A 71,222-nucleotide genomic window follows, 5' to 3' on the forward strand; every position below is an offset into this window, starting at 1 on the left:
CCAATGGAGGGCCAGGAGCCCATTCCTTACCGCAACCTGCTGCCGTCCAAAGAGCCCATCCACACGGCCCTCAGCAAGCAGTTCCAGACTGTGCTGCGCAAAGGCTGGGTGGACAGCCGGGCCCTGCATCTCTTTGAGTCTCTCCTCAACATGGGCGGAGTCTTCTGGTTCACTAACAATTTGGTCAAGGTAGGAAGACGAATATGATACAGCTACTAAACATGTTCATTTTCTCCATTAAACATTTGGTAAACACAATAAAGAAAAACAACAGCCGTCTAGTGACATCTGTCAAACCAAAAGATTATTTATTGTAAGACAAATCATTTTTATATATTCATTTATTATTATTTTATTTGTTTTATTGACTGATTCTCAGCTCTACTACTTTTACCACAACCATTTACAGAGAATGAAATTTTGTCTGTGCAGCAATAACCTGTTTTTCAAAAAGCAATGATCCTTGAATGACTTTTTTCTTGTTCACACAGTACAGAAGTCATTTTGGGTTTGGGCTTATTCACTCACTCACTCATTCACTCATTCATTAGTCGTTCACAACCCTCGGCAGTAGAGCTGATCGATTGCTAAATGAATCGCCCACTATCTTGATAATCGATTCATCCGTCTGAAGCTTTTTTCATCATTAAAACCGGATTTCTGATTGTTTCAGCTTCTTAAATGTGACAATTTTCTTCGTTTCTTTGCTCCACATAACAAATAAATAATTTTGGTTTGTGGACAAAAACGAGACATTTGAGAACCTTATTTCCATGTTTGACAAACACTGATCAACATTTTTTTTAATGTTTTCTGACATTTTATGCACCAAACGATTCTACTCGATTAATCGTGAAATTAAACTACAGATGAATCGATTATAGCATATTGTGTTGCTTGCATCACATGGTTGAATCTCACAGGACGTCGTGGAGGAAGGATGAAAACTGAAGTCGAGTCTGACCAACAGATGGATGAAGGTGTGTAACTGGAGCACTTCATCTTTATTTCAGGAACTGCTGAAGGAAACTCGACAGGAGTGGGCCAACCGTGCGGTGGAGTTACTCTACAGCATCTTCTGTCTGGACACTCAGCAGATCACCCTCACTCTGTTGGGGACCATCCTGCCCAACCTGCTCACAGACGCCGCCCACTGGCACAGCCTGGCGGATCCACCCGGCAAGGCCCTGGCCAAGTAAGCGGAGTGTATGAACGTCGACGAGCCGTTATGTTTATTCCCCCTGATGTCGAGTGTTAACGTAACCGTCCTGGTGACTCCTCAGGTTGTCTGTGTGGTGTGCACTCAGCTCTTACTCCTCTCACCACAAAGGCCAGTTCTCAGCTCGTCAACGAAAAAGGCAGCGAGAGGATATTGAGGTTAAAAAAAACAAAAACAACTCACAATGTCATTTATTATTTAAAATATTACTTTCAGCGTGAGAAAGCAAGTTTTTCTTATCATGATGTCTAAAATGATTTATTATGGGCCACAGGATTACAACAGCCTCTTTCCCCTGGATGACACTCAACCATCTAAACTCATGCGCCTGCTCAGCTCCAACGAGGATGAGCCTGTAGCCCTTTCCAGTCCAGGTCAGTCTATTAATATTAGGTTTTTAATAAACAGTTGTATTATGAAACCTGTGCTAGTCTGAGCCGGGGATTATGCGAATGCCAGAAGGTTGTAAACCCAACTTTCTTGAGATCCTGTTACCGGCAAGTTGCTTCTTGTAAGCATTTTTCTTGAAGCCCTTTGACCCAATTTTGTCTCAGTGTCACGTATCTGTTTCTTCTCTCCCCTCAGCAGGTTCTTACTTGAACTTGAAGGTTCTTATCCGTGTAAATCCTGACTAATATAAAAAGTTTTTATATTAGTCAGGATTTACACAGATATTAAAAATCATTCAGTTTCAGTCTTTGACACACCTAGTCTGAGAAATCACCGCAGATGGTGTCGGGGATTTGAACATTGCGTGACTATAAAAAAAAAAATGTGTGTGTGTGTGTATATATATATATATATATCAGCTGATTTTGCCTGGTGAGCTCAGACTTGCCCTTTTTCCTTTGTTAATGCCAGTCATTTAGAAACTGTACTTAATATTAAAATGAAGAGAAAGCGTGCTTTTGTTTTGATTTGAATAAAAAAGAGAAACCTGACATGCATCTTTTTAAAAAGAAGTTCTCAGGAGGTTATTTTAGGATGAGCTCATGATTATGTAAGTTTACAGTGAACAAGACTTTCACAATCTACAGTAAAGTCTTTATTTTTGTCACAACACGGGTTACTGGTGACTTCCCTGTTGATATTTTGTTGTGTGTGTGTATAGGTTTTTCTTCCCCCTTAGAAACACCACAGAAAACAAAAAAGAACTGTCATGTGTTTCTCACGTCACGTGTTGTATCACAGGCGACCGATCGATGAGCAGCTCCCTCTCAGCCTCCCAGCTCCACACTGTCAACATGAGGGACCCTCTGAACCGGGTCCTGGGTAAGAAGTTTGTCCACCTTTCTTTGCGTCTTGAACCTCTGTCTGGGTCCCATTTAAATGGAAGCAAGTCTGTATCATAGTGAGATAGCTAACCTACGGAAAGTACAGTTGCATAAACACATTTGGCTTTTATTCAGTTTTGTATTTTTGGCCATTTGGCCAAGTTTATTGGCCAAATTCATTTAAAAAAAGTACCACCTGTTCTCTCCTCTCCTCTCCTCTCCCAGCCAACCTATTCCTCCTCATTTCCTCCATCTTGGGCTCCAAGATGGCTGGACCTCACACCCAGTTCGTGCAGAGTTTTATGGAGGAGTGCGTCGAGTGCCAGGAGCAGGGAAGTCGAGGGAACATCCTTCAGTTCATGCCCTTCACAATGGTGAGTTATGAGCTGGAAGGGTGGGGGGGGTCAAAATGGGAGAAGATAACGAAAGAATTAATATTTTTTTGCTTAAAAGTGTAGTGCGTAACTTTTAAACGAGTGTAGAGCGTAACTTTTGTGAACAAATGTTGGTTAGGTTCAAACTTTTGTCACATTAGTCTATACCAGACCTCTGCGTTTGTTAAAAAAAAAACGGTGTTTCTTTCTCTTGTTGCCCGGCAACATTCCTGCACTGCGCATAGGAAATGATTTGTTGTGTTTCGAGGCAGAGGGAGGCATCTGCAATAATATTGCGTTTGTAAAGTGTGTGACAGATGTGTGATGTAAGATGGACAGATTGTATGAAAACAAATGTTTCAGATGGTTACAAAACTGCAGCTTTAAGGAAACAGTTTCACTGTGTGTGTGTGTGCACAGTGGAAGCATGTGATCATTTTTGAGTAGAAGAAACAAACAAATGAAAATGAACTGGAAAGTTGAGGGTTTGAATGCTTTTTTCTTTCTGTTGTTTCTAACGAAAAGCTGAAAACGATTGTTTCTCTGTGTTGTCGCATGTGCAGGTTTCTGAGCTGGTGAAGCTGCCCGCTCTGGCCAAACCCAGAGTCGTCCTGGCCATCACTGACCTGACACTGCCGCTGGGGAGGAGAGTAGCTGCCAAAGCCATAGCTGCCTTGTGAACAGTGCGTCATCTAACGTCAGTATTACATAAACTGTATATTATTATTATTATTATTGTTATTGTTCAGCCCAGGATTGAGTCAGCAGAGAGATGGCAACACAAGTGAATACTTTAATAACTGTTTTGTGCCTGGCAGGATCATCCATTTAAATGTTTGTTGTAAAAAAAAAAAAGACTTCCATAAACACATTTTTACCGCTGTCTTTTTAGCTTGTTTTCCACACTTGAAAAAAATATGTACATAAAATTTGGACTAAAATTCACTCTGAAGATCCTCTTTTTCTTGCTTGTCAACATTTGCATCATACATTCTGTCAGTTGATTGGTCACACACTAGTGAGACGACCACATGACACTGAGTAAAAAAAAGGGACCATGAGGATATCATGTGACTTGATATCAAACATCCACGGACTTCCTCAAGGAAACCGGCTGGCAGAAATACAATGACACACACACGCACACACAGATACACACAGATACGCACACACAAAGAAAAAGTCTATTTCACTTTTCGTTGCACTTCTCTACACCAGCCTGCTTTAAAGTCACTGGAATTTCTTTGACGAAGCGGAATCATTCTGCATGAGTCAATGTGTCTGATGTGTCATGCGAGAAAAAACAGGAAACGAAATGGATTTCAAAATGAGGCTCAGTCAAAGAAAGGAAAAAAATGCATTCCAACAGTGTATAGAATTGATTGATACATTCATAATGCTTTATTCTCAATGGTTACGATTGACAGAAAGGTAAACCTCTCGGTCACACAAAACAAAGCACAGTTTTTAAGCGTACACTTGATCTGGGATCGATGTATACATTTTAAACTTATGAAAGCACTTGTGGACAAACACTTGCATGATATTGAAATTGTCACCAGTATATTTTGCCCTACTCATTTCACAGCACGTGTAGACGATGCGTTTTCTTCATCGTGTAAAAAGAAACATTTAAAACGAACGGGACATGAAGGCAGCAGCCTGTGCGGCCTACTGTTTTGGTCATTAGATGTATTAGATGATGTAAATGCAACATTGGCTGATGCCGATATTGTCCTGATCATATCGCACATCCCTGGTGTTACATTACTGCAAGACGTGATCACAAAGGTGGAAAACAGAAGGAGAATTTGTCTGTTTGCAAACTTGAATAATTTTAGGTATTTTACGCAAACCGGGGCAAACTAAAACACAACCTCCTGCGTTTTAATTGCACTAGCACAGTGTTTACATACAGTTCTCATAATTACAGTGCATAAATACAGTATGATTAGCTAACGCAATCATAAGTGAAGACCATTAAATACACATATATACATATATATAGTTTGTACTGTGAGAATATTGCGAAAACAAAGTACATTCACTTAACTTAAGAAAAGGGTTCCTTCATAAATTACTGCAGCATCCAAATACACAAATAAATACTTAAATAGATAGATCTTAAAAAAATATAAAATATTTTCTAGCAACAAATAAATTAATGCCATAACAAAAAAATGGCAGTATAAGTTAATTTTCAGAGGAAAAAGTAAAAAAATAAAAAAGCAGTCACGCGAGGACGCTTCTTGGTCAGCTCTCCGTGTCGTCGTCGCCGCGGTCCATGGTCCGCAGACAGCGGTCCATGTCCCGTCCAAACGACTGCAGCTGCACCAGGATCAGGTGAGCTGCCACCTGAACCTCATACTCCCCCTGCAGCTGTAGTGACATCGGCGTGGGCGTGGGCTGCACCGCGGCCTCTTTGTAGACCATTTTCTGCATCTGCGAGGAGCAAGGAAGTCAATCATGATATAAACAAAAAGCTTAAAGGAATACTTCAACAATTTACATTTAGCTTTGTATTACTAGAACAGGGGAAGTATTTTTGAAAAATTGTGCTCCCCAACCTCCGTTTCCCCAGAGTCGAGAAATAACTTCATTCTTTCCTGTGTTACGTGCCCACCAGTGACACTTGGTCCGAGGCTTGAAACTGCAACACTAATTCCACTCTTTTTAGACCCACTCGTAGGGGGACGGAACCGGGACCTCATTCCCAGAATGTAAACAGTGTCCGCCATCTTTGCTAACAGTTACGCTAACAGGACCACTGATGGGCACGTAACAAGAATTAATGAAGATAATGAGGTTTAATAATATCGGAAGGAGAACAGTGATGTGGAGGCATTCTGTCACCTTGTTGATCTGGATCGAGAGATCCTTGATGTCCGACGTGAGCCCGGTCATTTTGTTTGGCAGCCGCTCAGAGATGGCGCTCAGTAAGGCCCGGTGCTGCTGCAGACCCTCAGTCATGTTTCTCAGACAGGTTCTCTGGAGGAAAAGAGTCAAAGCACATTTGAGACTGGTCTTTTTTTTTTTTTTTAACTCTTTAAATGATTCCCCCATCTCCTCTGGGTGGACGATGCTTACCAGAGTGAAGTTCTCAGACAGGGCTCTGAGCACAGGAGCAGCGGGGATGCCAATGTTGGCCGCCATGATCTCCAGCTTTGCATTATCGGGGGAGTTTAGCTGTAGAGTCTGCGGGCGACAGATAACACAATGATGTCATGGGTTGATTGCAACTTGGCATGCAATGATAAACATGCAGTCTGTAAATGCTTGCAGGCGGTTTAGTTTAAAAAAAAAAGCCAAATCTGAAATCCCTCATAAAAAGAAACTCTTTTCCCTTGAGTATAAGCAGAAATAGCCACAGTCCTGCTCAGTATTATTATATTATATGTATGGTGATGCATCTTATGCTCTAAATAATGGGTAAAAAAGTGGCATAAAACACACACAGCAGCATAGAAGTTAAAACTATTGATGTGTGGTGCAAACACAGGTATATCAGGCATGTTATGTGTAAGAAACGTGTCGTTTTCTGTCAAAACTTTAACTTTTAATCAAGATAATCACAATAAATATCTACTGACGTGTTGGGAAATATCACTCCGCCCCACATAGAAGCATAAGAATTACATTTATCCTGTAAATAGATCACAGATCAGTGCCGTCGGTTGGACTTCTGAGTTTATATTTAATTTACCCCCTAATATTCAGCATGTAGTGATTTCTGCTGTGTCATCATTCAGTAATAAAATGGACACGTTCCACACCAAAACAGGGCTGGCCCAAGCATTTATGGGGGCCTAAACTGAATTTGATATGGGGGGTTCCATCAAACCATTGCATTTACATTAAAGGGCAGTAAAATCACAAAAGTGTGGTGGAATTAAACAAGTAAAACAGCTTAATGACTTTGGAACACATGTGCACTAAATGAGCAAATATTCAATTTCAAAGTTAAACCAAATAACTTAAGCTCAACACTATTTTGAGATTTCTCAAATATGTTAAAATGTTGTTTTCTTACACACACCCTACCAGGGCCCCCCCTTAATCCGCTTGTGTCTTGGAGCGCCTCTGCACCAATAACACGCTCAGTCATGCCCAAGCGCTTGCCTTCATTACGCAGCAGTTTTACGGAATCAAAGCGGACTCAGCGGCGGCTCACCTCTGTGTGGATGCAGGCGCTGTGCGTGTCGGGAATGGCGAGCAGGATCTTCTGTGTCAGGCTGCGGCTCCGCTCCACCGCCTCCTGAAAGGCGGGATCCGCAACAAGTGCGCCGCTCTCGGTGGGCAGTGGCGCGCTGCGGCCCAGGCTGGCCATGAGGCAGGGAATGGCGACAACTGCGAGGAAATCAGAGCGTGTGAGGAGAGCATGAGAACCAGAAACACGTCGTTCCTTCTACACCCAGCACGGATCGTGTGTGTGTGTGTGTGTGTGTGGGGAGCAGAGGAGAGGAGGAGAACAAAAGCCTGGCTCTCTCTCTCCTCTGCGCTCCTGTGGGAGCAGAGCAGCACTGGCCATGTTCCATCCCCTTCAGGCTAAAGGCTGAAGCTGCTGCATGAGTTCAGAATAGTCACTGCAATGTGAAACCAGTGAGACCAGAAGTAACCCCACAAGTTAAAGTTATAAATACCCCAAATCTGACAGATTTAAGCAGAGACAAACTTGTACTGACCAACTATTCCTGTGAGAGCAGCCACAGATGTTTGCTTTTTATGGATCAAATCAAGCTGTCTTTCTCTATCTGGTCTGTGTCTGAAGATGGTCAACAGAGACGGGGAAGCAACGAGTTTTACAAGCATGACCTCACTACTCACCAATCAGGATGTTCATGCCTCTGTTAGGAATGTCTTTCAAAGTGTGGATGACCTCAAGTCATGATTTTTAGGCCACTTATAGTCGCCTATACAGGGATTTCCCAGTATTTGTGAGTCTCACTATGAGGAGCATTTCTGCGAAAGTCACACATTTATATGTAAACTTAAGTTTTTTTAAGAGAACTTGTACAAGTCGAATGAATGAATGAATGAATGAATGAATCACACCCAGACATGTCACTTTCTCGTGATTTGAACACATTTTTAACCCAAAAAGCCATACAGTTTCCCACATTTTTAACAAGCTATTTATATATTATATTTATTATAATGTTATATTAATATATATATTTGTTTAATCCTAAATCTGTGTGTGTGTGTCACCAAAATTTAATTATATCTTAATCTTTAAATTAATTAAATTAAAATGATATCTTGATAATCCAACAAGGATTATATTACACACCATTAATAAATTAGGTATAAGTGCTTGTTTTGTATACAGTATATATATGTATGTGTACATATATATATATATATATATATATATATATATATATATATATATATATATAACAAAAGTAACATGTTTATGATGATGATAAAATCATAAAATGAATCTAACTAACAAATAAACACATTCAATCAAAAATAACATGCAGACAATTGTGATTAAAACACTATACAAGCGTATATATAATTAAATGTTGTCACATTTCCATAATTTTAACACATTTCTGAAAATCTTTATATAAAAAAAAGACATCATGGAAAAAAGCCAACTTTGCCACATTTTTTAATGAGCTATTAACGTATTTAATCCTAACTCATCACCAAAATGTAATTATATCTTCTTCCTTGGGTCATAATCTATAATAACTCTTTAGTAAACGGCTGCTTTATCAAGTTATTACATCTTGATAATGCAACAAGGATGATATTGCGCACCATTTCAAAGTAAAAGTGCTTGTTTTGATGAAGGGGCCGTTGTTACTAACACTCCCTTGGAACACACTACCCTTAAATATCACTAGATATTTTTAAAAGAAGACTTAAAAACTGTATTTTTACTACATTCAACTATAGCTCATTTAATATTCCACCCTGTGTTGTATTTTATTTGCATTGTTTAGTGTATTTTAAAGTGAAAACAGGGGTTTTAACCTCTCGACTCTATAGCCTTTCCACCCTGTGTTGTATTTTACTGTTTTATTTGCATACCTTGTTTTAATTGTGTGTTTCATTGTTGTATTTGCTTTTTAAATAATTTTATATATATACATATATATATATATATAAAATTTTATTTTGTACATTATTATCATCAGACAGAGAGTGATCTGATCTACACCCACAGACGTTTTATTCCAAAATCATCCTTTACTCATCAGTCAGATGCAGTGAAACATAATAATTCAGCAAATGCAAGAATTAACAAGTAAATAAATGAATAAGAGTGAAAAAGGAAAGAAAGTAATGAGGCGTGAGTTGTACATATATCTAAATTTCACTGAAAACCTCCAGAGTAACATCATTCATGAGTTTCATTTTTGGGAAGTGGAATTCCTTTTATTACCGTGCTTTACTATTTTCTTTGTTGACGCAATGTCCTCGGTTTCTCTGACGCCGTGTTGCACAAAAACCATCGCCGAGTCATTTATGAACTTCCTCTGTTACACGGAGAAATTGAAACTGATCAAAATGATTGTGATTTAAATGTATTTGTTTTGTTGTGTGTGTGTGTGTGTGTGTGTGTGTGTGTGTGTGTGTGTGTGTGATGTCATGCTGGTGGCTTTTTTGTTTTTTTACATTTAACAAAGTGTGAGTGCAAACAGCTGCTTTTGAGCTGCTCTGGTCTGTTGTTAAAGGGACTTTTCTGGAGCCACAAAATAAATACAAATCTCATTGATATAAACTCTCATATTGAGAGTAGTACACGGCCATGTGAATAATAGTGAGTTTGGACTTACTGTAACTGTACAGACACACGGTGAGGAGAGAAAAGGAGACAACAAGGCTGCCACCTGGTGGAGTTTTTGTGTACACGTCTGGGTAACAAATAACCTCCTCATGGAGACAAAAGACAAAGTTCAGACATAAAACTCACGGCAGAATATAAACGCCAAAATGAAGTCGTTAAAGGAGAGTAAAAAAAAAAAAAGAGCGACATACTGTAATAAAGTAAAGAAAGAAAATACTGAAGTATTCTACTCAAGAAAAGTGCCACTATTTTATTTCAAAAGTAAAAAAGTAGCTTGTTTAAAATGTTAGTAATGTGAGTTAAAAGTGAGTAAAAGTTTTTAACAAGGTTGCGGTTCAATAAGGCAGAGACACACAAATCCCACGTGAATTGTTCTTAATTAAAAAGCAAACATTTACAAGTTAAACGTGCCGACAAAATATGTAAACACATAATGTGTCGGTCAGAATGGGTCAAAGGTCACGGGTGCTTTCACTTTCTCTCTCACTCAGGGACCTTAAATTCACCTGTTCCTCATCACTCCCTGCCAAAGTCTACCTTTGCTACGCTTTGTTCCCTCGTTACTACCAAATCAAATCAGAAGAAGAAGACTTGGTATTATGGTCTGTATTTATAGAGAGCTTTTGTAGTCTTGATGAGCTGCTTTGCATCATAGTTTTGCCATTCACCCATTGCACCTCATCATTTTAGTACATTTTATATCAGAAAATAAACTCTTGATACTGAAGTACAGTAAATGTCATATACTTTCAGACTAGTAATAGTAATAGTACTTCAACTTCTACCATTTTCTGGTAAGATACTTGTGTTTAAGGTACTTTATATAAGACTGGCTGTGATCAAGCCTCCGTCTGACCTTGAAGTTTTGTATAATGACAATAAAGAGGCTTAACTTTACTTCTTTCTTTCATGAAGTTACAATATATAACCAAGCGGCCTTGGCAAAAGTGTTGCACTCTCTTGAGTGAGTGACTTCTATAGATTTCTTGTTTGAAAAGCTTTGGTTTGTGCTCAGTGTTGAACTCGGTGTTGTTTTGAGTGCACTTTGGGTTAATCAAGTTCATTTAACCGGTGTCAGGATGATGATGATGATGGTTCTAGTTTCACATTTATGGTACAGCTGCATAAAGCTCCTCATCGGAGGAACAACAAAAAACGTCTTCTGCATAAAACAGATAAGGAACACACTCCGTTCCTTATTTGTGATATTCAAGTCAGAGCAAAAACCAATATTTTTAAAAAATGAATTATTAATTAATAATATAAAATATTATCCCCTTCCTGTCATTAATTACTCTGCCAACTGAAGATGGGTCGCGGTGTAAAGGTAAAATGGCAGGCGGGATAAATAGAAATATAGTAAAAGTAGAAAAATCTGGGGTAAAATGTTGTTCTTGCCTGCTTCTTGGTGCCAACGTCGTCGGGTGCTTGCAGTCATGGACTGGGTGGATTGAACCTTTAAAACTTTAAAGCCCCTCCCCCTTCCAAACACCTGTGTCCGACCGGCGAAAAGCAGCGTGTTTTAAATGAATTTATCATTTATCATATCATTTTTGGTACAACACCTACACTGTGATTGTTTAAAAAGCGTAATATGTGATTACTAAACTGACTAACTGCAATTGCTAAACTCCAAAACTACATCTATCACTCAACTGTGAAAGTGAAATTCTGTGGATTTTCTTCATTCATTTTAAACCTCCCGGTTCCTTATTCTCTTATCAGGAAGTTGGCAAGAAGGTGAGAAAAAAAGCTTTTTTTTCCCACACATTCACTCCACCTATCATGTTACCTCCTCCAATTATCCGTTAAACCCTCATCTCAAAAAGTCCCCAAACTGTTACCCCGGGTTGTGTAATCACCTTAAAGGTCACTCGTGTTCCTCCATTGTAGGAGATCAGTTTGCCTCGCGCGCTGACACGAGGCCCCTTGCTCGGCGTCTGTAGCTACGTTACATCTGGCCATGCTCGATAGACTGCGAAGTGAAGCTGTCAAATCTGATCCCTGAAATCCACACTGGTCTGATCTCCAGTCAATCCTGCACATGAAAGGACGCCATTATTCACTGCTGAGACAAACGCGCGGGCTTTTATTTGACGCCGAGTGTAACACGGGGTGTCACCTTTTGTGTCCGCTTACAAACAATGCACCGCGTGGAAAGGATACTGTTGGATTTAGTGTGGTGTATCTGTGGTCCGTGAAAGCCTTAGAACACGGACCATTTCGACTGCTTTCTTACATGCTACAGCACTGGTGGCGCGTCTTATATCCTTTTTTTCCCAGCACAATAGACAATCTGATGAATTTCTTTTTGCACACACCTGAGCAAAAAGTACTCAAAATGTTTCAAACTGGGATTAAATTAGTGAAATTTGGAAATACGTCACAGTGCAAAGTTTTTATGGATACAAATAAAAGAAAAACGCTCTAATTTGCACAATTATCGCCACTTTATATCACTACTAAAAATGCGACGTAGAATAAATCATGACTTTGTGTCAAAAACACTGAAGAAGACAAAGAACAACTCACATTTCTTTTAAAGTCGGAATATGTGAACTATAAACACACACCACCAATACGTCCATATAAGGAGTTGTCCATGTGAGATGCACTGAAAACAAATATGAGATTACTTCTTTATTCTCCCACTTTCTATCTCCATTTTACTGTTTGACTTTTATGTTTTTATTGGTTTTATGTCATGTCGCTGTGCCTTTCACGCTGTAAAGCACAACCTTGGTGGTTTTTAAATGTGCTCTAGACATAAAGTTGCTTCTTTTTTCTAATGTTGGATTATCCTGGAGGAAGTCATTAAACATTAAACATGACCCAAATTAAGGCTTTAAAATCAAAATAATAGACAAAGAGGAGTTCAAATTCATTTAATGAAGTATCTTTTAAAAAAAAAAAACATTATGAACAATCTGAAATTTCTGCAAAGTGCAATGTCATCAATATTATGCCTAAGTTTACTATTTACACATGCGTGTAGGTATCTGGATTCACGATTAGATTGTGTGATGTGATTCATCCTGTGGGCCGGATTGGACCCTATGGCAGGCCGGTTCTGGCCCGTGGGCCGTATGTTTGAGTCTTGAAATCTTTTATATTGGTCAAATAATCTTGAACCAAACAAGCTTTTGCGTCTAAATGGTGACATGGATCAGGAAATGAGAGAAACATCTGCCCTCTGAAACACCACACGTTCCCTGACAAAGCACTTTTGTGGCGTTGATTCAGAGGATGTTGACAAAAGAGGATGATACGACTCACTCCTAGGGAAGTCCGGGTCGCGTCTGTTTTCGGTCGTCAGTTTTCTTTCTCCGCCTGTCTGGAAGTGATGAATCCAAACCACAGAGGTGCACTGGGGCCTGATCCAATGTGATCTTTTTGGAACGTGGATGAAAGGAATTGAGGACTCAGGGGATGATTCATGGCGAATGCTGCAAATATTCACAATGGCATGAGGGTTTGCTTCCTTTATTTTCCTCTATAGGTGAAAGTTTGTCAGTTCAAACCTTGAATGTGAGACCTTGTGTTGCCTTTATGGGTCAGTAAAACAACAAATGCATCAACACACGTGTCACGATACATTTCCATATAACTGAATGACTCGAATACCCTGATTTGTGGCATTTAAATATGAAAGTATCATCTTAAGTATGTATCTTAAATCATCCCTAATATTTGAAATATTACTATAATATAACGACATAATGAACAGGTCGTGAACGATAAAAGAAGGAGTGTGAGGAAAACAAGTGTAATCTGCGTTGTTGGATTATCAACACGGCAGATTTAGCCTGTGATAATCTGGTGTCAGCATCGGGCTCCATGCGTGCTGTAGATACTCTGATGATGGCTCGTACTTATACACTCAAACTGTTGTTGTTACCTGAAAAATATGTTTTATTTCCCCTCACTCTTACCACAGCAGGGGGCGCTGTCTGACACAAACTGAACCCAGTGTTTCTCCACTGAGGAGGGCATGACCATCTCTGGAATACTGACACTGGCCTAAATTGTGTCCCTGGTCACTTCCGTCTCTCCGGTGTCCGCTTACCTTTTAAAGCTCCGAGAGAACATGGACGTACAGGTGCCCGCACAGGCCCGTGCCCCGGGAGGCCCCATGTGATCACGGCGCTTGGAAACATTTTCACCTGCAACCCAATCCCGGAGCGGCCTGCGCTCTGTGGGATTGGATGCGTCACCTTATCCCCCACTTTGTGTCCCATTACCCAGCAGTTGTAATGCTCACACCAGTGTAACGTGTCCGAGGGAGCGGGCGGGGCAAGCCGAGCTGGCCTGAAATTTAAATTAACCTCAGTGATGTTTTTATGTGTGCCGGAGAGAGAGAGGTGTTCCATTACCAAGTACCCTCACTCCCAGCACACACACACACACCTGTCGTACATACAGGTGAACAAAAGAATGTGCTCACTCACATACAGTAGCTGTAAGAAACACACACACACACACACACGTTTGTTTGTTTCTAGGTTTATGTTTATCTGCTCTCTGGTGGTGAAGCTTAACCTTAACAGTGGTTGGTTTCAAAGCCACCATGAGACTCTGTTATCTGTGTGTGTGTGTGTGTGGAAATGTCAGAGAGGGGCTCACCATCTGTTTCTCTGAATCTCCCACTCGTTTCAGCAGGCTGTGGAACCCGGATTAACTTCATATCGTTATCGTTGTTTTCTGTCTAACTTGGAATACAGAGTGTAGGAGCTCGATGTTGTGTTCATTTCGTTTAGAGTTAGTTGAATGCAGGATTATATGTTGTGGTGCAGCATGTGAACAGTGTTGTCACCAATAGTTATTGTTTTATTATGTGTCTAAGTTGTATTGTTAATTTTATGTTAATTATGTTATTTAGTCTAAAATGTTTTATTATCACTTTTAGTCTTTTGTTTTCTTAGTGTAATTCATTGTTGGTTCCGCGTCCCCTTGTTGTGTTGGGGGGACCAGGTAAAGGGACGGACCGGGGGAATACATTGCCGATCCGAGCGTAGCTTGGACATGTTTGGATGGAAATGGAACCTGGATGATAGATGAACCTTTACATGACTCTTGACTGAGGGATAGTCACGCCCAGTGAAGCCTGCCCACAGCGAATCATTCTGAGTGGCTTTGGAATGAAGTTTAAAGTTTGCCACTACACTGAGGATGAAGAGTGAGGCGGGTGCACCCTGGACAGGTCACCAGTCCATCGCAGATGAATGGCCACTAACTCTCACACTCAATTTAGAGAGTCCAGTTAACCTCTGCATGTTTCTGGACTATGGGAGGAACGCAGAGAACCTGAAGAGAACTCGGTTGAACTTAAACTGATCCGAACTAGTAACCTTCTTCCTGTAAGGCAACAATGCTAGCCACAGCATCGATGTGATGTCTGGGAAGAATCATCCATCCATCCATCTTCTACCACTTTATCCTGCACAAAAAGACCCTGGTATACTTCCACGCACAGATTTTGGCACATCGGGTGAGCATAGACAGCGCAATTCGCAAACTGAATCTCCGCCCCACCAGTAGGTGGAGTATAACGCCTCGCTCACCAAGCAGAGAAAAACACTGCAACAACAGAAGAAGTAGTCGCCAAGGATAGTCACCCAAGCCTCGAACTGCTCGAAACCAGACGTCTCTCCTCTCCTTTGGTAGGAATGTGTCCTATTCCACGCTTCCAGACTTGTACCGCCACCCAGTGGTGAAGTGAGATACTACAGAACCCTGACACACGTGACAAACAACCTGGACAGATCGCCAGTCCATCACAGGGACACATATAGACACGGTCAACTTAGAGCGTCCAATTTACCTGATCCCCATACTGCATGTTTTTGGACTGTGGCAGGAAACTGGGCTTCATATTTCCCAAAAAAGCCCAAGTGGTTGTTTGGAGATGACGTTGAGTTCTCTGGACTCTGGCTGAGCAGCTGTTACACCAGCAAGGGTAAAACACAGAGGCCGCAGAGATGAGGGCATCTGCTCCTTGTGGCAGTCTCTCTTTAATCTCCCCCCTGAAGAAGTGGGTCACACAAGTTGATGGGCGCATTCCCAGACTTTCTGCTCGAGTGTTTTTTTATGGCCGTCATAAATCATATATTTGTCTCGCTCTGCTTTGGAGGCATTTTTTTCCTCTGACAGAGGGGAAACCCTTGTTGACAAATCATTTCCCACATCTTAAACATCTGATTTCATTATTCAGGACTACACTGGGGTTACCTCGCCCCGTGGAAAAAGGGCCTCAGAGCACAGATTACATTACGTCTCTACTCAAATACCCCTTGATTGCATCCTTGATTTCATCAGAAGAGGCACAAATTCATCTTCCTCTGTGGCGCGTTCAGGTGAAATAGGAGCTGCAACATCTCTGGCAGCTCTTTAAAAATGGTCCATAAATGTGATTTGGAAAACCCATGGGAGTGACTGCATTACACAAAATGGCTCCCAGTGGCAGCATGGGTGCCTATTAGAGACATGGGGGGGGGAATGAAAAACAGCACGGATGCTTTCTCTAGATAACCCGGGCTTGACCATGAAGGATTCCACTGTGTTCCTTTAATTAACTGCAGGTGAAGAGGTGAAAGCACTGAGTGTTTGCTCAAGGGCTTTATACCACAATACAGAGCTGCAAAACACTTGTCCCTGTTTTCATTAGAAGTCTAGTTGCTGATGTTGGTGGATGATATTGGTCGCGGGTTTATTGGCTGGTGACACTGACGTGTCAGCATTAGCGTATCATGCTAAGGAGTAATCCGGTACCAGGTAGGCATTAAGTGTGACGGCTCTGTACAGTCGTGCTTCCGTCGGGCGGATACCGCGACGCGGGTTCTGTTGTTTTCTTTCCCTCTTCACAACACCGCGCGGCGGTTTGCTGACGCGGCGTTCAGGCGTATGCACTTTAACTTTTAATGGGATGACATGCGCGCACCTGTCAAACTGGCAGATTAAAAGTTAACGTTCTCTTTCTGCAGCGGTGTGCAGCACCACTGTAACTTCATCAATCATTGAAGGATGCCGCAGGTTATCGGGGAGTCCGCCTGCAGAGGGTTCGCTGTCAAATACCCTTAACGTAGGGTTACGGACGGCAGGCTTGGTTTGTTGAGCTCATCAGAATGGAGCTCTGGTGCAATAACTACTATCTGATACGTTCCTCTCGTACCACGGTCTGATCCTCACGCAGTGATTTGAATTCTAAACTTCCCCCGTGTTCTGTAAATACAAAAAAAACAACCAAAACCAACGATAGTTGGAAAACATGATTTTACTTGTATAGAGAATACTGTAAGGATTTAAATGGAATACTGAGCACAATGTTCTTCACTGTTGTGTTTGCCGTTAAGTCTACTCATATTGCTGTTTGTCCTGAATTGTGTGTGTGTGTGTGTGTGTGCTGCGAGGTGCACGCACCACTGGGTAAATCCCATTTGTATCCCGCATTTGGAGTTCACCAAAAACGCACATCTGCTTTTTACTCCCTTAGTGCACAGACTGGACCATTAGCAGAAATTCCTAATGGGCCTCTGAATGATGAATTATTCATCTGGGCTAGGTTGCATTGGCCTGGTTTATCCTGTGCAGGCGTGTGTCTCTTTGTCACCTTGGCTCTGTGACAGCTGTCTGAGACTGACGCGCTGACGCTGGAGCTACTCCGTGCTGTTTGGTGTGGGCAGTAGCAACTTCAGCTCCGACGCGTGGCTCCATTCCTTCTAAACGACCGTGCTGATGGTGGAAGACTCCTCTGACTTGCCCTGTCTGCTGGGCAATGACTTTAGATACTCCAAATGTCTGCGGGCGTCCTCCTGGTTCGCCCTGACGTAGTAGACCAGGTAGGAGATGACCATGGTGAACCAGCCGAACATGACAACCAGCATGGCTACATCTGTAGTCCTCTTCATCACCACACACAGGTCTATGTCCGGTGCCAACAGGAAGGCGAGTCCTTGAACCCCTATGTCCTCGGGTTCTGATGTCTGGCACACGATGCCTGTGAGTGACGCGGGCTCCAGGTCTACACGAGGCATGGCCATCTGTAGGTTGCAGTCACAGAGCCATGGGTTGTTGGTTAGATTGGCGCGAGCCCGCAGGCCCTCAAAGGCTTCAGCGTTGAACTTCACTAGCTTGTTTGAGGAAAGGTCCAGGAACTGTAGCGAGGAGCCCAGGCCTCTGAACGCGCCCGGCTCTAACTGACTCAACTCATTATGCGATAGATCCAGTTCCACCAGATGAGGCAAACCCACAAAGGCATTAGCCGGGACTGTTGTGAAGAGGTTAAAGTCCAGGTAGATGCGTCGCGTGTCATTGGGGATGTCCTCGGGGATCTCCGTGAGCTGCAGGTTGCTGCAGCGCACCGTCTTGCCGAAGCTCTCGCTCTCAGAGCAGTAGCAGCTCTTGGAGCAGCTGGTGGCGGCGTGGTGGAAGCAGAAGGTCATGAGCACCAGGCTGTGCAGCAGCAAACACATGACCACCGAGTGGCGCAGCAGCCAGTCCGCAGGAAGGAGCATTGTGACACACGAGCATGCTCCAGGAATGACCAGCTGGGTTTACGGGGTGAAGTCCACATCAGCCTCCCCAGTAACTGTTGAGTCTGTGAGGTAAAAACAACAACACAAGGTCTCGTCAGCGGTGGTGAGAAGACTGGTGGACTATCCTTACATTATTTACATATTAATGTTTCATAATCAATATAAAATCTAAGCATAAATAGATAGCCAAAAGATTGTCTTCATTAGAAATGTTTAAAAGAAATGTCATTTTAATTCATGGTGATGAACAATAACGTCACTGTCTACATAAAACTTACTTATTTAGAGTAGCCTAACCATCATAATCCCTTGTTGTTGTTTTTCCCTTAAATTACTTACAGAATCATCAGCAACATTAATATCATACAAGGCCCCGTGATTTATTTCACCATAGTAATTAGCTGATCACATTTAAAACAGTCAAACTGTGCTACAAACACAGATTCTACGATGAAATACTTTTGCCACAGAACATGGGTAATTGTACGGCGTCCTTCAGAGGCCGTGTTGTTATGTAATGACGGGTACAGTAGCTCGTCTAATTGATGTGAGAAAGCAGCGGGAAATGGCAGCAGCAGCAGCAGCAGCAGCAGCAGCGATGGCCATTTCAGTGGCACATCAGTGGTCAAATTGCACTTGTGCACAAGCCTAAAAAGATCAAACATTCCCTCCATAGCAGCACAATAAACGAGCTCGGCAAAAGCCTTTGGTTTCACCGAGCCTCCTTTATAATTGACATCCCTGCAGTGCGGAGCTATTTCAGTGCACGGAGACTGACATTAACATAGCGATGTGACACCACGAGAGGCCAAATGTACCCGACATGAAACAAAATCAACAATGGATTAAGCACACATCTGTTTTTTTATCTGAGGCCACATTTATCTGTAGTGACCATTATAACTTTAATAGTTGGTCACTGTCTGTGAATTACACTGTAACACAGAGATTGTCACGATTTAAATTAATTTCTTCGGACAAAATGTTTTGTACATATAAAGAATATTTTTATATTTAAAGTTTACTTTTACTTAAGTATGTTTTTTTTGAAGAACTGTACTACGCTGCGTTCCAAATCACATCCGTTACTGAGTAAAAAAGTATTTCATAATAATTCATGCACAGGAAACTTTGGCAGGGAATGACGAGGACAGGTGAACAATGAGGACAGGTGAATGATGAAGACAGGTGAATGACTAGTGAGGACAGGTGAATGAATGATGAGGACAGGTGAATGATCAGGACAGGTGAGAATGATGAGGATAGGTGAATGAATGGCGAGGACAGTTGAATGAATGATGAGGACATGTGAATGATGATGAGGATAGGTGAATGATGAGGACAGGTGAATGAATGATGAGGACAGTTGAATGAATGATGATGACATGTGAATGATGATGAAGATAGTTGGATGATGAGTATAGCTGAGAATGGTGAGGACAGGTGAATGGTGATGAGGACAGTTGAATGAATGATGAGGACAGTTGGATGATGAGGATAGGTGAGAATGATGAGGAAAGGATAATGAATGATGAGGACAGTTGAATGATGATAGAGACGGGTGAATGAAAGATGGGGACAGTTGAATGATGATGAGGACAGTTGAATGAATGATTAGGACAGGCGAATAAATGATGAGGACAGGTGAATGATCATGACAGGTGAATGATGATGAGGACAGTTGAATGATGATGAGGACAGGTGAATGAATGATGAGGACAGTTGAATGATGATGAGGACAATTGAATGAATGATGAGGACAGGTGAATGAATGATGAGGACAGGTGAATGATGATGTGGACAGTTGAATGAATGATGAGGACAGGTGAATGAATGATGAGGACAGTTGAATGGTGATGAGGACAGGTGAATGAATGATGAGGACAGTTGAATGATGATGAGGACAGTTGAATGAATGATGAGGACAGGCGAATAAATGATGAGGACAGGTGAATGAATGAAGAGGACAAGTGAATTGGCCCTAGTTAAGGTCCCTGAGTGAGTGAGAACGTTAAAACTTTGTGACCTTTGACCCATTTTCACTGATACATATTCATTTGTAATGGTTTGCCTTTAATTAAAAACAATTCATGTGAGATTTAAGTAAATTTAAAAAAAAAAGCTACTTATTTACTTTAACTTGAATACATTTTTAGACTTACAGTAAGTAAAATGTTCTTAAAGTACTGGTCCTTTTACTTGAGTAGCTGCTTATACCGATGATAAATCAGTTTTGTAATCGCAGTCAGAACATAATCACAAGATGGTTCGCTTCTAACCGCAGTGTGTGCAGCTCTACTTTAACTGCATGTTTTGTATCGGCCTCTGGAAACAGCACGTCTACCCACCCAAACACACTTCATTAATAGGTGATCAGGGCTACCTCCTATCTCGTTACTAATCCTCTTAAGGAAAAACTCCTCAAGTCAGTGTCGCATCAGTGTTGGCCACCCAATCCCTTTGTTGGGGTGAATGCGAACGCTTTGAACGGCGTCTGGTCCAACAAAAACAGACAACGTTCTCGTCCTGTTGTCTTTGAGAGAGAAAAAGGGGAACCGCGGCCTCGAGCTGACTTCTTAATTTCTTCCAAAATGCCCGGAGACGCTTACCAAGATTAAAAAATGAAACTGATCTCTAAGTACTTCTAAGTATCACATGACATGTGGCGGTAGGAGACAGGAGTATAGTGGCGGTAGTGGTTTTTTTTTCTACGAGATGGAAGCTAACAATACTCGCCGTGTTGTGCCAGTTTAAGAGAAGCCTGTCAGGGAGGCACAGATGAAGCCTGTTGTTGCTGTTCAGCTCGGGAGCGCTGCAGTCTTCGCTCTTCCTCCCTCAGACTTGAGACGTTTATCCGTACGTCTTCATCATCAGGGCCAAACCTCTCAAAGATTCCGAACGGCAAACAGTGTCGATATGAGAAAGTAGCAAAGCGTGGCAGATGCAGCTTAACACGGGGGGGAAATAAAAGATCTTATTTCAGCCCAACGGTGTAACGTAATGCCCCTGTGAAGGCTGCACTTTTCCCGTCAAACAAAGCATGCCAGCCTGGTATTTGGGTGAGTGCTAATGGGCAAGAGGGGGGAAACGAGAGACACGCACACACACACACACACACGAGCAACCAGGAAGGAATGATGTGGGGAGGATTTAAGGAGATGCCGAACATCACAATTACAACCCAGAGAAAAGAAGCGTGACACTAATGAGACGTGGAGGAAGAGGCATGAATGCTTGTGTGTGCCAGCTGATGAAGGCCAGCTGGTAGTGAAAGAGTAAAAGGGGACGGGGTGAACACAGAAGGGTGGGGCACCAGGACGTGAACACACATTTATTTTCAAGAGCTAAAATATAGCCTCTCAAAGGCTTCGTTGGCAAAAAAATAAAATAAACGAGTAATTAACTAATGGACTATTACGTCCTCTCACAGCCATATGGTGTAGAGAACACAATAAATCAATGGGCTTTATAGGAGGTGAGGTCCTGCAGTGTTCCTTCACTCATTATACTTATCGCCGTAAATTACTCCTGCTTTTTTTTAACACAATAAATAAACACAACATCTGGGCGAGCAAAGGTCAGACTCCCACTTCATCAATCAATCTCTGGCACTATAGTTTTATGAGGACGAGCAATTTCTTTGGCTCTCAAACCTAATCAGGCGAGGCATTAAACTCCTTTATTGCACTGACATGCTTGTTCTGATGTTATGTTTTTCTCCACGTGTGTGAATATGACCTTTTCATGGCATCACATCACAGCATGAAGGCCAAAACATGAATGGCGAATAAGCCGCCAACGCCGCCGCCGCCACAGGTTTCTAATTATCAATGGGAGGTGAGGTGTGAATGGTAAGAAGGGGAAACAGGGCAATAAAAAACCCCTTTTAATAAAAACACTGGCTTTTGTACAGTGCAGCTGTAATTAAATCATGTCTCATGTCAGTCTCAATTATAGGGAGAGAAGTCAACAGTATTCAGGAATCATTCAAATATTCATATCCTCTGCGTTAACTTCAAAAGTTAAGCAGTAATGAACCAAATAAATGCAGACATTGAATCGAGAGCATTGAAAATGTAAAAGTAAAGCCTTGTAAAATGGTTTTAGTGTTAGTTTCACCAAGAATTTAAATAATAATAATAACAATAATAATAATAATAATAAAGAAACATGAAGAAGTTTATCTGTTATTCAGTTTCAATCTCCCAATTCTACTCTCAGCAAACAAGACCATTGTGGATTAAACACGAGTGAGGCACGCGTAATATCGCAAAGGAAAAACGTGCACTTTGGTGCGTAACACACTCACGTCTGTGCGGCTTTCCCTCTCCTTCTCATGGTGCGTTCAGCGGCGAGTGTCCACAGTAAAAAAACGGTGCAGCGAATGTCTCGGAGAAGCCCCGCGGTTCGCACAGCAGGCTTGTGGGGTCTCTACCACCAGGTCCTCCTCCTCCTCCTCCTCCTCCTCCGTGGCTCGTTAAACTTGTGCCACGAGTCGCTCCGGCCGCTGGAAACGCTGCCGCTTCACTTCAGGAGTCGCTCGCTCGCTCGCTCGCACACAGTGCAGCCTTTTTAGTTTCCACGCAACGAGAAAAACCAGGCAACATCGGTGGAGCCAGAGTGGAGTGGAGCTGATGGCGGTGTCTCGCGCTGTAGACTCTGCTGCTGCTGCTGCTCTCGGCTCACACATAAATCATACAGTAAAGATGCGCGCGAGGCTTGTTTCTTTTCTTTTTTTTGCGCACTTTACGCAGTTAAGCGGTGAAACGGCCCGTCTGAAATACATGAATGCAAATGATGGCAAAGATGATTGATTCAGTTCATTAATGCGCGCGTGCTGACTGATGGGAGTGAAATGGTTATTGTTGTGCAGGAGGCTACTTAAGTGAGCACACACACACACACACACACACACACACACACTGGTTTACATGACTTCAGAGGACATTGCATTGACTTACATTCATCTCCTGGAGACTTACTCTAACCTTAACCATAATTACTACTTTCCTCATCCTAATCCTAATCCTGACCCTAACCTCAAACTAACTTTAATTAAAAGCACAAATTCAAATCTGAACCAGTTCCTCAGAAGTGTGTTGGGTTTTTTTTTTTTTCATTATGAGGACCAAGCAGGTGACAAGGTCAGTGTGTATGCCAGGAACAACACACACACACACACATACACAGTGTGATGATGGAGAAGACTGCATTAATTGAATTTGACCTGAAGCCCCCCTCTCTCTCTGTGTGTGAGGGTGGTGGTGGGGGTCGTTGGCCCCGTCCTGTTCCTGCCTGCTGCTGCCAGCAGATAAGGAGACTTGGCCTGGTCAAACTCACTATGAAAACACAGTACAGTGGTGCATGGATGGACTGTTGACCGAGGACCTCTGGCCTGGCACAGTCGGCCAAACAGTCATCAGGTATTAATGGAATTAAAATCAATAACGTGGGACACTCCACTCCAGTCCCTCCATGGTGCACTTTGTATATTACAGTCGCTGCAGCTCCCTTTCTTTCTTTCTTTCTTTCTTTCTTTCCCCCTCCCTTCCTCCATCCGTCACTCCGCCACAATAAAGTCCCACTTACCGGCGACTCCCTCCTTCATTCCCCTCGCCGCCATAAACATCTTAAACAAACAAAAGGCAATTAAGAATATTCAAGTCAATTAAATTCAATAAAGGAAAAGCTTTACCGTGCCCGGGGGAGGATTTAAGGGCTCACAGAGCAGTGATAAAAAAATGTATATATTTAAAAAAGCGACATAAACAAGCAATTACCAAATTAAAGTGCAGTCTGGAAGTTCATGCAAACTTGCAAATGTGTCCGCACTGATTTTTTTTTTTTTAATTTATCTTTCACTTACTCTTTGAGTGCACAAAAAGTCACCACACCGAGTTTTTAGGGCTTAGGAATTATATGCACATTTTGTGTTCCCACTAGCCAGCACTCACCGTAGTGGTCAAAAGTATGTTTGCAGGACTGGCGCGCAACAACGTCTCCAATCGTTTTCAGGGCACGGTCATTGCACCACCTACTGGCAACAGGAAGTAATGGCGTCAGTAACAAACCCTGTTTCATTTACATGACGCATGACGCTCTCAGGGTGTGGTCCCCGTCTGCTACACCCTGGCAACTGCACTTATCTTTCTCAAGAAATGTTTTGTAAAAAAGCCACCTCGTTAAATGTAAAACAAAGAGAAAAATCTTGTTCTTCTTCTTATTGTTTGTATTATTTTACTGGCCTGGCCCACTTGAGATCAAATTGCATTGTTTTTGGCCCCTGACAACGCCCCCCCCGCTCCAGGACCACGCAATGGCCATTGCAGTCGCTCCACACCCCGACATGCATGAGCGGGTGCGAGGGCTCGTTTCAGTGCAGGCAGCCCACGTTTGCTTTTTCTTATTTTGGTGAGAGATAATTGAAAAAACTGCGGCTCGTTCCTTCTGGCCTACAGCAAAACTGAATGAGCTGTTTGATTATTCCGAGGATGGACAAAGTTATTTTAAGGGGTTTCGGTCGCAATACCCAGCTCACGTCTCTCGTCCCACTACTGTACACCGATAGCGACGAGTGCTGCAATGTCTTTGTAACTGTGCAAAAAAAAAAAGAAGCAGTCAGATCCGGTTTATTGGGCTGCTACAGGTTTTATGTTCCTCCTCTAAATAACTGCATCACTGATAATGCTTAGTTTGCACTGTGGAGCCTTGTATCTCTTTGCCTCACCTGATTTTGTTGTAGAGTTGCTTGAAATCTGCCACAGGTGCTGTGTGTTTTGTGTGTCTGTGCTGCTGTCGAGTGATTAAACAACGCATAATACAACGATGTGTGTATGTGTGTACGTGTGTCAGTCCCCAGGGAAAGAAAACACTTACAACATTGTTGCTGCATGCTCTGCTTCCACTCCCTTTATAGCCCCAAGGTTGCGTGGCTTCTCTTGTCATTTAGCAGAAGATCAGATAGGTGGATGAGCGTATGACAGTGGAACAGCAGAAAATGGGATTACTTTGTTCATAGACGGAGGAGAGTGCACCGGCAGTCAGTCTTCCCAAGCTTTATCAGATTATTACAAATGCTTCTGTGTGGTTGGCAGCTCGACTGGATGCTGTATGCATTATCAACCAAGCATTAGTCCTGATAAATTACACTTCCAAGTGGATCACATTTTCTTCTTCTTTTATTTCCCCTCCAGTGCGTCAAAGAATCACGAGGCAGAGTCAGTGTCTCACGCATCACACGTGTGAAGCTGTGTAAATGCAAACAAACGTCTTTTACATTGAAACTATTGCCAAGTGAGTTCACTCAGTGGTGATTAAGTCTATCAGGATTCTCTCTGTGTGTGTGTAGTATGTATAGTTTAGACGTTGTGTCACCGGGTGTCATCCCTGCTCTGCACACAGGACGTCGTTTGATTCATGACAGAATGTAAATGACAACACAAAGAAAAGTCACGAATGGCAACCAATCATGACGTCATCCCCCATACGAATGTGAACTCCCATTCTGAAGAATCACGATTTGGCTGGTGGCTGTGTTGAAGTTTTGCATATATATGTATATGTATATGTACATATATATATGTATATATATATATATATATATATATATATATATATATATATATATATATATATATATATATATATATATATATATATATATATATAGGTACAGACTGGATAGGTTGCCAGTCCAGGTCAATTTGGAGTGTCCAATTTACCTAATCCCCAAATTTGCACGTTTTTTTTTTGGACTGTGGAAGGAAACCGGAGAATGCAGGATACAAATCATTTGAATAATAACATTAAAAATGCTTTAAATGTTAAAAAAAACTTAAGTAGCAATAAAGTGTTGGAACTTTGGTGAGGAAAGTACCAAAACCACAACCACAAGTCTCTTACCTTTATTAATTTCTTCTAATTATAATAATCCACCTCATGATAGTGATGACAGTGACATTTTCTACATTTCCTATCATCTTTGCCTCCTCACGCGCGCACACATGTACGTTTGCACTTGAACACACAGAGACACTGGTTCCTTGTCTCTATAGCTCCCAGGTTTCTCCTCATCCCTGAGTCAGATCAAAGTCCTGCCTTGTCTCTGAGAATACAACATTTGCTCTGCTTTATTTATTTATTCCCCGGGCCGGCCTTGAACCCTTTTAATCAGAAGGTGAGAAAAGTGTGCGCTAAAAGGATTTTCCTGCTACTGCAAGCAATTTGGGGGGGAAGGAGGTGGTGGTTGGGGGTGGTAAATGTCATCTCACCTCACCCCACCTCATATTTCTTGAGAGGAACCTTGTCTTTGAAGTGTGATTTCACTGATATTGAGGAAACCGTGGCGCAGAAATATGAAAGGGCTGTCGATATTCATTGATCCTGAGTGAATTCCCCATTGGTTGAGTGATTTCAAAAAGCTTTTCTCTTTGAGAGACTGATTACGAATCTGCTGCACCAGATTGACCTCAGTTATAGTTTGTTTGTTTTTTTATGCCAAAAATCCAGTTAAGTTGATGTTTTAGGTAAGTGGATCCTTAAAAAGAAAGTAAAATGGGTTATGAGGTTAATTATATGGCTTTTAAAAGGACTTTTAATGTAAACACACTCCACACGCTGATGCTTTTACACAAACTAAAGTTTCTAACAAATAAAATAGTTATTCGAATTGAATTGGGGGGAAAAATCCATAAAAAACTGTTAGATTTATTTTATAATAGTGAATATTGTAGCATCTTCAGGGCTCTAACAAGATGCAAACCAAACAGTGCCTCGAGCTAAATGCAAAAATCGAAATAATATAGCGTGAAAGGAGTTTTATGAAGAGATTTAAAAACAGACAGGGAAGAGGTCTGTTGTCTAAAGTGCAGAGGCAGATTATTCCACTGTTTAGGGGCCACACAAATTGCTATGGCCGGGAATCCAAACCCCAGTCAACTGCTGGGAAAGCAGCTCTGCTAACCACTACACCACCATCGCTTCAATACTGCTGACTCCAGAAACCCACACAAACCTTTCCAGGGCCCTCCTCCTGTGAATGTGCAAATAAAATCAGTTTCTATTGATAGATTCCCTCTAAATTCTTCACACTAATCATTTAGGTGGAAAAGTTGTTTGTTTAGTTTCAAAGAGTTGAGCAAATGCTATGTTTGGTCAAAGATAACCAGAGTGTTTTGTTGATCCAAACATGTTCCAACGTGACTAGAACACACAGCACCGGTTTATGCGTCCATTGACTTTCACTAATTATGTCAGTCAATACTATTCCGGCCATGGTGTTACATTTCACTCTACCAATCTGCAGGGAGAGTGAAATACAATTCAGTCACTCTTGCATGGTTTGCTCAATCCATACGTGTGACCTTGCAAGAGAAACAAACAGAAGTGTTTGGGTTTTATTATTCACTGAAAAAATGTACTGCCGTTGTTCTTAAGAAACAGTTTTTACAGTATTTATTGGTGAAGTTGCAGCTGAATTTCTCAATCAGGCCATTCATTGTTATTGTTATATCTTCAATTTCTGCCAAATCAACCAAATGTTAAACCAAACGTTTTCCACACTGGACATTTAAAACAACAAACAACACAAGGTGGCGTCGATGTTAAGTTCACGTTTCCCACTGCCCTTTAAAAGTAATTACTAATTCTCAGCCCTTCATTGTGTCTCTCTGACGTTTTGACAATGACAGCCAGGGAGGGGTTTCCAACACAAAGGTCATGTGTTCGGCCTCCGAGGAGTCGACGATGCTGAGAGAGACGCTCAAATCATGACTCTGACTCATCTACATCAGCTAGGGCTCTGATGGAGAGATGGAGCAGGGACCTCTTACTGTACATATTATATAAAATAGTTTTTTTTATATATATATCTTAAACTGCACCTAGTGTATACATGTACTGTTGTTATTGTGCATTCAGTACTGAGCTATTCCAATAAACGGTTTTCAGTTCTCTCAGAGAAATCATGAAGGCCAGGCTGAAGTTTGCCAGAGAGACAAAGATGTTTGGAGTCAACAACAAGTGCTTTACAATAAAAGAGAAAGAGAAATACAGAGGCAGCAGCATTAAGGATGTAAACCACATAATAAAACACACTAAAAAACACTTGAATGGAGAGGTAAAAGCAGCAGTGACGATCATTTCATTTTTATTTAAACGCAGTGGCAAACAGGCAGACTTAAATCCTGGGAGTTTGTTCCAGATATTTGACCCCCAGGTTTTGTCCTGGTTCTGGGGACATAGATACAAACCAAATACAGCAAATTCAACCTCATGTCATGGTTTGGAGGATGCTTTGCTGCAGCAGGAGCTGTTTTTGTATATAATTCTACCGTGTATCAGGAGGTGCACGAGAAACTGCTCGAAAATCTCCCAGCTGAAGTGGGTCAAACTTTGCTCAGACTCTTGTCAGAGACTGGTAGATGGTCTACAGGAAGCGTCTCACTGACGTTATTTCAGCCAAAGGGGGTAACACCAGCTATTAGAGGGCATGTTTTGTTTAATGAGTAAATCAAGGTTCATCTGATGATAAGCATGTGTACATTTACTCAGAAGTTTTTTTTAAACATAAATGTGAGTGATGGTCGATTAATGCCACTGCCATGCGTAAACAAACACACCTGTTATATCTTGCATACCATAGTGAGATATTCAAATTATTGACAGACTTGTGGTTTTATTTTAAACATACATGAAGTAGTTACAGTGTTCAAAAGATGTTAAGAAGAAGTAACATCTTTTCTAATCCTGGCCCTTGATCTTTGTATTCTCTTTATTATATTATATTATATTATATACAAATCACTAATCTAGAAAGATATTCACAGCTGATATATTCATACATGGTATTAATAGACATGTAGAGGACTATTCCCAGCTCAATTATATACACACATGCACATGTATAGTATACACATTTATTTTCACCTATCCATGTTGTGTTTTTTCGCCTTCATTCATGGCTGCTGTTGTGGGTGAGTTTGTGTATATATGCTGCACACTGCACTACATTCTGGACTACAGCTCAAGCTCTTCAGCCCTATTATTATCATGCCAAGGTCAGATGAGTGGGCAACACAGCAGAGGAAGACAGATAAGAATGATAGAATGTTAGATAAATCGGGTTAGTGCATCTCCTTTGACTGATAGCGACGGGAGCAGACGCTTAAAGGCCAGAGTTTGCTTAGCACTGCTCAAAATCATCGTCCTCTTCCTCCGTTTGTTCCGTCTTGTACTTCTGATTGACTTTACATCAGCTGAACACGAATTAAAGACACGGAAGCAGAGCTCCTGCACGGTGGTGCACCGCTTCACAGGAACGCATCAGCTAAGCGGTTTTATAAAGCACAAGGCCACACATCTGTGGAGAGGGAAACACATTAAGCACTAAATAGCTTTTAGGCAGCTACTGAGTACAGTGAGTGTGCATGTGTGACAGGGAGCCTGGAGAAAACGAGGCCGATACAGAGAGAGAGAAGTTGGCTGGGAGGGATGGGTCTCGATAAATGAAGCAGAATTGGAATTGAGCGGTGGACCTCCAGAGAACACAGCTCGGTCCTGTAATGGCAACTTTTGTATGATGTAACAAGTCAATAAAATAAATAAAGTGTGTGTATTTTGTGTGTGCATTGAGAGTTATATACAAATAAAATGTGGTTGTAGTCTTATGGTTTGCTGTATGAGGCCAGGCTGGGGGGCCACTAGGGGGCGAGTCTTGCTGGTTGCAGAAATTCAAAGTTTCCATCATGGTACAGTTTGGTTTGGCATAGTATGTTTTTTTTTTTTTACATGAACAGTATAACATATACATGATCAAACACGCTAAAATGACATACCACCTGAAAATGTACATGCATATACATACTACAAGCTAAACCGCATTACACGCAATAACAGTTATCAGACGATAAGTATAAAACACAATCAGTACAATAAAACCACACTTGACAGTACACTAAAACACAACGTACAAGTAAAAAAAAAAAAAAACAATATACCTAAAACAATGAATGGGTACAGCTCTGGTTTTCTTTTAGCAAGCACTTAACCTATGTAGCGTCATGCGTGAAGTTTATTTTGGGACTATTCCTAATGGAAACGCAGGAAAATACTGTATGTACCATACCAAACCCAACCGTTCTGCTCTGTGGTGGTCTATGGGAAAACCTCGTAAACATTTATCCGAGGAGTTAGTCGCTAGTTTCAGGTCTTCTTCGATAGCACATGATACCCATTTTGTGAATTAATTTCCCATTTAGAGGAAAATAGACGATAAATCACGGTAAATATATAATCTCCTTTGAAATGACGGTGAGATTTCTCTGTCTCTCACTCTCATTTGCCATTAAAGATATTAAATGTCATAACAATGGAGAAAAACTGTATTTATGGATCTTTTCGAGAATATTAAAACCCAAAAAACAATTCAGTTTAATGTCTGTCTGATAATTACATGAGGCGCGATAGTCAATAGTGTGATGAGGCATGACTTACATTACTTTCAGTTGGAAAAGCTTGTGTTTTATACACAGAACACACTGGACTGTATGTGTACTCTATATACAGCACAGTGTGAAGAAAGTTGTAGCACAAGACTTTCAGTTTTAATGGCGTTCAAATCGATATCCACTGTTAACACCCTCCAGGGTAAATGGACTAGGATTCTGACACTGCTCGCCCAATAAACATCTGCAAACTCTCTCAAAGCTGAAAGTCAGCACTTTAACCTCACAGTTTTTGTGTGTGTGTGTTCTGCGTTAAGACAATAAAGCCATATAGTATTACTGTACTTTTAAGTCGGATAGTGTTTTCCACATTAATATGATGAAATGTTGTATAATTTCTTTCTTCTGTGAGGATAAAACAAACTACAAACTCATCCATCGAACAAATAATCAGATACTAAATATAGTGCTTGACCAATAAAATCGGCCTTTGGGCGTACTGTAGGTAATGTATTTCCTGGAAGCTGATTGGCTGCGAGTCACACAGTGGGCGGGCTTTTCCCTCTTTTGCCGTCAGTGATTGGCTGTGGCTTGAACTTCCTCATTGGAGACGAACGTCACACAGTTGTTTTTCACTTGATTGGAGCAAATAGCTGGCGGGAGAGGTTTCCTCCAAGTTTTGAAATTTCAAACTGGGGCTTCCTTTTCCCCCGGTTCATTTACTTTTGTAGAGCAGTCAGGCAGGCAGCAGTCGGCGGAATTAAAGTCGAAATAACCAGGGAATTTTAGGTTGTTGGAGTCGTTTGTGTTCGGCTGCACATAACAGGGAAAATGGCGGAGCCGTTGAGAGTAAGTTTAACGTTCTTTTTCTTCTTCGTTGTTCTTGCGGCTACTGTACGTCACTGTGAAGCATGTAAATGCTATTATTACACGAGTGTTGGCTAAAACATTGACTTAACAGTAGCTGTTTCTATTAATTAACAATTACGTTAGCGCAGTTTTTGTAAAATGTGTTTGAAAATCTTTCTGTAAAGTTGTAACTTCCTCCCACACGCGTGAGTGATGAACGCTAATCTACTTAGCTGACGCCATGTTTGTATTTATTCTGTTTTCTTTTTAAAGTGGGTAAAACTTTGGTTTATAAATGATAATGTGTACTATTAAATAGTTGATTATGCTGCTATTTGTAGGGCTGGGCAGTCATTAGGACTGCAACTGACGATTATTCTCATAATCGAGTAATCGTTTGGTTCATAAAATGGTCATAAAATGTTAAAAAACATTGATTCGTTTTTGTCAAATCTGGAAATGACGATGTTCTCAAATGCCTTGATTTTTGTCCACAAACCACAATAGTTCAGTTGTGATGATTTTTTTAGTTTATATGGAGCCAAATAAACCATATTTTCATATATTCACATGTAAGAAGCTGAAAAATCAAAGAAACTGGTTTTAATTCTTTAGCAAACACTCAAACCGAATAATTGATCATCAAAATGGTTGACGATTCATTTAGTAATCGTGTTTATGGTACACTGTGTTTCTTCAACCAGCCTTCAAAAGTTGCTTTAGAACTTGGCACTGAAAGAGAAACACTGATCAACATGTTATGATATTTTATGGCCCAAACATTTACTCAATTAATACAATTAAAACCGATTGTTTAATAGATAATGAAAATAATCGTTGGTTGGAGCCCTACTACACATCAATATGTTTATGCGATGTGTGAACACATACTGTATTTGTCTGTTTGTCAAGTGTTTTCTGTCCATAAAGAAGTATGAAACCTTATTTAACTGGTTTCTTCGACTCTCACTCCAATACTTGTCCTTTTTTTTTGTGGACGTAATGGATATAGCGAAGGCTGTGCAATTATTCGAGTAATCGTTTGTCCTAGAAAACGTTGAAAAATGTGCATCAGTGTTTCTCAAACCTGTAAACAATGATGTTCTTGCATGTCTTGTTTTGTCCACAAACCAAAAAACATGATCACTTTTAAAAGTGATGATTTGTTATATAGAGCAATGAAACCAGAAAGTATTCACATTTAAGAAGCTGTAATTATTAAAAAAAACATTCAATAGGAATTTATTTATTTAGTAACGTCAAGAACACGCAACCTGTACTCTAGCGACCTTCAGGGTTTTTGTTTGACTGTTGCAGTGATTGCTTTTACATATTTTCCTTTCCGTCTTGTCAATGATTAACCTAAATATTTATAATGACAAGGTATTAGCTCATTATGTGAGGTGTTCAATACTGTTTAGAGGTTAATCTCTAACACAAACGGAAGTCCTGTTGCTGTTTTGTTTGCAATATACTACAGTAAATCATGAAACCTATTCCTGTGTCATCTGCAGCAAGCCTTTGAAAACAAGCCGCTGGAAAAGACAAAGAAAGATCCCAAGCGGATGTCGGTGGAGAGGATCTACCAGAAGAAGACGCAGTTGGAGCACATTTTGCTTCGACCGGACTCCTACATAGGCTCCGTCGAGCCTGTCACCCAAGTAAGAAGTAACAACGCAGAGCTTGTGTCTTTTAAGCTGATGGCTTCTGTAGCTACTTTATTGATTCCAGCGACCTCCAGTAAATCTCACAGGAGCTCCTGTGGGAGTGGACTATTTTAGATATATTCTGCTCTCGCTGCAAAGTTGCAGGATGTCGATTGAGGACAATAAAACATTAATGGTTCATGTCATATGAATTTATGTGTGATCTTTACCGTCACTTTTTCTCCTCAGCAAATGTGGGTGTATGATGAGGATGTTGGACTCAATTGCCGTGATGTGACATTTGTGCCCGGGCTTTACAAGATTTTTGATGAGATCCTCGGTGAGTTAACACATTTTAGTGTGCAACCAAATAGACGTTGTGTGTGTTCTTTCCAACTGTAAGCTCATGAGAATAATACAATTTGTTGTGATATTCTCCTCACAGTGAATGCAGCTGACAATAAGCAGAGGGATAAGAGCATGTCCTGCATCAAAATCAATATTGATATGTGAGTAGTATATAATAATGTACTGCATGTCCAAGATAAGACCTTAAAATATCCTATATATAATATAGTATAGGACTGCAAAATCTCATCTATTACTAAATTATTCAGCGACAATGATAACTGATTTATTGGTTTGAGCGTTTGTTTTTTAAAAATAATTTAAAAGGTGTGAATTTTCAGTGCCTTTTTTTTAAATATAGTTTATATAGAAACCAAAAATAGTTTCTGGTTTCTTCCCCCATTTAGCAAAGAAATCAATTTCGAGAACATTGTCTTTTTGTGGTCTGAGAGACAGAATTCTTCAACATTTTCTGACATAATCTGGAAGGAACAACTAATCGATCAATTAGATAAAACAATTGACACATGAATCGATTGTGAAAATAATCGTCAGTTGCAGGCCCGATGTTTGCTTTGTGTCGTTATTAAAATCATCAGCTTCCCCTGGTACCAAAGTAAATACATTTATGTTGTTTTTGTTTTTTTTACCTTTTTTAGTGAAAACAACACCATTAGTGTATGGAATAATGGGAAGGGAATCCCTGTGGTGGAGCACAAGGTGGAGAAGGTCTTCGTCCCTGCTCTTATCTTTGGACAGCTCCTCACCTCCAGCAACTATGATGACGACGAGAAGAAAGTCACTGGTGAGACTAATTGTATTGACGTAGAAATAATACAAATAAAATGCAAATGAAATAATAAAAAAAAATCCTATAAACCACCTGAATTCTATTTGACTTAAATGGACTGGGCATGTGATGACATATGGAATATGTACAATTGAAGTATCAGTAGCACATCTTCACACTAATACTTGTTCTTTAGGTGGACGTAATGGATATGGTGCCAAGCTTTGCAATATCTTCAGCACAAAGTTCACTGTAGAGACTGCCTGCAAAGAGTCGAAAAAGGGTTTCAAGCAGGTGAGGAGGAGACCAAACTACGTTTGCCCCTTTTTTGTTTATCCTTACCTGATGGTGATGAAATTCATCTTAACGCTATGTCCGTATTTTCCACAGACTTGGTATGACAACATGGGCAGAACGGGAGATTCTCAACTCAAGCCCTTTGATGGAGAGGAATTCACCTGTATCACCTTCAGGCCAGATCTTCCCAAGTTTAAGATGAGCATCTTGGACAAAGACACAGTTGCTCTAATGACGAGGAGGGCCTACGACATTGCCGGATCCAGCAAGGGTGTCCGTGTATTCTTCAATGGCAAGAGGCTGCCAGTACGTCATCGCACTGTTCTTAATTATCTTTCTCAGCGACTACTTTATATTAGTTTTTACTTATTAGAGACATCAACATGTTTGCTCAAATCTAAAATGGCCACTCTCATTTTCAGGTGACCAGTTTCCGTAGCTATATTGACATGTATTTGAAGGACAAGGTGGATGAGCTCGGTGGTCCTCTCAACGTGATCCACGAGGCCGTCAATGACCGCTGGGAGGTGTGTCTCGCCATGAGCGAGAAAGGCTTCCAGCAAGTCAGCTTTGTCAACAGCATTGCTACGACCAAGGTAACGTGTTCCAGTATATTGTAGATTATCTGTCGTGTATGTAGGGTTACTAACCCTAACCCCATTTGTGACCTTCACGCCAAAGCCTTTATTTATTTATTCTTACGTAGCTTGTGGGATTGTGCAGTGTCATTTTAAACCTTTTAAACATTAAACCATATTTAAATCAAAACAATGCAGCTGTAACGTTTTCTTTGGCAGTTACACTAAGTACATGTTTGGCTTCTTTCCCAGCCGATTTATGTCGCCGTGATTAACACAATGACGTTTATTCAGTGAATTATGTTTTTCTTTTGGACCACAGGGAGGGAGGCACGTCGACTATGTGGCCGACCAGGTGGTCGGGAAGCTTATTGAAGTGGTGAAGAAGAAGAACAAAGCTGGGGTTGTGGTCAAGCCTTTCCAGGTACAGTCATCTTATTCTTAACTCCGATCTCGCAATGTTGAGTCTTCTGATTTACAAAACGTGTAAGTTGTCCTCTCCCTCTCCATCAGGTGAAGAACCACATGTGGCTGTTTGTCAACTGTCTGATTGAGAACCCCACCTTCGACTCTCAGACCAAAGAGAACATGACACTGCAACACAAGAACTTTGGATCCAGTTGTACTCTCAGTGACAAGTTCTTCAAACAGGTGCCAATAAAAAAAAATAACAAAACACTGGCAGGGATTTACAGTCTTAACCTCGAAAGGCCATATTAACTCATTCCAGCTGTTTTTTGTTCCTCGTAGGCTTTATCCAGTGGTATTGTGGAAAGTATCATGAACTGGGTGAAGTTTAAAGCTCAGTCCCAGCTCAACAAGAAGTGCTCGGCTGTCAAACACACAAAAATCAAAGGGGTGCCTAAACTAGATGATGCCAACGACGCAGGTACTGGACACTAAGACTGTGCTCTGAAAACATTCTTATAAAGACATTAGTGGCCAGCATCATGTGATGACCATGTTCCCCGGCAGGTGGGAAGAACTCCATCAACTGCACACTGATCCTTACCGAGGGAGACTCGGCCAAGACGCTGGCTGTGTCTGGGCTGGGGATTGTCGGCAGGGATCGCTATGGCGTCTTCCCGCTCAGAGGAAAAATGCTCAACGTCCGGGAGGCCACGCACAAACAGGTTAGACCCAAGAAAGTTACTGTGAGATGGAACCCCAACGTAATATATGTTCTGGTTCATTTCTGAGAGTTTGATCAACATTTTAAAGTGAAAATGTTCTTCCCTCTCAGATTATGGAGAACGCCGAGATAAACAATATCATTAAGATCCTCGGCCTTCAGTACAAGAAGAACTACAGTGACCCAGATTCCCTCAAGACCCTGCGTTACGGCAAGCTCATGATCATGACAGATCAGGTGTGCTTTCAACGTGTCTTGTGTAAAGTGCTGTTATAGAAAAACGCAACTAATAACATTTGTACTTATTTCACATTACATGATGGATGTGACCGTGACAGGATCTAGACGGCTCCCACATCAAGGGCTTGCTAATCAACTTCATCCACCACAACTGGCCGTCGCTGCTGCGCCATAACTTTCTGGAGGAGTTCATCACCCCCATCATCAAGGTGCCTGAACCTGCAGGAACTTACATGGACACAATGTGTATTATGTAACAACACTGCCATCTAGTGACAAAAGCCCAGAACACACTGATTTTTTTTCTAACTGGGTAAAGTAAGGGAGTTACAAGTTGATGAACTATACTGTTTTTAACAAGCCTTTTTCATCTCTTTAGGTATCTCAAAAGAAAACACAGATGTCTTTCTACAGCATCCCTGAATTCAATGAATGGAAAGACGGCCAGTCCAGCACCAAATCTTGGAAAATCAAATACTACAAAGGTTTGTTACAAACCCCTGTGTGGTAGTAGAAGGACAAGTAAGCAGCACTTCATGCCTGACTAACGTGGTTATAGTTCTGGGTTATCGGTTCAGTTCTTCATCTTATATGCTCTTCCTCTTTGTGGACTTTGTAACACAGGTTTGGGAACCAGCACATCGCAGGAGGCCAAAGAGTACTTCTCGGACATGCAGAGACATCGTATCCCATTCAAGTACTCTGGACCTGAAGACGATGAAGCTATCACCCTTGTGAGATGTTACACCATCCGTTTGACTCATATTGTATATTCTTGATTGTATTAAACATGTTTTAGGAATTTTAATAATTCTTGACTTTCCTCCCAGGCCTTTAGCAAAAAGAAAGTGGACGAGCGTAAAGAGTGGCTGACCAATTTCATGATCAACAGGCGCCAGCGCCGGGAGCTCAACCTACCTGAGGTAACATAATGTCACTGTTTCTGTTACACTTTAGGTGATTTAATACTCTTCTCTGTTAACTTTTGCTGCATCCTTTGCTGTCTGTTCACAGGAGTACCTGTACGGTCAGACCACAAAATCCCTCTCCTATAATGACTTTGTCAACAAGGAGCTGGTCCTCTTTTCCAACTCTGACAATGAGAGATCCCTTCCCTGCTCAGTGGATGGTGTGTGAAAGGATTATGTGCACAAGGAGTAAAATTTGAACCCCTAAAATCCTCAGATTAGTGTCTAATGTCGTTTGGTTTTTTTATTGTCTCTGTGTTTGGTGTGTGTCAGGTCTGAAGCCTGGCCAGAGGAAGGTGTTGTTCTGTTGCTTCAAGAGAAATGACAAGCGGGAAGTCAAGGTGGCTCAGTTGGCCGGCTCAGTGGCTGAGATGTCGGCCTACCACCATGGCGAGGTGAGGCGACTTAACACCCTCAATGACCTGCCTCCTATAACTTACAACGCCTAAAATAGTTTTATGAGCTTGGCAAGGAAGATACAATAAGTGTTGAATGTCAACCTATAGTTACTGTGATGTTGTAGTGTAGTGTTTTTATTTGTTTAAAACTAAAAAGTTGCAAAATGGCCCAACAAACAGAATTGAACAATTTTGATAATGCCGATGTTTAATCTCAACTCTTGTCTTCAGGTCTCTCTGATGATGACCATTGTCGGTTTGGCCCAAAACTTTGTGGGAAGCAACAACTTGAACCTGCTGCAGCCTCTTGGTCAGTTTGGAACCAGGTTGCATGGCGGCAAAGACTCTGCCAGCCCTCGATACATCTTCACCATGCTCAGGTTGGCAGAAAATAATCTGAAGTAGTAAAACGTTACAGGCCTCCTTTACTAGCGTTTTCATTTTATGTTTAACTGGTTAAGTGTTTCACACAAGTAACACCTTTCTGTCCTTTTCAGCTCTCTGGCCCGCCTCGTCTTCCCACCTGTGGACGACAACCTGCTCAAGTACAACTATGACGACAACCAGCGTGTAGAGCCGGAGTGGTACTTGCCCATCATCCCCACTGTGCTGGTGAATGGTTCTGAGGGCATCGGCACAGGCTGGGCCACCAAGATCCCAAACTACGACATCAGAGAGATCATCAACAACATCAGTCGCATGCTTGAAGGCCAGGAGCCTCAGCCCATGGTGAGGACAGGCAATGGCTGTTGTTGCTTTTTTGAAATGAAATAGGATTTCTGTAACGAAGGACGAGGGTGATTTGTTTTTTTATTATTCATGTGTTTATTCAATAGCTTCCAAGCTACAAAGGCTTCAGAGGCACAATTGAGCAGGTGATGAACAACCAGTTCATGAACAGTGGAGAGATCTCCATCATCGATTCCACTACCATTGAGATCTCTGAGTTGCCCGTCAAAACATGGACTCAGGTGAGTCACTAAAGCCTTTTCACACATTTGAACTTGATTACCTCTGTGTCTCTTCATGTAACTCTTCTTTGGTCTAGACTTACAAGGAGAATGTGCTGGAGCCAATGCTGAACGGCTCGGAGAAGGTCCAACCTCTGATCACCGACTACAAGGAATACCACACGGACACCACTGTTCGCTTTGTGGTCAAGATGGCAGAGGATAAGCTGAAGCAGGCGGAGGCTGCTGGCCTTCATAAAGTCTTCAAACTGCAGAGTCCGCTCACCTGCAATTCTATGGTAACCACTGCCATATTCATGCCATGAGCAGTCAAACATTCCTAAAAGACGTCTAAGAAAGCATTGTCTGTTGCCTGACTGTCCAGAACCTTAGTTTTGTTTTTTCCCCACTTGTAATTTTTCAGGTTTTGTTTGACCACGTTGGCAGCCTGAAAAAATACGAGTCTGTTCAGGAAATTCTGAAGGACTTCTTTGACCTGAGGATGAAGTACTATGTGCTGAGAAAGGACTGGCTCGTCGGCATGCTGGGCGCAGAAAATGCTAAGCTCACTAACCAGGCACGCTTCATCCTGGAGAAGATTGAGGGCACCCTGGTCATCGGTTAGTAAGCTTTACACTCGTTTAGTTTTAGGCCCCTGCAGTTTTAATTAAAAGACTACATCAGTACAAATGAGAAGGATAGAGTTGTGTTTTTGTTTTCCTCGATCAAAAGTATCCCTACTGTTCATCTACTTTCAGAGAATAAGCCAAAGAAGGAACTGATCCGTATGCTGCAGCAGATGGGCTACGACTCTGACCCCGTCAAGGCTTGGAAAGAGGCTCAGGAGAAGGTCAGACACTTGAAATCAAATGGTTTTCAGCTTCATCCATGCGGAGTGCTCCATTATCTGCCTCCACTGTAGCAAATAAGACTCCATGTCTCCATGTTTGTGCTCACACCTTAGAATGAGGAGCAGATGGAGGAGGGAGAGGATGAGGAGGGAAAGGAGGAGGAGGATACCAGTGGGCCAGACTACAACTACCTGCTGAGCATGCCCATGTGGTACTTGACCAAAGAGAAGAAAGATGAGCTGTGCAAACAGAGGGATCACAAGGTGTGATGTTCACCCATGCTGCAAGTCAACACATGGTAGAAATGACTTCTTCTATTTTTTATTCTTAACATTTTTGACCCAACTGTTGTTCCATAGATGGCAGAGCTGAATTCACTGAAGAAGAAGAATCCAGCAGATCTGTGGAAGGAAGACCTCGCTGCTTTCTCTGAGGAACTGGAGGTATTGATTCTTATCTATTCACAATCTTTGTTTATAGAGCACTCGTCGGAATCAATACAGAGCAGAGTAACATAGTGTAGTAGACTGAAGAAGTAGAATAAAATCTGATGAAACAAACACATCACAGATCACAGGAGTGTCCATGCAGAGCATTTGTTGTCTCTGTCAAACTTCTCCCTCCACAATTCTCTTCTGATGTCGCTCATTCTTATCCTCAGCGCATTGAGGCAAAAGAAAAGGAGAGTGCCAAAATGCCCGCTGTAAAGGGAAAAGCCAAATCAGTGAAGGTGAAGCAGGAGACTCTGCCCACTCCACAGGGTCGCCGCGTGATCCCACGCGTTACCAGCACCATGAAAGCTGACGCTGCAAAGAAGGGAAGGAAACCCAAGGTCTGTCTTCTCAACATGTCTTGCATCTTGAAACTGTTAGTGTAAGCGCTAATCTTGAGATGAAATAAACATTTTTCCTCTTTGCTTTTTTTAAATGTAATTCACTAGAGTGAAAATGTAGTGATGAAAATGGAGTTTGGAGAGGATTCAGAGAACGCTGTTCCAAGTGAGGAGCTTGGTTTGGCTGCACGACTGAGCAAGAAGACTATAACTCAGGCTAAGGAAAAAGGTGGGGAAACTTCTCTGGTAACGGACAGAAATGTTTTATCGACTTTGTGTGTGTCGTACAGAAGTTACAAGGGCCAACTTTTTATTTTACAAAAGTGCTTGAGCTAGACTTGACTGCAACCCAGTGCCAACTTTCAGGATCATACCAAAACTGTAGATTAAATGACTTAAATGATTAAATGATTTTTTTTATCCTATGCAAGACTTCATTGTGCTGAAACACAACTTCTCTCCTTGCAGCTTCAAAGACAGGAAAACAGACCACTCTTACGTTCAAGGCTGTTGCCAAGAAGCTTAAGAAAGACTCAGACGCGGAGGTCGATGATCTGTCGGGGAGTGACATGGAGGCAGAGGAGGTGGCGGCCCCCAGAGAGCGCATCGGCCGTAAAACTAAAGGTGAGTCTCAAGCTCTGAAAACCCTCATGTATCCATTGTTGCACATCTCGTCAACTATCTACTTGCTTTCACACAATACAGTGTTGGTGGTGATCTGAATATGTAACGGGTTCAGGGCTTTTTTAGAGTATTGACACTAAAAAAAAAAGCTGAAAACCTGACTTTTAAAATACTAGATTCTAGTTTAGCTGGTGGCTACAAAGCTGCAAAGAGGGGGGCATATTGCCACCTAGTACAGCAGGGACAGACACAATTCATTCCATTAAATTGAATCAATTGCTCAACCGTCTCATCTATTGCTTATTTCAGCTGCAGCACAAAAGTACACTTTGTCCAGCGATGATGAATTTGAAGACTGGGGGAAGTGCAAACCTGGACGCAAACTTGCTCCCAGTAATGACGACGATGATGACGATGCCAGCTTTGCCCCTGATCCCAGCGCCATGGCTGATGATAGCGATATGGCCTCTCCAGCACCACCACCTCGCAAAGCTCCAGAGCCTGCGTGAGTATGAGACAACAACAAGATGATGGGGGGGCGGGGGGTGTCTTCACATCAGTTTATTTACCTCTGAGTTATTTTCATTTTATCTCTGCAGAAAGAAGGTGACAAAGAGCAAATCAACAGTGAAGCAGGTGGAAAGCAAGTCGAGCTGTAAGTATCTGCACAGGTGATCCACGTGATGAGCTTTAGAGATGTTGAGTCTGAGATTGAAGTCACTTTTCTTTCTCTGTGGGACTTTACAGCTCAGTCAGACGAACAGGCGCCTGCAACCAAGGCTCCAGTTAAACGTAAAACAAAAGAGGCCGCCCCCAAAAAACCTGCTGCTGCTAAGAAAGCAGCAGCACCCAGGAAGAAGGCTGCAGGTACGAACACCTCACTGACTTCACATTTTAAAGTTTGAAATTTAATGCACTGAAAAATGTGAAATGCACTTGTGGGCTGATGTTTGTGATTTATTTTTTGTTCTCGTTGGGACATGATGAAAGTCCTTTTAACCCATTACAATACAGCGTATTTTATTTTTAAACTTGATTTAAAACGTCTGAGTGTGCGTTTTATCGTGCCGTGCATAAAATGTTCCACATGAAGCCTTCATTTCAAAAACTATTTATACAATCAGGTGATTGTGCACTTCTAAAAAAAAAAAAATCATGCATGTTTCACTATTCACGCACTGTAAAAATGTAGATAAAAATCAAAAGAGCAGTTTATTACACACTTGCATCTGAAATGACAGATGTGTTGTTAACAGCCTCATGGTTCATAAATGGTCTAAAATGACGGACTAATATCTTCTGTAGATCTTAAGTGTCTGTAGATACTCGAGTTTGTGATGTCGGTCTCGGACACAAAAAAAGTGGTGTTGCTGGATTAAATTAGTGAAATTTCTTGGACGCAAAAGAACAATTGATGCAGCTAAACTCAGGCTGGGTTAAGGTCGTCATTCTCTGCATGAATCAATAGATGCAATTTGTTGTTTTTATAACAATTTGGCACATCAAACATTTGACGAGCTCTACTCCATCCTGGCAGGTGAACAAGTCGTCTCATGCCTGCCACACATTGGCTTTACATACAGTGGGACTGACTTCATGTGCATGTTTACTTTATGAACAACCATATTCGCTTGTTCATACATGTTATGACGTGCTCTATTGATGTCCTTATCATACAATTAGTAAATTACCATATGCGGCCCTTTAGTTGATCTTAAATGGCCCGCTAGTTAGATTTGCATCATACAACAACTTTATTAGATACCCTGTTATTAAAAGGTGAATGTTTTTAAGAAATCTTGTTTAAAACTAAAATTTACTTAATAAAAATGATGTCTAACAATCAACCACGAAAACAGTGAATGTGAATATTCATGGATAACGATAGTAATAATTATATTTTAGCATTAAATATATGTTTGGTTAAAGAGCTTCTACATACGGGTGTATTAATCATTACAGAAACATAAAAAAAATATTTTGACAATTACTAATGTTGATAATTTAGGGCAGCTGTGGCTTTGGGTGGTGGTAATAAACTAAACTACAATGCTTAATATTGTACATATGTTTCTTATTGTGTGTTATATATGGTTATTAATCAAAACAAACAGCTTTTATTTTGAAAGGATGTTAAATATCATCACAAACATGTGGTCCCCAGGTCATTAGAATTTGAGACCCCTGCTTTAAAACAAGAATATTTACATCATCTCACAGACATTAAGAACACTGGATTTTTCCTCTCAGATGTGAAGCAGCCGTCGATTCTGGACGCTCTCTCCAAACCCAAACCTCCGTCCAAGTCTGCCGCCAAAAGTCTGCCTTCACTGGACTCCAGCGACTCGGAAGGCGAAGTCAAACCTCCAGTGGCAAAAGCGAAGCCGGTCCTCAAACGGAAAACGGTCGTCAGTGACGATTCTGACAGCAGCTCGGATGACCTCATGTCACGCCTCAAAGCCAAGAACACAAACAAGGTGGGTTCACATCCACTGAATCCTGACTTCAGAGGCGTCACACGTGTTTATGCATTTATTTAGGGATGGTGACACTCTCACTAACACTTGTCCTGCCTTCCTTTTCCTTCCTGATGTAGAAATCCAAGAAATGGGACGACGACAGCTTCCAGCTCTCGGAGGCGGAGTCTCCTAAAGCTGTGGCACCGCGGGACAAGCCCTCACGTGCCCGTAAACCTGTGACCTACAACCTCGACTCTGACTCCGACTGAAGACCTTTTTTATGAAAAAAAAAAAAAGTAACCCGTTGACATGTTTAAGGTTTTTGTGTTTTTGTGGTATTTAAGTGTAAAATCTTTAAATTGTTAGCATTTGATATCTGTATTTTTAAAAACCCTTTAGACTAACCTGTCTTGTTTTCATAGTTTTCTCTTATGTAAACCTGTTTTTGTTGTTTTGTCCTGTAAATATTTCAATGGTTGTTCCACATTCTTTCTAATATGTTGAAAAATAAAAGATGATGTGTTTGTACTGATACCCACTGAGCGCCGTCTGTGTGTACAGAACGTGAAAATCTGGCTCGACGGCTAACGGCGGCATTGATTCTTTCCCCTTTTTTTGTGTCTGTACAAGTTCGGTTCTCATGAGTAAGGTTCAGGTAGGGCGGAGCAATGCATGGGACAAGTTTACTTGAGAGCAGACCGTCTGGAGAAACGGAACGGGTAAGTAATGTTTTTATTTTCACATTTATATGATTTGATTTAAAGCCTCTTTTTGATCATTTAGACTTGATGAGGTTAGAGGAGTTGTAATTAAACCAGTTTTAATGTGTGAATAGTATAACTTTTTAAAGAATTCAACTCAAACCTGGTCATTTATACTTTTTTCGATGTCGTCATGGTCTCCGACACTAACAGTGTTGCTTTTGTCGCTCTGCTTTTTCCCCTCACTGTCCCCTGTGACCAGGGAAACTGGTGTTACTGCTCTGACCAAATCCTTCCTGCCTTCTAGGAAGCTCTTTGCAAAGCTCATCAAGATTTTGCCTCTCTTTGGGTAAACATCACCGCTATCTGGGACTTCTTGATGGTTAGGAATTTCCTCAACTGTTGCCGCCCTGAAAATAATAATCACTGGCGAACCTTAATCACAAGCCACTCTTGAGAGAGGGAGAGCGAGACAAATGCAAGTCAGTTTGGACGTGTGGAGCGTAAAAACCTGGATTGGACACAGTTATCGAGTGACAGGAAACCACAAGATCAGGGTTTGTGTTTTTTTGTCTTACCACTGAGGCACGGTTTTGTGTCACGGCATTCGATGCATAAGAGAGTTTTTGCCAAACCTGCTTTTCTATCTCCTCTCATACAACTTTCATACCGGCAAGTAGTTGAACCCTTAAGTGTTTCTGTTTCTCAGAGAGTAAACGACTAAGCCTGCATTCATAATCTCTTTTAAAATGGGATTCAGCTGCTCTAATGTCTTTGAATCAAATCTGGGGGAAATAAAGAGTAGATCTACAGAGAAATTGAATGATGTGCTTGTATTGCAGTAATTACAGGAGGTATAACCATGTTTCACTTTTGATTCCAGATGATTGGAATGTGACCCCCCTGCACACTCATCACTGAGAAACCTTGGACTGAACTCTGACCTGCAGATTAGCCTGTGAAGTCTCACTTTGAGTCATGAGTTGGGGGCAATAAGATACAGTAGAAGTTTCACTTTTAAGCCAGAGGGATCATTCGCTCTGAGGAGGCGCAGGTGGATTCATCTCCAGAATCTCCCAGAGAAGCTTGTGCCTGAGACGGCGCCGCAGTCATGGGGGAGTGGAGCTACCTCGGCGGGCTCTTTGACAGCCTCCAGGCTCACTCACCGATGCTTGGACGCTTCTGGCTCTTGATCATGCTCGTGTTCCGGATCCTGATCCTGGGAACCGTCGCCAGTGACTTGTTTGAGGACGAACAGGAGGAATTTGCCTGCAACACCCTCCAGCCCGGCTGCAAGCAGGTGTGCTATGACATGGCCTTCCCCATCTCCCAGTACAGGTTCTGGGTGTTTCACATCGTCCTCATCGCCACACCTTCCCTGATTTTCCTCATGTATACCATGCACCAGCACAACAAGAGGGCCGACCGCTCCAAATTTGGCCCCGTGAGCAACCGGCAGCTGCATCGAGAAGACCGCCGTTTAAGGAGGTTCTACATCGTCAACGTGGCCTTTCGCATTGTTGCCGAAGTTGGTTTTCTTGTGGGCCAGTGGCTCCTGTATGGCTTCAAGGTGGAGGCCCAATTCCCCTGTAGCCGCTTCCCTTGCCCGTACACCGTGGACTGCTTCACCTCCCGCCCCGCAGAGAAAACAGTCTTCCTCTGCTTCTACTTTGTTGTCGGGGTGGTGGCGGCGATATCCAGCTGCATAGAGCTCTTCTACAGCTCCCTCAAGTGGTTTTGCACAAGCTGGGAGCCCAGTCCCTCGCCCACCCCGCTGGAGCGCTCCTGCGACTGCCAGAACCTGCACAACATCAAGCAGGAGGAGGCGGAGGCACAGGACAAAGGCAAGATGGGCCCGGAGAGCGTGAGGCTGAAGGGGGGATCGCTGAGGAGCAGTCGCAAGTCCTCCAGCCTCGGCCACAAGACCAGGAGCGGGAAATATGTCAACAGCAAGACTTTCATGGTGTGAGAGTCTCGGTTTGAACACGCCGTCATCACACCACTGTCTCTCTTCTTTTCTTCCCTTATTTAAATGTAACCGTTGCACAATGATTTCACTGGATTGCGTAATCGTTTCACTCTAAATTGAGTGGAGGATTTGTTTGTGATGAGAAAACCTCATCAAGAAAGAAAAAGTAAGCACTGCACTGAAGATAAGACTTTGTTGTCTTGTTTGTGTTGGTGAATCATTACAGACGTCTGAATTACACTGATTGCTTCTTAGTTTCAAAGAGGACAGATTCTTATCTCCCCATGAAACGGAAAATCCGCCCTAAAATCACTTAAGTTATTCTGGTGATTTTTGAACACTGACGTCAAAAGTAGTTTTTTTGTAAACTAGAAAACTTTTCTAAACTTTTTTTTTTTTACGTTTGATGAGAACATTAATAACCCTTGAGCTGCAGTTGCTTTCAGTTGCTTTTGTGAAATCGGCCGTGGGGAAGAGAAATGGGAGAGATTCTGTTTTTTCACGCTGATTCACCGAGGCCTTGAGTATGTTATTTATCTGTGAGACCCAATTTTTATAAGACTGTCTTTGTTTGATTTATGGAACCAATTTTAAATAAACAAAACACCATTTTAGCCAAGGCTAAAAAAACAAAATACAAAATTCTTTGTTATTAACTTATACACGACATTCATGACAGCAGGATTACCACAGAAAGTATTCACAACAGCCCAAATACTTCAAAATATATATATGTTATACACCCATAAGTTGCTCCCAGGGCTTTTGTCTATAGAACATTGGTAAATGATCGCACATAATAGTAATTATATATACCTTGATAGCCTGTACCTTTCTTAAATATAGGAACCAAGGAAAAATGGTACAACCTTAAAGGCCAGTTTCACCTGTCTGCTTGTTTAATTTGACCAAATTTAACCATATTTTTCTCATTTATTTGATCTTATCTAAAGAAAAAACACACTAAAGAGCAGTGTAGGGCTTTTATTTTCTTAAAAGGAAAGGCTTTTATTTTATTTTATATTTTTTTCCACTGTTTTGGGAATGAGACATCTCAGATCCACTGTCCGATAATCAAATACTACATTTAACTCTGCTAGTTAGTAAAACAAAGCAGATTATAATTGGCTTAAATGTTTAGTGTGTAATATTTATGTGAAATCATTTCAGTTTGGCAGAAATTGAAATGAAGATAATTTTACTAAATTTCAAACTAGTAATTGTTTCCGTCATTTTTTTTATTGAACATATTTTTAAGTATTTCTATTTGCTATATGTGCCGTGTGTCATTATTCCCTCCCCAAAAAAACAAAAACAAATTCCCTGTATGAATAAAACTTAGATTCAAGCTCATCATCTTGCATGTCGGTACGTTTAGCCGGCACTAGGTGGCAGCAGTGGAAAAGGAAACGATGCCCACATGAATTACAGTAGGAGGCTCCAATAATCTTCTGTCAGGTGACAGACTCATTAAAAGGCCTTTTTTTATATCTTTACAGACTATAGTGCGACACTGAAGCTGCCACGTCATTATCCTGACACTAAAACTTTACGACGTATACGTTTAAACTGCTGTTTGTATCGAAACTTGTGATCTCAGCAGTCAAAAACCCCAAGTTAGCTGTAGTTAATATTCTCCCTGACAGGTTTACACACACACACACACACACAGCTATTCCTTTTTGGAGAAAACTCCCTTAGAGACAGACTATTTTAACCCTTAAAGCCTGTCTGTTTTAACAAACAAATGGTGGCCCTTGAAATAACTGAAGAAAGACTCTTTACTGTCCCTCAAATATTCCTACGTCAGTTCCTGCAGTCGTGTGATGAGGTTTCACAGCAGTGTTAGTTCTTTTGTGTTCTGTGAGATGTTTGTGGGCCGCATATGACGACTAATGTAAAGCGGTTGCAGCAAATACTGTGCACTCTTTTTTTCTTTTTTTTTAGACGGGTGGGACCAACATATGTTCAATACTAGGTATTTTATTATTTATTTCAATGCACTTTTTGATGTACAGTACTTCTTAACCGTTTAACAGAAGTGCAATTAGCCGTAATTACGCGACGGTTTGTGGAGAAAACAAAAAAGTCAGACAGACATTTTGAGGCTTAGGACCGGACCATTTCATGTCCCCATGAGAACTGCTGGTTCCTGACGAGGTCACCAGAAAAGCGAGAGAACGCCGCTCTCCTGCAGTTTTCCTGGACGCATCATATATGCAGATTGCATAGCAGTGCGGCCTCTTTGATGTGCATAGAACAGAATTCTAGATGTGTTTTATATAACTGTTCCAGAGGGAAGGAAAGAAGGAAGGAAGGAAGGAAGGAGTCGAGGAGGATTACCATCAAAACTTTCCCTGTTTCCTTTTTGTGTGTGCATCTACGTGTCTGCTGCACGTCAAACTCTCTCTTCATCCACCTTCTCCCCAGACTTTCTCTTTTTCCTTTTTCTTCTGTGTGCCTCCCTGTCTGTCTGTCTGTCTGTCTGTCTCTCTTTCTCTACTCTCGCACTCGCTGTCTTTTTCTGAATCCAGGGAGGCCTCGCTGCTGGAGTCTGTCTCTAAGTAAATGTAGGTCATCTGTTATTCTGTGACTCACTTCACACCAACGCAGAGAAGTGAGATGGAAGTGATAACATCTCTCTCTCTCTCTCTCTCTCTGTACAGCCCTCCCCCTCCCCCTTCTTCTTCTCCTCCTTTTATCCTTCCTTCACCTTGAGTGAGACACTTCAGGGCCTGTGCTGGCGTCCCCTGCCGACACCGCCGCATGTGGACTCTGTCAGTACACACCTCGCTGAGTGACGGCTCGACATGCAAGTGTTTCTGATTCTGCTGAGTCATGCAGCGTGATGCTCTCCCCTCTGTTCACAGACGCATCATTCCTGCGGTTTGCTTTCCTTATTGCTCCAAACAAAGACTCGCTCGGTTGCCTTTGGTTTGTTCAGGGCACGGAGCGGGACGCTTGTTTCCCGTCTCTTATAGGATCAACACGCGAGAAGAGTCTTTTCTTTCTCTTTTAATAGTTTATTATTTGTCCAGGAGGTTTCTCAGATCAGTCAACACTGACTTCATCAACTGTGCAGCTGTTTCCATGAAGCAGCCTGGAATCCAGACACTTGCCACTAGCAACAGAAGGAAAACTGGTTTTTAAGCAATTGACCTGATAAAATCTATGATATCTTCACACACACACACACACACACACACTTTCTATGAGTGGAAACTAAAGTTTTTGCACCGCAGTCTCTACGGAGACAATCAACCATTTTAATTCCCGCCACATAGGAGTTGTAAATCCACCGCTGCCTCCGTCAGGAAGTTGGGGCGTGTTAACTTTCGGTGTTTGAAATCCTACGTGACACAAACTTAACAGACGAAGCAGAAGTAGGCTAATAAGTCTCGTGTCCCCCGCAAGTGTAAAAACAGTCGTTTTCTCTATGGAATTTGCTTTGGGAGCGCGAGCGGCTCACAAACATTTCCAGAGATGCTGTAGATTTAAGTTTGCGTTTATTTTTTTTATTTTTTTTTTTGCACGCTCACAGACTCATTGTTGACGGCCACGCTCACATAAAACCCGAACTAGCCCTTTAATTAAAACACAGCACATGATGTTCTAGACTCATTTCCTCGAGGACAAACCAGTTCACAGTTCAAGCTCCACAATAACACACTTTTCTCTGCGTTCAGCTGACCTGATATAACATCTGTACGACTCTATAATAAAAATGAGCTCAAGCTGTTATTGACGGAGAATTAATGTGTGCCAATTAAAAACTCACTCTTTAATTAGTTCCACATTACACCTTCTTTCTCTTTGACAGTGAGCTGAGAAACGACAGGACACTTCAAATCAACTATTGCTAAGAATAAGAACAGTCCTCCTGACCTTGTTAACATGCATACTTTGTCAAATATAGGACTATAACGTGTAATATAAGGTGTGTACAAATACTACACGTAAGATTCAGGTGTGATAAAGGTTTTAAAGTTTTTAGACAGTGGATCGTGAATATCTTTCATTTTTAAGCGGCTGTGTTATTTGTTAAAGATGAATCAAATAGTCTCACAATGCACGGTACTTTGGACGTTGGACTTAAATCTAAAACAGTGTCACAATTATAGAACTAAAAATGTATTAAATACACTTGAAATAAACGGGAGGACAAAGAAGATGATACTTTTGAGGAGAAAATACTGATTATGAGACACAAAACATCACAATACTTGTTAAAATACAGCTAAGAATGAGTTTTCACTCTTATCTTGGAAGGCTTAAATATAATGTCTTATTTTAAGTAAGCCTTTTTTCCAGTGCACGCATATCAACAATATCACGATACAAGGATCCTGATTCCGATCGCGATGTTTAACCGGAGAAAACAAAACGTTTACATGAAAAGTAAAAAAACAAACAAGATTTCTCTATTTGTTCACTACATAGAAGTTTTTTGTATTTTATTTGACATTATCTCGCCGTAAACACCCTCTTCTTCCGTCAGGTATCTTCCACCCAAGTTTCCCTCGTTTGCTAGAGCAGCGCCACCGTGAGGAGACATGAAGTAGCGACGCCCGGCGAGTGAAACTGGCAGGTACTTCATTAAAAAAATCCAGATTAGCCCTGTCCTGTCGAGGCAGGACGACATTTAGACCCGGCCTGTATGCAGTATATTGTGTTATAATACACAGTATACAGTGATTGCCACAACATCCACTCTCTTGGTGGGTCAGGTTCTGGGTCTAACACACATACAGTGTGGATTTGTTTGTCGGCAGAATCCTGAATCCTCTAGATTTAGCCGTCCAACTCGGGGATCGACGAGACACAGACCTTGTATATAAACCTTTGAGTTTGAAAAGTCAATCCTAAAAAGACGGAATTATCCACAAAAAGAAAGTCAGATTAAATGGAAAAATAAGCTGTTTTCTTACTTATAACATATAGTAATATATATAGTAGTAATAACATAAGTAACTTTTTTTTTTCCTATATGTATATATATATATATATATATACATATGTATATATATATATATATATACACACATATATATATACACATATATATCTATATATATATATATAGATATATATATATATATATATATATATATATATATATATATATATATATAGATATATATATAGATAAAGCACGGCACATTTGAATGGAGACCATTGTGATTGACAGCTGATCACAGGTGACGTCTCCAAACTTCAGGTTTGTTGCTCATTTCAAAGGCTTTTGGTGAAGCCAGTGCAGAGGACTTCCCTTTTACAAGCACAGGCAGAGCTGATGATGATGATGATGATGATGACGACGTCTCTTCTGTGTGACCTCTCTGACCTCTGCCCCGCCTCACGTGCGGCCCTCAGACGGTTTATATCTCCGTCTTCCTTCTTTCGGAAGCCGCCACCGGAGCGTGGCGCCAAGTTTATGGCACCGCCCGGAGAGCTCGGGTCACCGCACATCACACCTCGCCACTCCATCCTTATCCATCCATCTGTAATGCCAACACCCCACCACCACCACCACCATCACCACCCCTAGTCTCCCTCTCCACAGGCTGCGTCGTGTGAAAGCTGCATTTACAGTGAAATATCCACACTGCCTGTAATATGCCTCGTTCCTCTGCTTCCTGCCTGAGGTGGACACAGTGTGGATGCTGCACCATCTGGAACTCACACACTCACACCACACACACTCACACACACACACACGTCCAACTCTTCTCTCATTTTCTCAGGAAAAATATTGTGTAAAAGGCGTTTCCTTACACCCACACACACACCCCGCTGACACAATAACTTCATCTGATGAGGATGATGCCTGATGCTCCTTGGCTCAGTTGAGTGTGTGTGTGTGTGTGTGTGTGTGTGTGTGTGTGTGTGTGTGTGTGTGTGTGTGTGTGTGTGTGTGTGTGTGTGTGTGTGTGTGTGTGTGTGTGTGTGTGTGTGTGTGTGTGTGTGTGTGTGTGTGTGTGTGTGTGTGTGTGTGTGTGTGTGTGTGTGTGTGTGTGATGGCGGTAAAGTAAATTGTTATGGTTAATTTGTAGCGTTGTGAAGTCTGCGCACATCTGGGTTTAAAGAGGCCTCAGTCTTTCCAAAAACAAGACACTGCCTGTGTCGCTGCAGCGCCGAGCCAAGAACATCAGGTCCTCTCCAGACATGGAGACACACTGAGGGGACACACAGACACACAGACAGAGAGACAATCCAACTTTGTTTGGAAGGCACTTTAAAACAACCACAGTGCTGTATACAGAACCATAAATAAAAGACACAATAAACAAAAGGAAGCTCACGCCAGGCGATAAGATGGTGACAAGAAGACGTAAAAACGAGGATAAAAGGAACAGCCAACTATAATAAAACTAGATTAATTAAATGTAATTAAATTAAATTAAATGGCAATAAAATGTTGTCTAATGTGCAAAAGTCAGTGTTTGACGACATACCAAGAAAGTTGGTATTCCTCTGGATGGATGTGGATTAAAGGGCTGTTTCACCCCATGAAAAGAGCCCGTTACACACGTGATAATATGTCATGATGACTCCTGTCCTCAAACCCACGGCCCGAGGGCCACATGTGGCCCCCAAACTGAGCACATGTGGCCGGTGTTTTCCTTATACGTTGATAGCTTCCTGTTTTATTTTGTAGTTCTTCCTTGTGTGTGCTCCTTGTTCACTTTTCCTCTGTGTTTTCCTCTCCTGATCAGTCTACATGCTCAGTTTTTATCAGACATTTGTTCAGTTTGTACTTTTTGTTGCCCTGCTGGTCTTTAAGTTCTGTTCTCCTTATAATATCTTGATAGTTTCCTGTTTTATTTTGTAGTTCTTCCTCGTGTGTGTGCGCCTCGTTTGATTTGACTTCCTGTCCTCAGCCCCCTGATGATCCACCGTGCCCTGGTTTGATTCACCAGTTCAGTTCACTTATTCCTGCTCTCTGTGTTCCCCAGTGTTTACGTTGGTTTGTTGTGTTCGTTTCGTGACGGCGACTATTTTTGCCGTTTTGTTTTTGTTTTTTATGAAAAGACGGTTTTGTTTCAGTTCTGCATTTTCAAAAAAAAAAATAGAATAAAGTGAGAGCAGAATGTTGCTCACTGTTGGAATGACTGAAACTACAGATGTATTCAGTGTTTTGTATTAATCAAGAATTGGTGTTGACGTGCAAAATAGAGATGGATGTGAAAGAAGGAGGGTGAGCACTCTTCTCTTCCTCACTTGTTTTGGATGTTTCTGTGATCCTCATGGGATTTTACAAACTGTGTGTGTGCATGTGTGTGCAGTGTGCAGGTGTGCAGTGTGTGTGTGTGTGGTTCACCCTGTGTGTGCAGAGCTGTCCAGAGTGGTGCGCTCAGCAGTCGTGCTCGGCTGCACACTAACACAATGTGACAGGGTAGAAATACCAGCACCGACTGCGCTCTCGCCCACCCACTCTCACACGCACACACACACCCACCAACCTCACCCGCCATGTTCACCATCATCTCTAACCCCCACACACACACACACACACACACACCATGCCCCCACCCTCTGCCAATTGGCTGTCTACCTCCGTCACTCCACATCTTCTGCTCAGAGACAGAACCATGAAACCCTCCACGGTTCCCCCTCCCATCCTCATGACTCCCAGCTGCTTACGTGGGGTCCTTGCGTGCATCAGTGAGTGACGCTGGTATCAAATGGGACGTATTATGCAACGTCCCATTATGCAATGCTATGTTTTCATATGCACATCCGCCCAGCCTCTGGAGACGACTCGCTTCGTTGGCCCAGGCTCTTTTTTTCTTTTTTAAAATATCTTCCTGCTGCTTTGTTTGCTTCCTAAACATTAAACCAAGGTGACAGTCACAGGAGGGAACAAGTCGTTTGACATTTGCGATTGTCACAGTTTGAACCCTGACCCCTGCTCCTCTGCAGCGGGTGGGTTGGAGGAGAATTCCAAATGCCACATTATCTTCTCATCGCGACGTCACAGAGACGCTTCCTCGTTTCTCTGTAACCTTCAGCTCCGGCGTCTGCTGAACGTTGACCTCATCGTTCGACACCTTGCTTTAATATTTATACCATTACACTTTTTCACGCCTGGCTGCTGCTGGATAGAAGCCCAGTCTCTGGCCACAGTGTGGCTCCGCTCGAGCGTGTCCGATTTTTAGTGCCTTGCTCAAGGACATATTTGTTTCCCCTGCTGAATGACTCACTTTCCTCCTAAAAAAATACAAAATGAAAAGCAAACAAGAACTCCTGTAAAAAAGAGGAAAAACTGCTCCTTCTGTATCTGTTGTGTATTGAATTCACATTGTTTTCTGGGTTTATTCCTCCTGAACACCAGGGGGCGTAAACTTAAAAAGAAGTTTAAGTTCTTGTCACTGAATTTTGGGGGAAGCAAACAGTCGGAAGACGTTTATGGTTTAAAGACTTTGTATGTAAGTCATTTCCTCTGGCCAACCTCTACCTTTACCATCACGCCCCCTGGTGTTCAGGAGGAATAAACCCAGAAAAACAGCATACACTAAAACCCTTTTCACCTCTTCAATACAAATGCCAACATTTGTTTTAACATAAGTTTTATTTATAAATATTACAGAAGAGTATATCATACTTTTAATTGATTCGATTCAACACGTGCATCAGAATAAACGGTCGGCTTCAGTCCGAGCCGTCACGTTGCATCATACTTTGTACATTCTTTGTCTGCACTGACCTCAATTCTGTTTATTTGTTTTCCCACAGGAAAAAATAACTCGAGAGACGCTTTGAGAAGTTTGACATTGAAACATTCATCCTTGTCTTGTTTTTTTCCCCTTTTATTTTGAATTTTGAAGCAGGTCACGTTGATCTGAATGGAGACGCGGGGGTTAAGTGCTTCCTCTGCTACTGTCGACGCTGAAGATGCCAGACTGAGAGAAGGAGAGGAGAAAGAGATTAAAGCCACAGCTGCCACATCATTGCCTCCTTAAAACCACTTTGACCTTTTTAAAGAAGAATCTATATTAAGGCCGAACAGCCCACTTGTGTTTTTTTATTTTTTTGTTTCTGCATCACTCTCCCCTTCCTGTCCTTCATGTCCCTCTTCTGTGTCGTCCCTCTGTCCTCAGGGAGACGACTGCATGCAGAAGCAGCGCGGATCACTGAGCTTCAACACAACCGTCTCTACAAAAAAAAAACCAAGTATTTTTCAGTATTTTTCTAAAGCACTGAGCAGGACGATGATGCTGCAGTTCCTCTCTGTGATGGTGTCGGTCACAAAATACTGTAGACCAGGTTCCTTCATGCATTATTGATATAATCAAACATTCTAAAGACATATCTGGCTTTGGAGGCAACATGAGCACATTTGGGTCACAGTGTCATGTGACTCAGTGATGTATGTATGTGTGGACGTTGCTGTGTAATTCCTCCTCAAACATTGGAACAATAGAAAACCCTCAGCCTAAGTAACTGCACCTGTTCTTACACAGGTGCCATTGGTTTGCTAGCTAACGCTAACATGACTTTTTATTTAAAAATGACTAAAAACTACGGCTGTGGTCAAACTGCAGCCAGAATAGTGAAAATGTTGCGTCACTTCTTCTTATTATTGTTATCGTGAACGATAGCTAGCGAATGATATTTCCAGACATACACATGTTATGTTTAAAACACCAGTATGTAGGAGCTCTTTAACCGAAATGACACTTTTATCATATTTATAAATATAATTATCATTGTTTTAAACTGAATTTGTTTTGTAAAACACATTATTTCTTGATTAAGATGTTAATTTATAGTTATTTACTTAAACATTTACTCAACATAATTTCCAACTGCTCAAATTGAGGTATAACAAAGTGAATTTAGTTTATTTGCCAAATAAATAACAATACAATTGTTTTTGAAAGATTTCTGACATATTTATGTTTTCTCATTTGTTAAGCAGTGCATGTGTGTTTTTTTTGCTCCTCTCGTGAACAGAGCAGAGGACGTCGCTGAATTGTACACGATATGAAACTTTCATTTTTAAAAACACTTTGAGCAGATTTGACAGGGTGGTTAGTGGCACATTCTCCCGTGGGGTAACAAAGTCTATCGCTTTACATGCTCTTTAGGAACGGAGTGCTGGTGTTATTCCAGATTTCATCTACAATGGTGTGATTTTCGCAGCAGTGCAGCCCTGAAGGCATCCATCTTGGATCTTCTCCAGTTCAGTGGTGATGGTGGGGGCCTGGCTGGGCTGGGCTGGGCTGGGCTGAGTGGGGGGGGGACTACATTTTTGGCTCCCTTCCAGTCCAGTGGGCATGAAGGCTCCTGGGCCTCGGAGACTCCTGGGATTTCCCTTTACACCAAACCCCTCTGCCCTCCATTAACCAATTAGAAGAGAGAATTGCTTAACTGGACATATAAAGGACCGCGCGCAGGCCGAGGGGGGGAGAGGGGAATAAATCAGGAGTCACGAAGAAGGGAGGAAGAAGATGGTAGTGAGAGGAAGTGTGTGTGAACGTGGTTGGATCACAAACGCAAATACACAAGCCCCACACTTGAGTGCATTATGATTCATCCGTCCACACTGAAATACACAGGCCCGTGATAGATGTTTATGAGCTAATGTCAATTTTCTCCTGTGAATTCACTGTCAGCGGATGATGAATGCACTCAATATCGCTGCTTATTCATCTCATATATTCTCTGCAACGGCTCTCACCCACTGCACGACAGTGTCTCGCCGGCGCCAATAGGTGTCGTCATTGCTCAAGTTTGTGGGTCAGTGAGTGAGTGAGTGAGTGAGTCAGTGAGTCAGGCAGGGCTGTGCTGGCAGAGACAGACAGAACCCCACCCCCCCCCACCCCCCCCTTTCAAAACTACTGGGGCGTGATATGGTGTAACGCTACATTGTTGCCATAGCTCTGTCAGCGTGAGGGTTACAGAGACAAAGACGTCTTTCTGTGTGTGTGTGTGTGTGTGTGTGTGTGTGTGTGTGTGTGTGTGTGTGTGTGTGTGTGTGTGTGGCTTTAACAAGTCCACAGATAAACAAATATTTTGTGTGCGGACGAAGTTCAGAGAGTGCAAAGAGCTGCAGATGAAAGCAGGAGACAGGTGAAGGACAGAGTGTGTACACAGTGTCACTTTGCCCTCATCATTTGCCTTTGTGTGTGTGTGTGTGTGTGTGTGTGTGTGTGTGTGTGTGTGTGTGTGTGTGTGTGTGTGTGTGTGCACCTGTCCTTGTCCTGGCTGTTCTCCTGTAAGAGACCCACATCAATTCATCGGGCCTCTGCCCTTTTCCCGGGGCTGCCGGGGAAATGTGATGTGACAAGTGGGATGAGCAAGACAGAGCGAGGGCAGAGGAGGATGGGGGTGTGGGTGGTGGTGGTGGTGGTTGGGGGGGTGGCAGGTGGGGTTATAGGTAGATTCCAGAGGATTTAAGTCAGAGTGATGCACAACAAGGCTGTCAATCAGGCCTTACTGAAACAGACAGCTTCTCTATAGAGGATGTAAGTGCACTTTTACTTTGAAAGGACACCAGGACACTTGATACTGCATGTATACTGCATGTATACTGCATGTATACTGCATGTATACTGCATGTATACTGCATGTACTGCACAAATAATACCTATTAAATTAGCAAATATACACGTATTATCTTTTTTCCTTACACTTCTTGCCGCTTTAATGAAATCCAGGCACAACTGGTCGTTCCCTTGTTTTTCCGACGATGTTCAGATGTACTTACCTTTTCCAGACAGACCAAGTGTTTTACTTGACTGTATTCCTGACGTTAAGCAGCGGCCGAGCCAGACTTTTCTTCATTTAAATGAAACAAAAGACAGATTGAGTGTGGAGATACTGGAACAGCTGGATTAATTTTTTCCGACGGATAGAAACCTTCGTGTTTTCTTTGACAGGGTTTCTGAATTTTTATAAACAACGCCAAAAAGGAGGAGGAGTTTTTCTTATCAATTACATCTGCTGGCCAAAGTGAAGCCGTTTCTAACTCTTAACGTCAAAAAAACCTCGAGGTAGCCATACGCGTCTTAATTAGGTCAAGACTTTTGCGATGCACTTTATCTTGGTGTTGCTCAGTCTCTAAACTGCCTCGTACCAAATGCAGCTGCTCATGTTCTAACAAACACAGCTGGACGAGCGCTCATCACTCCTATCCTTTCATTCTCTGCATTTTAGAATTGATTTTAAACTTTTAATGTGTTGTTTTTAAAGCCTAGTTAACTGAACCTTTAACTGTCTGTGAGCACGGCAGAGTTTTGCCGTCCAGGTCACCATATAAACACAGAGGTGACCGGTCGACGCCCCCCTGGTGTTATCACTGACTCAAAATGTATATATTGAGAATAGCTTTTCTAAACCAGTCACGACTGGTGACACTTCTTATTCCTTTGGATTTTCATCTGGATTTTTATGCTCGAGTTCTTTGGAGTTCTTTGGTCGTTTGGCCAGAACTCCTGATTGGATAGAGATGGAGACATCCAGAGAGAAATGCTAATAGCAGCAGCTGACAGGAAGTTATCCAAAAGACACAGAGTATGTTGCTACTGTTTTTAGCCGCTTTTAAAAGTCCTTCCAAGACAAGAGATCACTTCCACAACCTCAGGTTACTTTGTTTGTGTCTGCACATAGATTTGTTTTGCAGACCCAGAGGCATCCGAATGACAATATTACAGAGCAATGATTAAAAATGGACCCACAAAACACAGAAATAGAAAGATGCGACAGAAAAGGACAAACTATCTTGATTTTTTTCATCAGAAATAAAATAAAATGTAAAAAAAACAAACAAAAAAACAGAGCTAAATCAAAATCTGCACGTGTTTATTCCACCAGTGCATTCATTCAGCTACAGTAGCTTGTGGTGAGCAGACACTTGTGTCTGTAATGGGCAGCAGATGAGAAAGAGGGTGAGAGGGGAAAATGAGAGGAGGTGAAATCTATTAGTGTGACAGGCGTCCTATAAAGCTGCAGACCTCGGGGGACGCACTCCAAGTGCTTAGTGCAAACATGAGAGAGAGGGAGAGAAAAGACACAGCAGATGAGACGAGGGGACAGAAAGAGACAGAAAAGAGTCCTGATGTGCATGTAGAGAAACCACTGAAACTGGACCTGCTGAAGGAATTCACAGCGTTGTGTGCAGCCAGGATGGAAAAGTGAATTCACAGTCACAGTGTCTGTGTGTGTGTCTGCATGTGTCTGAGTGCTACCACGATGAGTGTGCTCCATATGTATGTCAGCTCCAATCACTCAGGGAAACAGGGGTGGGGGTGGGGCTGGAGGTGGAGGAGGAGGAGGAAGAGGCCTCATTCATGTCGACATCAGTCCATGGGTGACTGAGCATCTCGGAGGTGAGAAAAAAAAAGTTTCTTTGAGAGAGAGAGAGGGAGGGGGGAAACTAAATAACACGTTTCAGTGTCTTTACTCCTAACATCATAGAATGTGTGCATATAAAAGAAGCAGAAATCCACTCACACGCGTCACCTGCAGCATTTATTCAACAACACTAGCTATCAGTCACACTGGTGTCCACTCATGTATGCCCTGCTTTATTGTCCACTTTCCTCTCAATGGGAGCATAATTTACAAGATGGACGTCATGTTCTATTGGCGAAGACATCAAACCAGCGAGTGAGATCATTAAAAACGCGAGACGACTTTGTATTAACGTAATTATGCAACGGTTTCTGAAAGCTGAGAAGTTATTACGGTAATTTCAGTCGCGCTGTCGCAGGGAAGCCGGCGAGTCAGCGTCTTTGTCACCAGTCTGTTTCTGCACATTGAGACAAAAAAAAATCAAACAAACGTAACTTTAAATGTGTTATACTGTTCAAATGTTGAATTCAACACGCAAATCTGGTGTCTGTGTACAACTACATGCAGTAAATGGTAAATAACTGTAAATAAATATTGAGTTATTTTGAAAAATTGGGACAAAGCACTTAGCATTTTCCAGTGTCCAGTGAGACTTATGTTATGTCACATGTTATAACATGTTATTTTTGTGGTGTCACCAGTGGAGGCGCCTCCTGGTGGCTCACTGCTATTTTTGACCTACTTCCTACACTTGACTTTTTCAAACTGGAAGACTCCATGTCCATTTTGTACATGCAGTGTCTCTGGTTTAATACAGTCTCCTCCCACTCTGTGCTTTATCCTCTCTGTTTTCTTTCCCTCCCCTCCATAACTCAGTTATTCTTTCTCCGCTGTCAGACTCCGTCCTTCTCACTCGGCGGCTGCCCCACCCATGTGTACTTTGACACCCAACTCCTGCTCGGCCCCCGGTGCAGTGAGGGGTTGGCCCTCGGCCCTCGGCCCTCGGCGTCCTAGACCTCAGTCATGTGACGCTGACCTGTTATGTTTTACAAGGCTGCAGAGTGCAGCGCGGGGGCCTCCGAGGAAAAGGGCTGCGCTCACCAGCGACAGGAAACAAACGCACAGCTCGGAGGGGAGAAGGGGAGTGTGTGAGTGTGTGTGAGTGTGTGTGTGTGTGAGTGTGTGTGAGTGTGTGTGAGTGTGTGTGAGTGTGTGTGAGTGTGTGTGTGTGTGTGAGTGTGTGTGTGTGTGAGTGTGTGAGTGTGTGTGTGAGTGTGTGTGTGTGTGTGTGTGAGTGTGTGTGTGGTGTGTGTGAGTGTGTGTGAGTGTGTGAGTGTGTGTGAGTGTGTGTGAGGTGTGTGTGTGTGTGTGTGAGTGTGAGTGTGTGTGAGTGTGTGAGTGTGTGTGGTGTGTGTGTGAGTGTGTGTGTGAGTGTGTGGTGTGGGAGTGTGTGTGAGTGTGTGTGATGGTCAGGAAGCAGTATTTCAAGCGATGGAACTCCACTATAAAGTTTGTGCTTGAGCGCGGCCGTGTTCTAACGCGCTGCGTCTGTTGTCTGCCTGCGCTGCAAAGTCTTTGATCAAAGTCAAGTTGGATGTTTTCCACCTGGCCGGTGTTAGATTCTCCAGCGTTATTGACATGCTTAGATGAGATCTGGCCTCAATCTCCTCTCTCCTTTTCTCGCTCTCTCCCTTCCTCTCTAAATCTCATGCATCTGAGCCTCCCCTCCCTCTCTCTCTCTCTCCCTCCTCCCCCTCCTCCCCCGACTTTACTTTATTCCCAAATGAATTGACCTTCACTATAGCTTAGCTCCGCGGAGCCGTAACTCTGCTCTCGCTTGCTCTGTGGCCATAATCTACGGCTGTAGACACAGATGGATCCTGTTGCCCCACCCCACCGCCACCCCACTCACCACCCACCACCCAAGCCTCCTACACACACACACACATACACACAAGTACGCACATGCACCAACAGGCACCAGAATGGACGTCACACAGCAAAGTGAGAACAAGAACAGTGACCGTGGACACTTACAGGCAGTTTTGTTGGAGACACACACACACGCACACACACACACACACACACACACACACACACACACACACACACACACACATACATACATGTGTGTCATTCCTGGGAGATTTTAGCCCATTAAATGAGAGGAGCCCGGTCCAGACTCTCAGATCGCTGCCGTTCCCCCCTCTTTGTTCCCCAAATCAGGAACAGCTGTGCTCCTCCACAGTTGTAAGTCACTCACTCAGTGGAAATTTAAAAGCCATTAACTAAGCCCCTCATTGCTGCCCCACCCCTTTTTTTTTGTCCATGAGTGTATGTGTGTGTCTGTGTTGCTTCTCCACACACACACACACACACACACACACACACACTGAAAGTCAAAATATCTCGTTGGCCCCGCGCAGTATCTTAAAGTTTGGAGTAAACCATCTCGGGCGTTTGGTCCACTGTGTCGTGGTCCGCCCTCCCACACCTTGAAGACTCTGCTGTGTTCCAGCCGTGTGTAGCTGGGGGCGGGTGGGGGGGTGGGGTCACGCAAGGTCATGTTGTCTTTGAGCGTGGAACAACAAAAACAGGACCCCGCAGAAATAGCTCGCTGCTTGTCCGCTCTCTTGGCCCGGGAAGAACAACAGGCTGCGAGTCCGAGTCCTTCATAAGGCAAAAGCCTTTCAAGCTCATTATATCGTTGCAGGCACAGCTGCGCGCACGGACATACACGGCAAGCAGATGTTCGCCGAGTCGGGGACAGAGAGACAGACAGACAGACAAGGAAAGGAGGAGATAAAGGAAATGGGAGTGGGACTCTAACACGGAGAGGGGACATTTTGAATGCCAAAAGTTTAATCTATGGTTCTCTCTGCTGTTTTTCTTTTGTCTCCTCCTTAACTCTCCCTCCCGTCCTCTATCTCCACTGGAGATCTCTCATTTCCTGCAGGCCCAATGTTGATTTCAAACTAGAGCTCGGGGCTTAAGAGTGGGAGTCTGTGAGATGGGTAACGTGGGGGTAAAGTGTGGTGGTATTTGGGCTCAGGCCAAAAACAACCTTAACCTCCACATCTTTCAACTGCACTGTGCTGATTTTAAAAGTGCGAGCACGCTAGCCCGGGTCCTGTGTCTCGCTCACTCTATCACGTACGTCTCGACACCTGGTCGAGGCCGCAGAACAACTGCACACTCTTATATCAGCGAGAGACACGCTCCGCTGGGGCAAGAGGCACCTTAACAATATTTAAGGGGGAGAGGAGAGTGCACTCAATCTCCTCGCTGCTCGTACAGTGCAGAGATTTCTGTCCCAAATTATACGTCGCATCGTCACTCTGCCAATGTCCTCTTGTTATTTATGTCTTTATTTGCGCTGTTGACATGTGTTTGGAACGGAGGAGCGCGGATGCTATTCTTGCAGCTTTCCAGACGTATTGTTTTTCATGTGATTTATTTAATTTTTTGTTTTCAAACATGTAACAAGTCAGTGCAGCTTCCACATCGCTGACTGAGACTGTGGCTTTTATTTATCGCGCTGACGTAGCGTTGTTGTGTGTCTGTTTTCGCGGTGGCGTGGTTCACGTGAGCATGTGGCATCACCATTTTCTTTCACTGGCACCTAGGTTTCATTTCAACATTTGGCATTTTGAAAACCGTACCCACAGTCGTGGTGTTTCACACTTTAAAAACAACACACACGTTCATGTGATTTAGTGTTTGCTTGATTTGGACAGAGCCGGCCTCTGCTCCATGTTCTCAGTCTTTATGCTAAGCTAAGCTAACATTCAATTAAATTCAGTTCACTGCACTGCACTGTACACAGACAATGTTATCGAGAGCAGAGAAACCCAACGAGCAAACACTAGGCATCAGTGGAGAGAGAAAACTTAGCCATCTGCCTCGACCGGTTGTGGTGAAAGGAAAAATGGTGAACAGAAAACACAAGTTTAGTCCGGACACTTCTGGGTCAGCGATGACGTGTTTATAGAACGACAAAGTCGTTTTTACAAGTGCCAGCAGCAGAGATTGTTGATATAGAAATATACTGATATCAACTTTAATTATAGCATTATAATAATGGTGATGATACAAATTGTCACATTTTTTTATGTCCGTACGTTAAACCTGCTCAGACAAATTTGTTCATTTACGGAGCGTGCAAATTGCCAAGATGGCCGACTTCCTGTTGTGTCGAGGCCATGGTCCCAATGTACTTTTTTGTCCGTCTTGGGCTATTACAAGTTCCCACCAATTTGGGTGCAACTTAATCTGGGTGTGCGCCATCCACGTTTCACCTTAGGGGGCGGTAGAGAGTCAAAAATGACGGGAAAGCCACGTATATAATAATAATAATCTGAAGGGGAGGGATAACAATAGGTGCCTCGCACAAATTCGTGCCACTCATGGCTCGGACCATGATAACAGCGTCCAAACAGGATCTGGATCCTGCAGCCTGCAAGATGAGGACACAGCGAGAGGGAGAGAGGACAGGAAGGAAAGACACAAACTAGGGAGAGAAAGAACAAGATTAACGACATATAATGAAGACATATTTATACCCTGAGTGTGAGAGAGTGAGTGCAAGACTGCCGGCCTCATTAACCTACTTATTTACCGTACAGAATTCACAAAGGTGCGAGCAAAAAACCCATGACATGTTACATGTTTTGTTACGCGAAGATCAAAGTGACTCAGAGAGGAAAAATTCTATTCATCATTTTCGTGTGAAAACCGTACAGAAACAAGAAACACTGACTGTGAGTCACAATGTAAAATCCACAACCTCAGTGGGTTCAGTGACACATACAAGGATGTCTCAGGGTGCCAGTTTCCATGTGGTGTAACTTTGACCTTTTTTTCTGAGCTGAAGATGACACCTAAGCATAGATAGAGAACACTTACCATTATAGGAATTTCGACTTTTCCCGTCGTGTTTGTCATGTTTATCACACCAACGGTAACCAAGGAAGAGGCTAAAGTTCGACGGTGGGGTCGCCGCTCGTATCCCAACAGATCATAACACTTGGTTGACTGTGGCACGGGGCAATTTCTGCTCCTCACTTCCTCTCTCATATTGTTAGCATAGATGAGGCCTTCTAGACATGAACAGCTGCCACCCCCAGCTTTCACTTCCCCTTCTATGAAACCACACATGTATCTGTTACCACAACAAGTTCCCCAAACGTGGCCTCTTATGCCCTCTGTACTACCCCACCCCACCCCAATGCCGACACATGTGTGCATGTGCCGGCCTCCAGGCAGACAACATCTGCCACCAGACACATTCAAACCGTTGTCAAATGAAGTGTATCAGGTCCACGTAACACGTGTCATCTGGCGGCGTTGCAGCGCTGCACACAGGAAGTGATTACTTTTACTGTCAAAAAAAGACACTAATGAATCAACATGGCTGCACACGGAGGGTGTGACTCACAACACAAAGAAGCGCCCATGAAAACGTGTTGGAAGTGAAGTCTTCTTGTTTAATTTCCACCCAGAGGTATGTTTTTAAAATAGGCGCCCCCTAGTGATAGCATAAATAACAGCCATCTGGTACCTTTGGGTGTGTCGTCATCAGGTTCCACTTTTACACGCTAATTCATTCTCTGTAACCTGCTAATATACTTCCGCGTGGACCTGGAGCATTGTTCTCTTCTTCTTTGGTAGGAATGCGTCCTATTCCCTGCGTCCAGACTGGTACCGCCACCCGATGGTGAAGACAGAAAAGTACGAGTGCGTTAAAAACCCACCTAGTTGGAGGATGCTGGTACATCAGTCAGGTCTGATAGTATTGGCAGACAGAAGTGGACTACAGATAATACTATACTGTATATTGTTTCAGTTCAAACAGGCAGAATGAGAGCAACAATCACACAAAAAAATCACCAGAACGTACATTAAAGAGTGCAAATCTGACATTTGAAAGGCGGTGTCGGGCACTTTCACTTCCTGTGTGCAGGTCTGTCAGCATTTGACTGTCACCTCTGCATGCACAGATGCACTCACTACACCTAACCACAACGAACACACACCCAATTTGGCATACATTGGTACACACACACACACACACACAGAGGATTGCGTGACTGAGGCTTCACACCTCTCTCTCTCTCTCTCTCTCTCTATGTGTATGAAAAAAAGAGTCCCTCACCCACAGTAAAGTGAGAGTGTGTGTGTGTGTGTGTGTGTGTGTGTGTGTGTGTTGAGCGTCTGTCTGGAGCAAAGACCGACAGTGCACTTGTTTGGCCTCCGTCACCTACACAACTATAAGCACTGTCACACATGCAGAAATAGAGGCGAGCCGTTGTACACACACACACACACACACTGGCAGATTGAAACACACCTCTCGCCCGCGTGTGATGTGACTTCACGGCTGTGTTTGTATTTACAGTCTAAGTTCGAGTGCACTCCTCCGTTTTCACACTGCCTCCTCAAAACTCTGCTGATTTGTGAATGAACTCATTGACTCGTCCCACTCGTCCCGCTCGTCCCGCTCGTCGTCTGCCTCCGGGAGTTTGGTTTCACCGGTGCAAGGCGAAGGTGTGGGCTGTGAGCGCTGAACTATAGCTGTCGGATGAGCTCACTCCCTCGCTTTATGGAGGCATTTTTTTCATAAAATATCTAATAAAAACAATATCCAACAATAAGGAAGGTGTTCCTTTAAGTGTGTGTGTGTAGCTGGCTCTCTTGATGCCCACAGGCTGAAAAGCCTCAGACTTTTGATGGGGAGGCAGCGGCCAGGTGGCTAATTGAGCTGTTCCCAGCGCGGCCTGTGACTGCGTGCCGCCCTGTGCCAAGGTGTTGGGCTTTCCCAGGACTGGGTAATAGATGTTTTCGCTCCCCTGTAAAGTGTGTCCAATTGTTCTGCCCCAGCTGGCAGAGGAGGACCTGCGTCTCAGCTGAGAGATGCTGGGTCAACTTAGTGGATTCAGTTTGTATCTGCAGAGGATGGTTATACTGAAGACAGGGGAGATATGAAGGAAGAGCATGGTGCACACTGCAACATTATCTTGGTTGCTACAGGGTTAATATGATGTCTTCTCATGGTTCTGTGTGCTTTACACAGGCGGCACTATTATGTTTCTACAGCAGCCTGAACGGAGAAAACGACCCAGAGCGACACATCCACACTTTGAAACTCAAGCTTGATGCGTAGACACACGTTCACCATGAGAACACAGAGCGTTTAGGCTGCTTTTGTTATATATACAGTATATAATGTATAATATTGAGTGTCTCATATATATATATATATATATATATATATATATATATATATACATATACATTCATATATATATATATATATATATATATATATATATATATATATATATATATATATATATATACACACAGTATATGTACTATATAAACACCCCTCATATAAAAATAACTATTTTTTTTAAATCAAATTGAATTTGTGAAATTTGGAAATAAGTCAAAGTTTGCTTGGCTCGTTTTTTTGTTCTTTTATATATATATACACACAGTATATGTACTATATAAACACCCCTCATATAAAAATAACTATTTTTTTTAAATCAAATTGAATTTGTGAAATTTGGAAATAAGTCAAAGTTTGCTTGGCTCGTTTTTTTGTTCTTTTATATATATGTATATATTTAAATAAATTATTAATATATACAGTATATATCATATTAAATATAATATATATAATATATTAATAAAATAATAAAAAATAGTCAATATATATAATAATATAAATATAATATAATATAAAGATATATAAAATTAATATATAATATATACAATATATAAAAAAATAAAATTATGTATTTATTATTTTATATTGATTGCACTGACTTTTGTACATTTTGTGACGCAATGGGAGCGCTGGCCGGAAGTCACATGAGCAGAACATAGAATGCACTCAGAAAGGCCCTTGGTCAAACTGGGATTCAAACCGGTGACCTTGCGAGGCTAGCTTTGCTGCAGCAGCAGCAGCAGCAGAGGCAGCAGCAGCAGAGGCCGCAGCAGCAGCAGCAGCAGCAGCAGCAGCAGCAGCAGCAGCAGCAGCAGCAGCAGCAGCAGCAGCAGCAGCAGCAGCAGCAGCAGCAGCTGCCTCTCACATCGTATGCATGTCGTACAAGTACCCATTTCTCAAAACAGCAGTTTCCTGCATATAGTTTCTGTGTTCGTACGTATGTGTTGAAGTTTTTATTTTTTTTGTATTTCTGGGGAGTGACAGCGTGGGGGAGAGAGAGAGTCGCCGGCTGTGAGAGATCAGTTTCAGGACTGTAAACATGGTTGAGTGCCCCCCACCCTCACCCCTCCTCCATCCTCCACTCCTTCCCTTACCTAAAAGTGCCTCTTTTGAAATGGTTGAGCCTATGGGTGTGTGCCCCCACCCCCAAACCATCCCACCCCTTACAACCCCCTTTGCCCCTTTCCTCTTCGTGTTTCCTGTTGAGCTGGCTGGACTCCTTTGACAGATTTACAACTCGGGGTCAAAGTTTTCCGACGGCAGCAGATAAATCTTACACCCCTCACTGCCCCCACACACACACACACACACACACACACTCACTCCCTGCTTCTCCTTCACCTGATAAAAGACACACAGTCAGTACAGCTGCCCTGCGTTGCCCCCACAGAGCACAGCAGAACTACACCCCTCCACCCTCCACCCTCCACCACATCCTTTCATGTGTAAAGTGCCTTTTTTTTTTCTTGTAAGAAAAGGTTTGTGTACCTATGTGTGTGTGTGTGTGTGTGTGTGTGTGCGCGTGCACGATCAGTGCCTCGCAGTTTTGTGGTTAGCAGAAAGAATGCAGGACATTGTTGTTAAACCATAAACGCGGGCTCTTCATGTTCCGTCATTCTTCTTTTTCCTCCTCCATCACATTTTCATGTTTTGTTGCTAGGGTGTGAAACAATGCCCTTGTCTCCTCTTCTCCACTTGATGCAGCAGATAAGACGAGCAGGCGTGTGCTCCATTCCATCAGCATGCCATCATTAGTATTTTCTTCACTATTTTCCGCCTCTCTCTCTCTCTCTCTCTCTCTCTCTCTGTCCTGCAGACACACACACACACACTATCCTTTTTCTCACTGTAAAACCCTATTTCCACTAAAAACTACAGTTTGGTTCAGTTGCACAATTATTTGCTTTTCGATCGTCAAAAGTTTGTATGGGTGTCAAAATAACCAAATAACCATACCACTTTTAGGCACTGTTCTGTTTGGGTGGTGGTCTCACACCCAGAGGGTGGAGCTTTAGGTCGGTTTCACACCCAGAGGGTGGAGCTTTAGGTCGGTTTCACACCCAGTCGCCTCCGCTAGACTCGGTATGATTGGGGAACTAACCCTAACCCGAGTTTGCGTTCACACTTTCGCACTTTAGTGAAACGACACCAAACCTTCTTTCCCCTCCTCGCCGCATCAAGAATTACTGAAGGACACGACAAGACAAACAGATGAGCAAGAAAACTCGCTCATCTGTTGACTGCAACACAAGAGCAAAACATAGCTGCGTCAAATCCCGGCTATCGTTCCACGCACGCTTATGTGTTGGTTGTGCTGTACCCACAATGCCCTGCTTTTTTCCGAGTAGGGTTTGACTAAGAAGGAGCTGGTGTGGATGCACCCTTAAACTCACTGATCGACGCTGAGGGGCAACAACTGGAATAAAATATATATACTGTGCATTATGGCAAAGCATCTTTCTTTTTTAGCAACATGCTACGTATGATGTGCAGTTAACACACACGGCTAACTAGCCTGGGTGAACATTAACTGATTCAGGGACATTTTAGCCAACTTCAGAAAGCGTAAAACGATTTTCAGCAGCAAGTTCTTCAATCATCGGGCATTTTAGTAGCAGTTGAGGTGGAATGACTGATGTTTATTCCCCATGTATTAACGGAGTGTGTCTCAAAGTATTTGGACACGTGAGGATTCAACAGAGGCCATGGTGGAACACTCTGGGCTGTTCCGTGAACTCCACACCAGTAGATGTTTCAAGGTAAAAAGTGTATTATGGGCTATAATATGCACGGTTTATGTTAATGTGTTATTGAAGCAGATGTGTCCCCGAGCCACCTCACAATGTAAATTGGGCGCGTGCGATAATTTCCCTGGAAATACGTTAATTTTAAGCCGCTGGTTGCGACACTTCAACATCTCCCATCTGGCACCGCTGCTACAGATTAACACTCACTTGGATTAATTCTCCTTCTGTGTCAAACATCTGCAGCTCCAGTGGGACTGAAACCAGGAGAAGAAACCTCTCCTTCCTCTTCCTTCTTCATCTCCGATCACTCGTTTGAGCGGCGACTGATCCAAAATGATCCGCGACACATCCATGAAGCGGCCACTGGCGTCCACTAATTGCCGTTGATCGCGGGACGTCGATATGTTACGACAGCAGATGGGCAGAGAGAAGGCGATGGGCGGGGACAGAGAGGACAGAGGACAGAGACGACGAAGGCGTCAGAGAACAACACAGAACAAACACAAACGCTTTTTTTAAATACAGCAAACTGCAGTCTTTACTCTGAAGGACGCTCGGCTCACATTATGAAACGCTGTCAATAATCAAGTAGCCTGCATCACAAAACAGGAAAACAGAATATTTTATGATGAAGAGACCTTGGTCTTGTGTAGCCCATGCTGTTTTATTGAGTAAGCGGAGAACACTCTCTCTCTCTCTCTCTCTCTCTCTGGTTTGTGTTTTCTTCTCCTTCTTTCTTTGCTTGAGCTCCTTGAGCCTTTGCGACCTTGTAAATCAGTATTGATTTCCCTCTAATTTTAACCTTACAGTAATATCATATTCTTTACAGCGCCGCAACAACAAACATTCACCAATGTACGCACACTTTCTTTCCCCCGTGGCACCGGATCGATGGACATGATTGATTTGGTGGTGTGCTGGCAGCCACTGCTGATCAATGTTAGCTTGGCTGACGGCCGCGGACTCTACATCACTGTCATTCACGGTGAGTGTCGATGTAATTGTGACGGAGTCTTCTATCACTTCCTTCAACTGTGATTGATCACCCCCCACCCCCTTTTTTTTTGGTTGTTAAATATTATTTCATCACATTATCGCGTGTAAACGCCGCGGCTGAGACGTACGTCTGCAAACCTAGTGGTGGGAGTAATGAATTGCATCGACTCAAAATACCGAGTGCAAGCGCACTTTGCGTTTGCCGTAGCTACGCGACTACGGTTTGTGCTATCGGGAGATTTCCGGCGGTTTCTGAAAGCGGAGGAGTTGCACGTCAAGGACGGCGTGTGGTCAGTTCACAGCCGGCGAATCGGCGTCTTGGAGGAGAGAGTTGGAAAGACGCCTGTACAGAGTTTGGACATTGAGACAAAGACGCAAACAAATGTTATTTTAAATATGTTTGAATTGAACACGCAAAATCTACAGTTTTTGTTTTTTTTCATTTTAAATTGTTAATACAATACTTAGACGTGCAGTAAATTGCAAATTACTGCCAGATATTGAAAGTTATTCTGGAAAAATGGGCAAAAGCTCTTAACTCACAGGCCATTCTAAAAGTCCACACAGACATTTTGAGGCTTAGGTGTAACTTGTAATTTGAGTATAAATAATCTAATAATAATCTACTTCTCTACATGCAGCAGTTTGGAAAGGTGAAACGGAGTTGA

General features: G+C 42.5%; 5 protein-coding genes across 6 annotated transcripts in view; 3 read left to right on the forward strand and 2 right to left on the reverse strand.

Moving 5' to 3' along the window:
- Positions 1-3,812, forward strand: part of med24 (mediator complex subunit 24) — an 11,719-nt gene extending 7,907 nt beyond the window's left edge. The window contains exons 20-26 of the mRNA XM_044014254.1: positions 1-189; positions 1,014-1,195; positions 1,284-1,377; positions 1,494-1,593; positions 2,411-2,491; positions 2,719-2,867; positions 3,431-3,812. The exon at positions 1-189 is cut by the window's left edge and continues 76 nt beyond it. Coding sequence (XP_043870189.1) covers positions 1-189; positions 1,014-1,195; positions 1,284-1,377; positions 1,494-1,593; positions 2,411-2,491; positions 2,719-2,867; positions 3,431-3,547 — 912 coding nt within the window. The 3' untranslated portion in view covers positions 3,548-3,812. The remainder of the gene's footprint in view (positions 190-1,013; positions 1,196-1,283; positions 1,378-1,493; positions 1,594-2,410; positions 2,492-2,718; positions 2,868-3,430) is intronic.
- A 428-nt stretch (positions 3,813-4,240) lies between these two features.
- Positions 4,241-7,531, reverse strand: csf3a (colony stimulating factor 3 (granulocyte) a). 2 transcript variants are annotated; one of them, XM_044014256.1, is made up of 4 exons: positions 7,040-7,531; positions 5,955-6,066; positions 5,721-5,855; positions 4,241-5,309 (listed from the first exon to the last, which is right to left on the reverse strand). In XM_044014256.1, the coding sequence occupies exons 1-4, from the start codon at positions 7,192-7,194 to the stop codon at positions 5,121-5,123; spliced, it is 591 nt and encodes a 196-aa protein (XP_043870191.1). In that variant the 5' UTR covers positions 7,195-7,531; the 3' UTR covers positions 4,241-5,120. The 2 variants fall into 2 exon arrangements, with proteins under 2 accessions (XP_043870191.1, XP_043870192.1); XM_044014257.1 differs by having other exon boundaries at positions 5,955-6,062; positions 7,039-7,529.
- A 9,392-nt stretch (positions 7,532-16,923) lies between these two features.
- On the reverse strand, positions 16,924-23,054 carry lrrc3ca (leucine rich repeat containing 3Ca). Its single transcript, XM_044013320.1, has 2 exons — positions 22,513-23,054; positions 16,924-18,265 (listed from the first exon to the last, which is right to left on the reverse strand). Exon 2 carries the CDS (start codon positions 18,180-18,182, stop codon positions 17,388-17,390), a length of 795 nt encoding a protein of 264 aa, XP_043869255.1. The 5' UTR covers positions 18,183-18,265; positions 22,513-23,054; the 3' UTR covers positions 16,924-17,387.
- An 8,262-nt stretch (positions 23,055-31,316) lies between these two features.
- Positions 31,317-44,142, forward strand: top2a (DNA topoisomerase II alpha). The gene is made up of 35 exons (XM_044014100.1): positions 31,317-31,495; positions 33,010-33,156; positions 33,391-33,481; positions 33,587-33,650; positions 34,149-34,294; positions 34,476-34,573; positions 34,670-34,882; positions 34,999-35,172; positions 35,477-35,578; positions 35,668-35,805; positions 35,905-36,043; positions 36,130-36,287; positions 36,398-36,523; positions 36,625-36,735; positions 36,906-37,011; positions 37,151-37,260; positions 37,357-37,449; positions 37,541-37,655; positions 37,768-37,889; positions 38,124-38,272; positions 38,390-38,621; positions 38,729-38,863; positions 38,941-39,141; positions 39,267-39,462; positions 39,601-39,692; positions 39,807-39,956; positions 40,053-40,136; positions 40,355-40,525; positions 40,634-40,754; positions 40,994-41,149; positions 41,459-41,654; positions 41,749-41,804; positions 41,897-42,016; positions 43,400-43,626; positions 43,746-44,142. The coding sequence occupies exons 1-35, from the start codon at positions 31,478-31,480 to the stop codon at positions 43,875-43,877; spliced, it is 4,689 nt and encodes a 1,562-aa protein (XP_043870035.1). The 5' UTR covers positions 31,317-31,477; the 3' UTR covers positions 43,878-44,142.
- A 56-nt stretch (positions 44,143-44,198) lies between these two features.
- LOC122759318 (gap junction delta-3 protein-like) lies at positions 44,199-46,892 on the forward strand. The gene is made up of 3 exons (XM_044014101.1): positions 44,199-44,327; positions 44,572-44,866; positions 45,193-46,892. Exon 3 carries the CDS (start codon positions 45,421-45,423, stop codon positions 46,276-46,278), a length of 858 nt encoding a protein of 285 aa, XP_043870036.1. The 5' UTR covers positions 44,199-44,327; positions 44,572-44,866; positions 45,193-45,420; the 3' UTR covers positions 46,279-46,892.
- The last annotated feature ends 24,330 nt before the right edge of the window (positions 46,893-71,222 follow it).

The sequence above is a fragment of the Solea senegalensis genome, linkage group LG18 (assembly GCF_019176455.1).
Source record: "Solea senegalensis isolate Sse05_10M linkage group LG18, IFAPA_SoseM_1, whole genome shotgun sequence".
Lineage (NCBI taxonomy): Eukaryota > Metazoa > Chordata > Actinopteri > Pleuronectiformes > Soleidae > Solea > Solea senegalensis.

Coding starts and splice junctions, on each gene's coding strand:
- top2a (XM_044014100.1), top strand. Junction 40,526..40,633: donor AGAAGGGAAGGAAACCCAAG/GTCTGTCTTCTC, acceptor GTAATTCACTAG/AGTGAAAATGTAGTGATGAA. Junction 41,655..41,748: donor CGCAAAGCTCCAGAGCCTGC/GTGAGTATGAGA, acceptor TTATCTCTGCAG/AAAGAAGGTGACAAAGAGCA.
- lrrc3ca (XM_044013320.1), bottom strand. CDS start 18,182: ATGCTCCTTCCTGCGGACTGGCTGCTGCGCCACTCGGTGGTCATGTGT.
- csf3a (XM_044014256.1), bottom strand. CDS start 7,194: ATGGCCAGCCTGGGCCGCAGCGCGCCACTGCCCACCGAGAGCGGCGCA. Junction 6,067..7,039: donor AGCGCCTGCATCCACACAGA/GGTGAGCCGCCG, acceptor TATCTGTCGCCC/GCAGACTCTACAGCTAAACT. Junction 5,856..5,954: donor TGTCTGAGAACTTCACTCTG/GTAAGCATCGTC, acceptor CTTTTCCTCCAG/AGAACCTGTCTGAGAAACAT.
- LOC122759318 (XM_044014101.1), top strand. CDS start 45,421: ATGGGGGAGTGGAGCTACCTCGGCGGGCTCTTTGACAGCCTCCAGGCT.